This window comes from Salvia hispanica, chromosome 4 (genome assembly GCF_029641045.1).
Source record: "Salvia hispanica isolate PSC_SH4W2 chromosome 4, Shi_PSC_v1, whole genome shotgun sequence".
In the NCBI taxonomy this organism is placed as follows: domain Eukaryota; kingdom Viridiplantae; phylum Streptophyta; class Magnoliopsida; order Lamiales; family Lamiaceae; genus Salvia; species Salvia hispanica.
Genome location: NC_142695.1, coordinates 57,716,602 through 57,777,549, shown reverse-complemented (window position 1 = coordinate 57,777,549; position 60,948 = coordinate 57,716,602). Strand labels below are relative to the sequence as shown.

Sequence of the window (60,948 nt, the reverse complement as noted above, 5' to 3'; positions counted from 1 at the left end):
AAAATGGCAAAATGACTCTACTACTATGTAACGGAGGGAATACTAGAGAGTCGCGTATGGATCAACTACAACTTAACATGGGCATACACAAGGGTCTACTAAGCATAGCTAAAAAAGGGCGTAGCCATACAAGGTAACTGTAACAGCCCGCCCTCCCAGGGTACAATAAATGCGGCGGCTGCTACCAAACGTACTCAAGGAATTCAATTAAAACTAGGGTTTCATTTAAAGGGTTTAGACCAAGGTAATAAAAGGAGTCATCGAGCAATAAAGACATCAACTTAACCTAGAAACTTAAATAGGTAAAGGAAAAGGAGTTTCATAAATAACGATCGAAATCTCATGAGTATATCAAAGGTTTAAAGACAAAACCAGGAGAAGGGTATAAGGCCTCAAAACCGAAAGAAGAGTGCCAAATCTCCGAATCAATATCAGAGTGTATCAAAACTTAGCGGAAAACGACCAAGAGAGAAGTGCAGCTATGTATGAAGACACAACTACGCTTGAAGTTCAAAAAAAACATCCATTTAATTACTTAACATGCTCAACACCCGCCACCGCTCGTCGCCGTTCAACCTGCACATAAGGAAAACACATGCAGGGCTGAGTATTTTGAAATACTCAGTGGACTCGTTGCCAAAACATTTTATAAGTTATGCCACCCTTACCAAGTGAACTCGAGTTTTACGATTTATCAAAATAAAATATCATCGAGTATCAAAAAATATTTTCATAGATTGGACAATCAAATAACTCCCCATTTTCTCATCAAATTCCACAATCACAATCTCTTTCTTTCCATGGTGCGACGAAAGCGTGGCCACGCTTTTCGCCCACGAGACCGGCCGACTAGCTAGGACGCCTCCCGATCCCCTCGTGTACACAGCCTGGCAGGGTTTGCGGCCCATACTCAGACCTGAATTCGTATAATCATATCCATAGCCCTATAGCCCAATGGAGCGAACTCACAAACTAGGCATCAGACACACAATCTCACAATAAAACAAACATAGGCATGGCATAACAGTTAAACCACCCTTATAACTCCAATCAATATTTTTGACAAAAATAAAAGAGAGTTTTAAGAGTAAAGCCCACCTCGACTGCTTAAGTTTCGCTTTTCCGTTATCTGGCTTCACAACCGAGGTTTCATCTTTTTATTCACATGGGCACATGTTCACAAATCAGATTCAATCACGACTCTTAACTCATGCATGTCTCAATACTTCCATCTTTCCCATCGACTTATCTTAATCTTCATAAATCATTAAATTCAAGTCATGCTTATTATATATATATTTTCCTTAGTATCTCAACTCTAGATCTATCATCAACATGTGTTACACAAGAGTATTTTGCCAACACACAACACACACACAACTCACGCCACACACACACACACATATGTGCATCTACACACACACATGCATCCCTAGTTACACATCCCTTTTATCCCAATTTCACTCAAAATAAAATGCATGAGGGTTCAAGGATACCGATTCATCGGTTAGGAAGAAGTAGAAGATGAAGAAGAAGAAAAGAATACTTATACATAATCAAAATACCTTTTTAGAGAAAAACGATCGGTAGAAAGTAAGTAAAGACTTGGTTCTTCAAGAATTCTTGGTTCAAACTTCAATTTCTTCTCAAAGGATGCAAGATTAATGGAGTAAAGTAGAAGAAAATTGAGAGAGTATGAAGAGAGGGGGAGAGGGGACGAAAATTATGAGGGGGCGAAAATTATGAGCTAGGGTTGGGGTCTTGGCTCCTTATTTATAGAGTCCAAAAAGATCTTTGGAATATTTGGTAAGATTTTATTCTCCACAATTAAATAAATAAATATTATGGAGTAGGGAAGAAGAATTAGCAAAAATAGAATAAGGCAAGGATCCAGGATTTTCGAAAATTAGGCCTTCCAAATAGCCAAGATTTTGTTTTGGTATTTTTCCGGAGTAGAATAAAATATCACGGAGCAAATTAAATAAATAAATGAAAATCCTCCAATTTGGAGAATGGAACTAGGCGTGTTTTAGCCTATTAAATAAGGGAATGGATTTTATAATAATAACTAAAATAAGGTATGGCAAGATCTCTTGAGGTATGGAAAGATTTGATAGAATATTTTAATTCTAGGTATGGAATGGAAGGAAATCAAATAAGAAGTCAAATAAAATAAAATAACTCCTTTCCTTCTACATGTGATTTTCGAAAATCACAAAATAATAGTGGCTAGTATTTTTTGGAAATTTTCTCTAATAATCTCACTCACCCTTAAACAATTAATCCATCTCATAAATTAATTAATCACATATGCCACATCATACTAGTCAACCAATTTGACTTTTCAACTTCACACTCATGCAATAATTTCACTTATCAATTAATTCACATATTCCATGTCATCAATAATTAATTCTAGGGTTCAAAATTTAGGGTTCTAAATTCCGGGATATTACAGTAACTCTTTAGCTAGAGTACAAACACAGGCTGATGAAATTACACGCTTTCCTCCCAGACTTGATTTCACTATCGTCGGCTCGTCGCCATCAAAGCAACCTCTGTTTTGCCATGATAGTAATTTATTTAGTATCTGATTGTTACAAGTTTGTAACACAGATCAACTCCCTATGATGAGTTCTATGCATCAAATCAAATGAGTTCCTCAAATGTAATGAATTTAGGAGTGGTGGCATATGGATTGGCATGCATATTTCACAATGTCGTTTATTTATATATGTATAAGATATCAGAAACTCTATATTAGACCTAGATTAAACACTGTAATTATAATCTCTAGATAGAATATAGTGCATATGCATAACATTTTCCTCCAATGCAAACAAAGTGCTGAAAATGCAAAAACACAAACATAATCACTCGTTTATAGAAGAAAGCAAATATACACCAAAATAAAGTTGACATAGCAAAGGAAAAATAACTGAAATGAGGTGAAATAAGATTGACACAATTCACACAAAAAGAGATGATAAAAACAACAAAATTACTACATTAACTTGGAAAGATCACTGGTCATGAGCTTCTTTCACCTTAATTGAACACCAATGCGCGCAGTTTCAACTTCCACCGCTGAAACATATGGGGATGTTATGAATCCGAGGATCAAATCTCGATTGTAATATTGTAAAAGTAATGTGAAAGTTGGAGTAAATTTTATGTTTTTAGCGAAAATTAACCAAAAACTGCATTTAATGGCAAGAAATCTAGTTGATATTACCTGCATGTTTCAGCTTCTTCTCCATTTGGATACAAACACAACAATCATGACGTGGAACCAATCTCCAGCAGCATCAAACGAGTTAAAGAATGCGATTCTCCATGATTTCTTCAATATGAATGAGCCAATAACTCCCCAAAATCCAAAGATAAAACCAAAGCCCATTGATATGCCAACTTCTTCCATAAATGAGAAGTTGTTTCCATCTTTCTCATTCATGTTGTCCCATGGATTATTGGTGGGGCAGTTTGGCAGAGGGTCGCCACATAGTCCATCATTATCAGCATAAGACGATGCATTGAAGCTCTGTAGTTGAGTACCCGTTGGGATTTTTCCGGACAAATTGTTGTTCGACAATCAAGAAAACCAAGAGTGTGTACTTCTGCCAAACTTGTAGGTATCTTGCCCAAGAGTTGGTTATGAGATAGATCAAGAGAATATAGCATATGCATATTACCAATATCTGGAATTAATCCTGTCAAACTATTTCTTGACAAATTCAAGGATATCAATCCTCTCATAGTGGAAAATGATTTGGGAATGTTTCCGGTCAATCTATTGCTCGAAAAATCAATGAGTTTGAGAAACCTGATATTTTCCCAATACTCATGTTCCTTACCTTTCCAATGTAATGATGAATATCCATAGCGCTCAATATGAGGTGCAAGATGTATGGGCACATTGGGCAGAAAGTCAACAAATAATACTTGACCAAAAAGATATTCATGTTGACGGGTATCGAATAGCACATCCTCACTCGAGAAGGCAGTAAATTTGTTGAAGCAATCAGGTATTATCCAAGATAGATTGTTTATAGACAAATCCAGAACTTGAATATTAGTAAGATTGCATATGTCGGAAGGAATACTTCCATGCAATTTATTTCCACGAAGGTTTAGAAAGAACAATTCATACAGCTGGCCAATCCAAAATGGGATCTCTCCTGTCAACTTGTTTCCTTCAACATCAATGAAACTCAATCTTTGGGAAAGTCTCAAACTATTAGGCAATTCACCACATAAATTATTACCATGCATTCGTAGTGTCCTAAGATATGGTAAACCGCCCAAAGAGAAAGAAATTTCACCCAAAAAGTTATTGTTAGCCAAATTAAGGATTTCCAAGTTGGGCATGTTCTCCCAGCAGTTGGGAACCTCCCCTTCCAACTGATTATTGGAGAGGTCAAGGTAGCGAAGGCTCTGTTGGCGAGTTTTGCAAATAGATGAAATTGAATCGGAGAGCATATTTCCACTCAATAAAACAACATAAGCATCGGCAGGAAATGGTGGTATACGACCCGAGAATTGATTGTAACTAAGATCCATAAACCCAATGGACATGGATGAGATATTTGGAACTGTGCCACTTATTTGATTCTCGGAAAGATATAAGTGGTATAGTGAAGAAGACATATTCCACAACCACCTTGGGGCTTCATCTGTTATATTGGCACCACTGAGATCAAGGTAAGACAAATTCATCTGAGTTTGAATCCATTTTGGAAATTGGCCCACACTGCACCTGGCTAAAGATAAGTCATTCAACTGAAAAGGTGGACTCCAATTAAGGGAAGTATCCAACATCAATAATGGATTGAATGATAGATCTAGTGACGCCAGCTTATAAAGCTTAGAGAAGTGGGATTCAGAGACTAAACCTTCCAAAGAATTATGGGAAAGATACAGAATTTGAAGCTTGGTGAGTTGGCCAATACTTGGAGGAACTAAACCTTCCAAAGAATTATGAGAAAGATCTAGATGTTGAAGCTTGGAGAGTTGGCCAATACTTAGAGGAATGGAGTCTGTAAAGTTATTATATGAAAGGTCCAATTCTATCAATGAAGGAAACGCTCTCAGGCTTGGCATTAAACCCGTGAATTGATTATCAGACAAGAGCAATGTTTCGAGTGATCCAAATACGGAACCAAACATAAAAGGAGATATGGAACTCAAAGAATTTTGCGAGAGATCGAGTGTGCGTAGGTTGGTAAGGTTCCCATACTGAGTAGGAATACTCCTAGAAAAGTTAGAACTACTAAGATACAAGTGTTGTAATTGTTTCATGGAGCCAATGAATTCTGGGATAGGAATGCCTCCAAAATCATTCACACTAAGGTCAAGTGTGCGTAGGTTGGTAAGGTTCCTTAACTGAGGAGGAATGACCCCAGAAAATTTACTACTGCTAAGAGACAAGTGTTGTAATTGTTTCATGGAACCAACGAATTCCGGGATAGGAAAGCCTCCAAAATCATTCGCACTGAGATCAAGTGTGCGTAGGTTTGTAAGGTTTCTAAACTGAAGAGGAACAATCCCAGAAAAGTTAGTTTGATGAAGCAACAAGTGTTGTAAATGTTTCATGGAACCAATGAATTCTGGGATTGGAATGTCTCCAAAATTGATTCGACTAAGGTCAAGATAGTTTAAATGATGCAACTCAAGCAATGAAGAACGAACCTCACCTTGCAATCCACCATCATAATCCATATCAACCGCACCATCAATCTTGAGGGTGATAACATGGCCAGTGGTGTTGCTACACTCCACACCGTGCCATTTGCAGCATTCTTCGCTTTCCCAAGACGAGAGAATACCAATCTTATCGATGAGGCCATTCTTGAAGGATAGAAGAGCTTCCCTCTCACTCTCTATGCATCTCACTTTTACTTTTGCATCTCCTGATACAAACAAACAGGAGAGAACAACAACAACAAATTTGATCGCTTTTCTTTTTTTCGAAATCACAGTCTCTTTAGTGAGAGGTGGAAATGAAATGTGTTTGTGGGATACTCAATTATATCAGCTCCAACGCTTTAAATAGATGTAAACATAAAATTGATACAATTTCTAAAAAATATTTGGACATAATGCATGATAAGACAGTGTATAGCGTAAGGATTGGGTTCGAAATCAATGAAAAAGACGGATAAAGCAATTGGAAAAACTGATCACCAAAGACTGTAGTCAACTCTCATGAATTAAATGTTATTTTATTTTTACTCTATAGTATATTATAGATATTCTTCATTTATACTATGATATAAATATATTCATTCTCCATTTATTTATTTTTATTGTTTTCATATTTTTACCATAAATTTATGTAAAAAAATTATTTAAGATCATTAAATAAGTATATTAGCAATGTAAGGATAAATGCATAAATATATTGGGTTAGTCGCCACTGTTTTTCACTATAATCACCTTATGTATTATACTTCCGTTCAATAGTAGTGAAGTCATTTTTTTTAAGTAAAAGTCAACACATTTCTTATCACTTACTTTTCATTCTCTTTTCTTTATTCTCTCTACTTTTCCGCTCTCATGCTTTATTATCTTTTAATTTAATATTCCCTCCGTCCCACAAAAGATGTCACACTTATGGGACGACATAAGATTCTAGAATGTTTTTTTTGTGTGTGAAATGGAAAGAAAAAAATATGATTTTTATATTCATGTGAGAGATAACTTTTTTCAAAAATAAAAATATGACTTTTTTTAAGGGACAAACTAAAAAAGAAACTGTGACATCTGTCATGGGACGGAATGAGATAGAGGGAGTCAGTGGCGGAGCCACGATGGGGGCGGGGGCCCTTGGGCCCCTCAGCCATTTGTAAGTTTCTATATATAATATATGTATCCATTTGTAAGTTTCTATATATAATATATGTATCAGACATTAAAGATATCGCTAGCTCAGTTGGCTTCAATAGGTGACTCTTGATTGCAAGATCTCAAGTTTGATCCCTTTCGGTGCCTAATGTTTAGAATATTTGTTTTTTATCTTTTGGATTGATTTATATTATCTAAGATTTTATCACAGTTCATTTGTGTGGCCTTTTCATATTTTCTCTAAATAACTTTTATTGATTTTCTCACATAGTACTATCTTTTACAATTAATTTTCTAGCTGGTAATTTATATAAATAATTTAAATTTTTATAATCATAAGATTGATTTTTATAGTGTAAGAATAGAAAATAATTCCATAATTATGTAAATATAATATATAATATTAGTAAAATTAGGTTCTATAAAGTAACTATATATACACTAATTATTTTTCATTTACATGAGCGGCTTTTTTTATTGCTCATGTTCGAGCTGGTTTTGTGTCGTTAACACCGAACTAACTTGACAAATTTTAACTGTAGTTTGGGCCTCCCATCGTTAAAAGTCTGGCTTCGCCTCTGGAAAGAGTAGTTTCTATTGAAAATGTTATTACTCCGTACTTTATTCTTTGATAATACTCCATAATTATCCAATATGAAAGTGAAATCTCATGAAACAGACTTTAAAAGAAAAAGTAAAATCCTTTTTGAGACACAGTGGTGTAAATACAAAATAGAGTATAAGATTAAATATATGTGGTATATATTCGAAAACATAATAAAAAAAAATAACACATATCTACTCCCTCCGACACTAAAAAATATAAATATTTGGTTCGGAATGATATTGACGTATAATTGTAAAGTGAGAGATAAAGAGATAAATGATAGTGTAAATAATGTCAATGAAGAGTGAGCTCCACATCATTATCAGTATAGTGTAATGATATAAGTTGTTAATAATTACTCACTCCGTCCGCAAATAGGAGTCTCGTTTTTCCATTTTAGTCCGTCCGCGAATAAGAGTCCCGGTTCACTTTTACCATAAATGGTAATAGGGTCCCACCTTCCACTAACTCATACCACTCACATTTCATTTAAAACTAATATATACAAGTGGGACCCCTATTCCACTAACTTTTTTCCACCCACTTTTCTTAACATTTCTTAAAACCCGTGCCGCCCATGAATGAGACTCCTAATGGCGGACGGAGGGAGTATAAAACAATGTGTGTGAGTAATGTACTCCTTCCGTCCCAAGGAAGATGACCCCTTCCTTGGACGGCACGAGATTTTAGTTAACTTTATTTTGTTTGTTAAGTGGAGATAATAAAGTAAGACAGGTGAAACAAAATAGAGATAAAAGTGTTTTCATTTTTAGTAATGAGTCATCTTAATTGGGACAAATCAAAAAGAAAAGTGGGTCATCTTCGATGAGACGAGGGAGTACTGCTTAACTATTTTAATATTAAAAAGTTCATACTTGTCAAGAACGAACTAGTTCAATCTTTTCGAGAATAAAAATATTTAATTTCCAAGATAACCGACATTCTTCATTAACGATATCGATTTTATAAATTGCATATATATCTAATTTCAAAATTTGGCCCTACAAAGCACTACGCAAATAGTACATGTCTGTGTGGCAATCACTATCTGAGAGGGGAAATATTATTGCTATTAAAACGACAAATATATAAATTACAACCTAGAAAACATTAGCTAATAGAGTAACTAAGCTCCTCTGAAATTAACAATATGAAATGAACGCTTGCCACGATTTGATCCATTTTATTTGAAATGAAAAAAATTGATTTTTGGTAGGAAATTAAAGATATTTAGAGAAAATCACTAAAAAGCCAAAGGATTAAGCTGAAGCTTGTAGTTAATTTACGATTCTTATCTCCTTGTTAAGGTGTTGTTTCTGGAAGTGCATCAAACGAACCATTTTTTTTACTGTTCCCTCCATTTTTTCATAGTTGAGCTATTTTTTTTATTTTGAAAAATTTCTCATAGTCAATCATTTTAAGAGTAACACTTTTTTGTTATTCTTACTTTATTTCCTCTTCTTTATTCACTTTATATTTTATTCTCTTTATCTTTTTCCTTTTCTTACTTTTTCCTCTATCTACTTACCACACTATCAATCTCTATCTTAAACTCCGTTCTAAAAGGTTTCGCTTCAACTATAATGAATTGGAGGTTATATCTTTACGTTTATACTCTATTTATTTAATCCCATTGTTGTTATCCTAATTAATTTACCGAAGACAGTCAAGTTTTACGAAGTACAAGTCGTTTCCAATAAATGACTACCGTACTAATTGACGTGACTCGTGAGAGCTTTTTCAACAATGATTGTACTACAAGATAAAATGTAGCCATGTGATAAATTCCATTAAAAAAAGGTCACCAGGAGATGCAAAGTAAAAAATCATGGTTTCCGGGAAATTACTTCATCACTAAATAACCAGAGAAACTTTTCAATAATTGCAAAATACTCCCTATCCCAGGACATAATTACTCCCTCCGTTTCTTCATAATTGAGTCATTGTACCATTTCGGGAAGTTTCTTCATAGTTGAGTCGTTTCCTTATATGGTAACTTTTTCCTCTTTCTTACTTTACTCTCTCTTACTTTATTCACTTTATACTTTATTCTCTCTACTTTTTCCTCTCTTTTACTTTTTTATCTATTTATTTAAAACACCCAACATTCATTTCTAAAACTAAGTGCCGAAAAGTTCCGCCTCAACTATGAAGAAACGGAGGGAGTATATGGAATTTGAGGAAGATAGTATATGGAATTTGAGGAAGATATCTATCCTAATCTAAAGTGACAGATCGGTGAAAATACCATACTACCCTTTTTAGCGGGAAATCTGAAGCTGATGTGTAATTATCTTTTTTCTGTATTTAATTATTTGTGTTCACTATGTGTAATTATCTTTTTTATTTGTGTTTACGAATAGATTATTTTTGTGTTTTGTGGTCTGCAACATCTAGGTCTGTATAGGCTTTAGCCTTTAGTTAAAGAAAACTATTCTGTTACAATATTCTGACAAAGCTTTTGCAGATCAATAAATCAGTTTCCAATGCCCTTTTGTCCCTGAAAAAAAAATCACTATATATTAGCATTCATGTTTAGCTTTGATGACTATTAATATAAATTATCTATAACGAAATTGATCTTACCTTCATAGTATTATGTCTGTGATTTATGCCAAAGTGTACTTACTGTACATTCATAATTTCCAATCCTATATTCCCTGGGAAATAAATGTTCATATGTTAATAATGAATATTAAAACCTAACATGTTTATAAACACAAAAAAAAAATCTATAAAATTAAGACTAAAGCAGGCGTTTATTGTGTGCGACTTGATTACCCAATTATCAAGAGCTTTTCCACGTTACCAATGCATGTATTTATTACAGTTATTCCTTTTTTTATTCCTTTCTACCTGCATGTACATGCACATTTATATAACTTTGTAAATATCCAATCAAATTAAAATTTGGGATGTGTGTTACTGTGTATATGCATTGTATAATTATTTGGCACACATTATATCCCATCAGTGAAGTTATTTCACGGTTATTCCCTAATCAATATCATGTCTGTAACGGTCACTAAATCTGAAGGGCAAATCATATAGTTAAAAAAATCACTGTTGTTACAAACTAATGATTTCCTAGATGAGTAAAGTGGTGAAATATAATATACTATGTGATATCTAGCATAAATTATGATGTATGTAACTAGAGTTTTTAAGAATAAATCTGAAAGTAACTGTGGTTAAGATTACTGATTTTTTAGATTAGTGAAGTGATTAAATCTGAAAATATGTATAACTAAGGTTAAATCATATCCTATAAAACAAAGGTGATGAAACTTTAAGTTTATTGAATTTATATATGTAACTACTCATTTTGTTCAGATAATATTTGAAAACCCTTTTATACTCAAAATTTTTTTGTACCTTTTGTATTATCTTCCTCCTCTTCTTCCTTCTCTTTGCTTCATGTATAGTGAGTAATATATATGCACAATCTTGAATCTCATCATCATCTGTAAACAATCATGTATTTATTAGTTTGAAAAGGATTTATAATGGAAATTATATATTATTGTGTGAGCTATACATGGATGATGATATAATTCTGACTAGGTTTAGTAATTAACTGCACCCATTATAGTGAGATGCAAAACCTAAGAGAGTTATTTTCTTTTCATGTACACCTATTAAACAAACGATTTCCATACCTATTCTGTGTTATCTGTTGATGGAGTAGAATAGGTTTGAGCCCCGCTTGTCAAGTGTGCTCTTTGTGTAATCATTTTGCTCTTTCTGCCGTTTCATCTTCCTAGAAGTCTTCTCTCTCCTTTTTACTGCAAAGTGAAAGGCGGCTGAAGCTACTTTAGTGTTTTATTTATTTTTATTAACTCAAGCAACCACCTATGTACTCCCTCCGTTCCATAGTAGTAGAGTCATTTTGCCATTTTGGTACGTTCCATAGTAGTAGAGTCATTTCCCTTTTTGGTAAAAGTCAACATATTTCTTCCCACCTACTTTACTCTCTCTTACTTTATTCTCTCTACATCTCTCTACCTTTTTCATTTCCTACTTTATTCTTTATTTACTTAACTCACCTAACACAACTTTCTTAATCTTCGTGCCCGGTCAAACCGGGCACGAGTTTTAAAAAAGGTAATGGAAAGTGGGTTGAAAAAGTTAGTGGATTGTGGGTCCTACTGTTAAAGTATTAGCTACCAAAAATGGTAAAAGTGAGATGGTACAAATTTTGGGGGACGGACGGAAATAGAAAAGTGGGACGAATTTTCGTGGACGGAGGTAGTAATATATATACAAGTGGGTCCCCTATTCCACTTACTTTTTTCCACCCACTTTTCTTAACATTTCTTAAAATCCGTGCCGGCCATGAATGGGACTTCTAATGGCGAACGGAGGGAGTATTTAGTTTAATAAGTTATGTAAGTATGTTTGAAAGATCGTATGGGCCTATAATTAATAATACTAAAATGAGAAGTTGTACTGTTTCATAGTTTATACAAGATTGGGCTTCTCAATTTATTTTTTTGTGTGGGCTTTTGCTTATGATTGAGTTGGGCCGTGAGAAAAACCTATTACAAAAATCGTTCCATTTGTTATTTTATGATTCAATTTTGAATATTTGGGCTTTCGTAAATTGTTGCTTCTCTAAATTGGGTTTTTATCTGTATATTTATAAATATAAATATTTTTATCTCATTTTTGTTCTCTATTATATTTTATTTATTTCACTCATATCAGATTTAAAATTGTATAAAAAATTGTTTGCCAATTTGGAGATGCTTCACAAGCTAAATAATATTACTAACTTTTTAGATTAAATTATCGAATAAAATTAAATTATATATAATTAAAATTAAATCTAACTTATAAAGTTTGTATAACTATTTAATATAAAGAAGTGTAAATTGTTACATTACTCAAAACAACAAAAATGTATAAAATATTATCTATATTTACTTTTTATACGTATATGTGGCAGGAAGTAAGAAATTTATTCTTTTTAATATCAAAAACTCATTTATTCTTTGACTGTATATAAAGTTATGCTATGGTTTTAAATTAAATAAAAGAAATAAATAATCAACTAATTAGACAATACAAATATTCTAACTTGACTTCTCAATGAAGTCTTAAATTTTTTAAATTCATTTAGTCTTTGACTATGTATAAAATGTGATTATTGGATAGTACTAATTTTCTAACTTGACTTCTCAAAGAAGTTCAAATTTTTATTATTTAAATTATTCATATATTTAATGTGGATATGTTTAATATTCCATACATTTATCAAATTAATTTTTTTAATTAAGCTATTGAATTTATATATTGATTTACCTTTTATTTGGATTAATGACTACCATAGCACTGTCAATAAACATTTTTACTCACACATATTTTCTAACACATACTCTTTTATCATAGTCACACATCTTTTCTTTGTCATTAGTATTTATTGTTTTTACTCCACTTAGATTATAAATTAAAATTGTATAGATATTTCATTCATTTGGGAGTAGTAAATTCTCCAATTAGAGTAAGACAAGATAAGTATAATTATGTTTTTTAAATTTTCACATTGCTTTGAATTCATAATTTTTTTATATTTATTATATTTTATATCTATTATTTAAAATTTTTATGTCCTGTGCATAGCACATGTGTTAATACTAGTGTTTTTAAAAGTGAAATTTTATAAAGTACTAATAGAAAGGTTAGAAAGAGATTCATCTCATAAGAGGGAAAAATTACTAAAAATAGAAATTGACTAAATTTATGGGATGAACCAAAATTGAAAAAGGAGACTATTTTTATACTCCCTCCGTTCCATAGTAATGGAAGCGTTTCTTTTCGGCACTGAGATTAAGAAAAATTTTGGTAGGTGAGCTAAGTAAAGCGAGAATAAAGTGGAAAAAGAAAAAGGTAGAGAGATGAAGAGAGAAAAAAAATAAGAGAGTGCAAAGTGGGTGTGAAAAAATGTGTTGACTTTTACTAAAAAGAGAAATGACTCTATTACTATGGAACATACCAAAATGATAAAATGACTCTATTATTATGGAACGGAGGGAGCAAGACATGAGGATTACGAGGTAAAATACAAGACTCCAAGTCATGTTCAATAACAAAATTCTACCATAATAGCAAAGCGTTGTTGGAGTATAAATTTTACTAGTATTATTAGTCTTTTGAACTTAAAAAAATCTAGACTCTAATTTTTGGATTAGTAAATTTTAACAATCAATTAGTTAGAAATTGTTAATATAGATGTTTGAGTCACCCAATGTGTGAGGAGTGCGGTATGTTGTGTGTGTGAATTTAAATTAAAAGATAGTGTATAAACTTTGATTGAATTACACAACTCTAGTTAATTATTTGAAGTTATTCTTATGCCAAAATAAAATTGAAGATACCTCAATAAATCATCTGAAGACAGAGAATTGAAAGGGGACCTAGAATGATCCGCTAACGAGTTATGGTTATTGAGAAATTTTTATGTTTGAAGCCCATTTCAACTTTTAGACCCAATATGTGGCCCATTTGAAGCCACAGCTAAATATTGCATTTCGATGCTCGAATATTTTTAAACTTTTATTTAAATACTGTTTCTATCAAATCATTATCTCACTCTATAAGTAGCACTAATAATAATAAAAAACAATTAAAATAATAAATAAACTATTAATTTATTATTATTATTACTTTTATTACTAAAATTTATAAAAGTATATTTCTATTATTACGCCAAATCCTGATTTTATAGCTTTACTTAGTAAGAAATTAAAACAAATATTTGAAGGTAAGCAGCACTTAGTAATAATATAATTAAATTAAAAATTATACTATAAGAATATTAATTTATTATTATTTCTTTTAGTATCTAGCCAAATCATGATTCGATAGCTTTATTTAATATTAAAATAAATTCTTCAAGATAGCTTTTAATATCTAGCCAAATCATGATTCGATGACCAGATCTTTGCTGGGTTAATGGGATATTACTATCATAATAAAAAGATTAACCATGATGATTGAAGATTAAAATCGAAGTTTTTTTTTAAATAACTATCCGAATTTTCAATTGATTATTTATATTTATATTGGAATATATATTTCCCTGAATATTTATAATCATAAGATAAGTTAAATAATAAAATTAAAAGGTTCATTAAATTTAATTAAATATAAATTATTATCTAAGATAAAAGTAAAAGAATATCTTAAAACAAAAAATTGTATAAGGACCTAATAAAAGTTATAATCAAAGTATAAGGACCTATTAAAACGAAAAAATTGTACGAGGATGTGATGAAATTTATGAGAAATGTATAAGACCTATTAAAATGAAAAAATTGTACGAGAACCTAATGAACATTTTGATTAAAGTATAAGGACCTAAGAATGTGTTTTGCCATAGTTTGCGTTTTTAAATTTGCTTGTCCTAGATAATAAGATAAGTTATTATAGAGACGTGACATATCACATATATTAACGGGAAAGGCTAAAGTAAATATTGTGCAGCATGGAAAATACATCATGATTGACTCAAGACTAGTGAATTCTAGTCCTTTTTTTTTATTGATAAACAAATAGAAATTTAAAGGCCGCGCTTTTTCTTAAGAGTCAAATAATAGTTGTAAACGTTATCGAGATCTGCCAACGATATAGACACATTCTCTATCTCCAAACACCTCTGAAACCATAGGGAAAATGTGATCAAAGCCACATCCAAAAACCCGAAGCCGTTGCCGCCGAAAAAGGGCTTACCGCTGAGATCCGACTCCATATGTTTCTGGATCTCCGCGAACCCCTTCTTACCCGCCTCTTTCTCTTCTCCCTCCCCACACCATATCCAGTTTCCAGTTTCCAATACCTACAATTCATCATCAAGATATACAAATAAGTTAAATACCATCGAACTTGCAAGAGTCAGGAAATAAGTAAAGTTGCAAGTAATATATGATTATACAAACAATAATTATTTAAAAGAAAGCCCAATATTAGTCACTTACATTTGCACTAAAATTCTTTTGGTCTCATACATTAAGTTTGTGATTTTTTGGTCCAATAACATATTGTTTTGGTCCAAAATAACCATTCTCTGTTAAATTAACAGTCAAAATGTTTGACCAATTTAATAACTTAATTATAATCTAGGACTAAAGTCAAATTTTGGTACCCTATATTTTTGAAAAAATTATTTTCAAGTCCCATACATTAAGTTTGTGAACTTGTTTGGGACGAAAAGCAGACAAATTGGACTTTAGTCTATATAAAATCACGAGGGTTTAGCCCAAAGCAGAAAAAATTATACTAATGTGAGTTTGGGTATGGATCGACGAACCTTCACAAACTTACTAGAGACAACTATTTGCAATCGATGACCAGATCTTTGTGTGGTTAATGCATATTACTATCATAATAAGAAATAGTTTGCGTGTTTAATTTGCTTGTCCTAGATAATAAGATAAGTTATTAATGGGATTATGGGAAAGGCTTAAAGTAAATATCGTACAACACTATATTAACTATTTTCCCATGGAAAATACATCATGATTGACAAAAGACTAGTGAAAATGCTAGTCCTTTTATTTATTAATAACTGAATAGAAATTTATAAAGGTCGCATTTTTCTTAAGAGTCAAATAGTAGTTATAAACGTTATCGGGATCTGCCAATGATTTAGACACATTATCTATCTCCAAACACCTCTTTACCCATGAGTTCAGTTTGGGATAGTCTTGTTGAATGCTAAAATTGCCGCATGTTTCATATGTCTGAAACCATGGGGAATATGTGATCAAAGCCACGTCTAAAAACCCGAAGCTATAGCCGCCGAAAAAGGGCTTATCGCCAAGCTCCTACTCCATCTGTTTCATGATCTCCGCGAACCCCTTCTTACCGGCCTCTTTCTTTTCTCCCTCCCCACACCATATCCAATTTCCGGTTTCCATTACCTACAATTCATCATCAACATATCATCGAACTTGCTAGAGTCAGAAAATAAGTAAAGTTGCACGCAATATATAATCATACAAACTATAACCATATAAAATTACAAGGGTTTAGCCCAAAACAAACATTATTAATTATATTATACTAATGTGAGTTTGGGTATGCATCACCGAACCTTCACATAATTTATTAGAGACAACTATTTGAAATTGACTACGACTAAAAATAAAATAAAATTAAGATATGGTTCAACTATATTTATATATTACCTTTTTGTCTATATAATCAGCTAAGAACCTTGCTTGAGCTCGTTGGTAAGGATCACGAGGCAACATCGTTGGAGATTTGTCCTTCCACACCTCGTCGATGTATTCAACAATAATAAACGATCCGCAAACGGGTTTGTCGTTGTGGATCTAAACGGGGTTGGACTCAAGAAGCTGGCTTTTGTTTTGCAAGTCCTCCTCTCTGTGCTCGCAGTCGATGTCCTTTACTGCTAACGCCACTCTCGCTCTCATTCCGAACATGCTCGGATAAAAATCCAGCAGAATCACCTTGTCTTCCATGTGGATATATATGGTCTCAAAGCAAAGTGTGGATCACCATTTATGGCAATCACCATTCACCAACGACAATTTTTTATAATTAAAGGAATATGATAATAATTCTAGTTGAAAAGTCCTCCATGTGGAATTTCAATGAGGTAATGTGATTCAGACATAAAGTAGAGAATTACCACATAATATACAAAACTTAGAAAGAAATCAGACTAGAGCACATACATGCATGTTCCTACTATGCAAACAAAGTGAAAATCAATATAAAAACACAAACATTCATTCCAAGAAGAAACAAACACACACCTACCATACAGTTTATAAATGATAGCAAGAAACTGAAATAAAGTAAAAGCGCATTGACACAAATCACACAAAAAAAAAGAAGAAGAAAAATCCAAAATTACAGTAAGTTGGAAAGATACCATCCATGAGTTTGACCTTGATTGAACACTAAAGCGTGTAATTTCACCGCTGAAAAAATGGGGATGTTATAAATCAATAAAATGAAATCTAAAAGTAATGTGAATATAACAAATTCGAGTAAATGTTATGTTATTTGTAGCAATTAAACTAAATATGTATTTAAGTGGATAGAATTTAGGTAATATTACCTGACATAAGTATTTCAGCCTCGTTTGCATTTGGATACAAACACAGCAATCCTGACGTAGACCCAATCTCCAGCTGCATCAAGTAAGTTGAAGAATGCAGTTCTCCATGATTTCTTTAGTAGAAAAGAGCCAACAACTCCCCAAAATCCAAAGATAAAACCAAAGCCTATTGATATGGCAACTTCTTGCATAAGTGAGAGGTTGTTGTCGTCGTTCTCATTCATGTTTTCCCGTGGATTATTGGTGGATGGCCTCAAGCTATCTCCAGGGCATTTTGGCAGTGGGTCGCCACATAGTCCATCATTATCAGCATAAGCCGATGCATTGAAGCTCTGAAGTTGAGTACCCGTTGGAATTTTTCCAGACAAATTGTTGTTCGACAAATCAAGAAAACCAAGCGTGTGTATTTCTGCCAGACTTGTAGGTATCTTGCCAGAGAGCTGGTTATGAGACAGATCAAGAAAATCCAGCATATCCATTTTACCAATATCTGGAATTATATGCCCCGTCAAACTATTTCTTGATAGATTCAAGGATATTAATCCTCTCATATTGGAAATTGATTTTGGAATGTTCCCGGTCAATCTATTGCTTGAAAAATCAATGAATTTGAGAAACCTCAGATTCCTCCTATATTCTCTTTCCTTGCCTTTCCATTGAAAGGATGAATATTCACTCTCCCATTTTATAATGTCAGCTAACGGTGTTCCAAAAGTAAATTTATTATCATGTACTTCAATATTGTTAGCAAGGACAGTGAAATTGTTGAAGCAGTTAGGTATTATCGAAAACAGTTTGTTTATCGACAAATCCAGAACACGGATATTAGTGAGATTGCATATCTCAAAAGGAATCTTGCCATTCAATTTGTTTCCACGAAGGTTCAGTGTTTCCAATTCATAAAGCTGCCCAATCCAATGGGGGATCTCTCCCGTTAACATGTTCCCTCCAAAATCAATAAAACCTAATCCTCGGCAACGTCTCAAATTGTAAGGCAACTCACCGGATAAATTATTACCATGCATTTGAAGTGCGTGGAGGTTATGTAGAGTGCCAACAGAGCGAGGAACTACACCCAAAAAACTATTGTCAGCTAGATTGAGGTATCTCAAACTTGGCATTTTGTCCAAGCAATTGGGAACCTCTCCTTCCAACTGATTGTTTGATAGGTCCAAGTATTCAAGATAATAGTATTGGTAAGTTTTGCAAATAGAAGAAATTGAGGCAAAAATCATATTTCCACTTAAGAATATGCCAGTAGCATTGGGCGGAAGTAATGGCAAAGGACCTGAGAATTGATTGTAACTAAGATTCATATACTGAATGGAGGAGTATGAGAGATTCGGAATTGGACCACTTATTTGATTGTGGGGGAGAGATAAGCCTTCTAATAGAGGAAATGTACTCCACAACCACCTTGGGGCTTCATCCTTTATATTGGCACCATTTAGATTAAGGTATGACAAATTCCTCTGAGTTTGGAGCCATTTTGGAAAATATGGGCCTACATTGCACCCGCCTAAAGATATGTGACTCAATGTAAAAGGAGGAATCCAATCAGATGAAAAATCAAATATCAATGATGGATTGAAGGATAAATCTAGTGTCTTTAACTTATCAAGCTTGGAGAAGTGGGATTCAGAGACTACACCTTCCAAAGAATTTTGAGAAAGATGTAGAACTTGAAGCTTGGAGAGTTGGCTAATATATAGAGGAATGTAACCTGTAAGAGAGTTGCGCGAGAAATCAAGTGAGCGTAAGTGGGTAAGATTCCCTAACTGAGGAGGAATAATCCCACTATAGTTAGATTTCATAAGAGACAAGTGTTGTCATTGTCTCATGGAACCGATGAATTCTGAGATTGGAATGCCACCAAAATCATTGAAACTGAAGTCAAGTGAGCGTAGATTGGTAAGGTTCCCTAACTGAGGAGGAATGTCGCAGAAAAGTGGCAATACATAAGAGACAATTGTTGTAATTGTTTCATGGAACCAATGAATTCTGGGATCGGAATGCCTCCAAAATCATTCATACTAAGGTCAAGTGAGCGTAGATTGGTAAGGTTCCCTAACTGAGGAGGAATGGTCCTAGAAAGGTGGCAATACACAAGAGACAATTGTTGTAAATGTTTCATGGAACCAATGAATTTTGGGATAGGAATTTCTCCAAAATCATTCTGACTAAGGTCAAGGGAGCGTAGGTTGGTAAGGTTCCCTAACTGAGAAGGAATGCTTCCAGAAAAGTTACACCAGTAAAGATTCAAGTGTCGTAATTGTTTCATGGAACCAATGAATTCTGGGATCGGAATGCCTCCAAAATCATTCCCAATAAGGTCAAGATAATTTAAATGGTGCAACTCAACCAATGAAGAGCCAATCATACCTCTCAAATATTGATCATGTTCGAACATATCATTTCTATGAAGTCGGAGGGCAATAACATGGCCAGTGGTGTTGCTGCACACAACACCATACCATCTGCAGCATTCGTCAATTTGCCATGACGAGAGCATACCATGCTCATCGATGAGGCCATTCTTGAAGCGAAGAAGAGCCTCCCGCTCCCTCTCGATGCATCTCACTTGCGCATCTCCTGAAACAAACACAAATGAAATAACAAGAAGAACAAATTTGATTGCTATTCTTTTATCCAAAATCATGCTTTCTTATGTATATTTGTGAGAAAGAATATCAAGTTGGTGGGTTTAAATAGCAGAACACGGATCGGTTGCTTTACTTTACAAATTCTCACTTTCACACTAAGAAATGACAAAACGCGTGGAGTTGTTGTATTTCAAACACTGTTTACGTATAGAATGTGATTCGGTACATGCACACTGTCACTATATAATGTTAAGTCATGATTTCCTTCAAATTACTAATTGAAGATAGAAATTACTAATGAAAAAAGTTAAATATACTCCATTTACAGTAAAAGTGATTTCCTTCACAATTAAGACTATATTTAATTGGACAGGTAGCATTAAAAAAACTAAAATTTGAAAAATATATGAAAAATATTAGAAAAATCTTTAAAACATAGTTGACAAAATAGCCATGCACTCATTCAAAGATATTATCAAACAAATGTTAGGCCATACTTCGATATGATGTCTCACAAAATCTCAAGAGATAGAAGGCAATGTGGTAAAAATTGATTGCATAATATATAGATGATTATGTATATATATATGTATTAAACCAAGGAGAGAAAGAAGCAAGACGGTGGAAATGGGAAATGGGTGCTTCAAGCCTTTATCAGAGCCCAAGGTTTGCTTCATTTACTTGTTATTTTTCAAGAAACCTTTTTTAAACTTTCTGATATATTTTGGTAATTATGAAGGATGATTTGTTTGCAACTCTACCACAAGAGATTATAAGAGAGATACTGCGCAGACTCACGATTTGGAGCATTATGCAATGCAAGTTTGTTTGCAAATCATGGCACCATCTTATAGCGACATTGTACACTCCGAAACAATGCCTGGCATTCTCTCTTCCAAACCATGAGTACAGAGTCTGGGATGAGGCCTTCAGGCCACTTCTCCGAGTCTTGTTGCCTTGTCCTAACAAAATATGTTCAAAACGACCTAATTATCGTGTAATTGATTCAGCTAATGGTTTGTTGTGGTATGCATGCGTTAAAAATCTTTTCGTGTGCAATCCAATGACTCGTGAATATGCAGTGCTTCCTCCTCCGCCTATAACTGAGTTTATCTGGAATGTCATTTTTGGAGTTGGATTGAGTAAAGTAAGTGGAAAATATAAGATATTATGTGGTACTTATATTATGCCGTCTTGGTCTTTTTATGTATGCACTCTAGGAGGAAGAGGAAGGTTGTGGAGACCCATTCCGGTTCCAACGCTAGACGGAGATAGTTCTACACAAAACTGGCAAGTGGGACTGCCATATGTTGCTCCGTATTTTAATGGAAATCTTCACTGCTTGACATCTAAAAATGGGGAGAATCTCTTGATGTGTTGCATTGATCTTGAAACTGAGGTGTTGACCAGTTTTTCTATTTCTCTTCCCGATATATCACAATATTCTTATGCTAAGCTATGTATTTTAGAGGATCGACTATGTTTATGTTTAAGTGATACTACTTTGGATGATTCCCGTATTGTTATTTGGAGGATGAATACCTATGGAGATATGGATTCTACTAAGTGAGAATGGACGTGTTTACCCACTCAAAGTATTGGCAGACGGTGACTTATTGTTTGTAATGAAGAATAGTGAAGAACTATATATCTACTCCAAAAACACTAGATCCATTGTGACAAAAGGCCCTCTTAAAGGGTATTCTTCACTGTATTCTTGCAGCATCTCTTTTTATTCCCCAAACTTTCTTTCGCTCAAGAGGACACTGGGAATTCACCGTGTTAAATCATTAAAAGGCAATATATTTCCTGACTTTTGAGATTCAAAATCTTGAGGTCTATTATATATCTGTGGATTCTTACAATTTTATAGTCGAATAGATATGTGCATATAATTAAAAGTATTAGTTTATGATAAATTTTAAGTATATATTTCAAAAGTAGTACTACCATATAGAAATTCTTTAAAGATAATTCATGATGACATAACGTTGAAACCGGGCCGGAGATTTAAACGATGAAAGAATTTCCTACATATAAACAAAAATTAAGTGAAAAAAAACACATAGAAAAGTGAAGGAAAAAAATTAACTTAGGAATATTCAAAATAAGTGAAAAAAAAACACATAGAAAAGTGAAGGATGACTAAACTACAACCACTAAAATTCTACTTAATAAATTGGAAGATAATTCGTGATGACTATATATATATAGATATTTCTTGTACATGATTTTTCCAACATATAAACAAAATCAAACGTTAGAATTGCGTTCAAAATCAATGAAAAAAAATCGAACTTATTGACTAAATTAATATCACTATAATTATGCATAATAAATTGAAAGATAATCCGTGAAGATAATATACAAAGATATTTTCATCAATTTAATGACAAATTCAACTGTATTTTAGGTTGCTGATGATTTTTGAGGAAAAAGTATTGTCCGTTTTATGCTACAGTGAGATAGTAATTGTGAAATAAATTATAAATTGATTATGGAGTAATCTTTATAATATTATGCTTACACATAAAAATTCACTCATAATTACAGTAATCTAAATAAAATTATATAAATCAACATATGCATTTAATACGGGGTCATGAAACTATGCATAATCTAGATAAAACAAATACATACCAACATACAGTTTACGTAGGAAAGTAAAAACACTAAAAAATTAAAATTACAATAACTTAGAAATAAGATCACCAGCTCCGAGTTTGTTCACCTTGTTTCATCTCTAAAGCGAGTAGTGTCACAGTTGAAAAAATTGGGAATGTTATAAATCTAAAAAATAAAATCTTGATTGCAATATTTTAAAGTAATGTGAATATAACAAATTCGAGTAATTGAAATGTAGTTGATATTACCTGTATTGCATTTCCATTTCTTCTCCATTTGGATACAAACACAACAATCCCAACGTAGAACCAATCTCCAAAACCACAAGATCCATTGTGACAAAATGCCATCTTAAAGGTTTTTATTCACTGTATTCTTGCAACCTCTCTTTTTATTCCCCAAACTTTCTTTCGCTCAAGAGGACACTGGGAATTCACCGTGTTAAATCATTAAAAGACAATATATTTCCTGACTTTTGAGATTCAAAATCTTGAGGTCTATTATATATCTGTGGATTCTTACATTTTTGTAGTCTAATCGATATGTTCATATTAAAAAGTATTAGTATATGATAAATTTTAAGTATATATTTCAAAACTAGTACTACCATATAGAAATTCTTTAAAGATAATTCATGATGACATAACGTTGAAACCGGGCCAGAGATTTAAACGACGAAAGAATTTTCCTACATATAAACAAAAATTAACTTAAGAATATTCAAAATAAGTGAAAAAAACACATAGAAAAGTGAAGGATGGCTAAACTACAACCACTAAGGGTGTCTCCTACGGCGCCCTTCCCGTTCGCCCGTCGGGGAAGGGCGACCCGACGGGCGCCATAGTGGGCAGGAAGGGCGCCCACGCCCCTCCCGACTGCCCCTGCGAAGAGCTCGCCCCTCCCGTCGACGGGCGAGTGGGACGGGCGCCACTGTGGCGAAGGTCGCCCGTCCCAACTCGGACGTCCGACAATTTTTTTTTTTTTTTTTTTTTTTTTTTTTTTTAAAAAAAAAAAACTCTATAAATAGGGCTCCTCCAACGTCATTTCATTCACACCACTTGTGTTGACAAGTTTCTCTCTCTAAACCTCTTTTTTCAATTATCTGTAATGGCGAGTAGTCGTGCGGGTGGTAGTGGCGGAGGCGCTAGTGATAGTGATGGCTTTAGCGATGATGAATTGGATCTCGCTGTGCAAGCGACAATTGATCGACGGATCCGGCAGAGGCAGCAGCAGGCGGCGGCGGCCGTACCTCGGCCAATCCTTCACCGACGGCATGTACCCCGGGACCACATTGCTGCACATCAGCGGTTGTATGAGGACTACTTTGCTCCAGAGCCGCGTTTTGGGGATGCCTTATTCCGCCGACGTTTTCGGATGCATCGTCCTCTGTTTATGCATATCGTTGGTGCATTAGAGAGGAGGTATTAGTTTTTCAGGATCAGGGAGGATGCGGCTGGCAAACCTGGACACACGTCAATACAGAAGTGTACGGCCGCAATCAGGCAACTGGCGTACGGAGGGCCGGCCGACATGTTCGACGAGTACCTCCACATTGGGGAATCTTCCGCCGTCCAGTGTCTGTTGGAGTTTTGCGCGGGCGTTAGAGCGATATTCGGGGATCAGTATCTTCGGCGTCCGAGCCCCGAAGACTGTCAGCGGCTGATTAATATGCACGGGTCGGTGCACGGGTTCCCTGGGATGTTGGGCAGCATCGATTGTATGCATTGGGAGTGGAGGAACTGCCCCACCGCCTGGAAGGGGATACACACTTCCGGCTTCAAAGCCAAGCATCCCACGATGATCCTTGAAGCTGTAGCTGATTACCGGCTGTGGATATGGCATGCTTATTTTGGAGTAGCCGGGTCGAACAACGACCTCAACGTCCTCCAGTCGTCGCCCCTGTTCAACGATCAGTGCAATGGCGTCGGTCCCGCCATCAGTTTCGTCGCCAACGACAACCACCACAACATGGGATACTATTTGGCGGATGGGATATACCCAAGCTGGCCCGTCTTTATGAAGTCGATCAAGCATCCGGTCGGCCCAAAGAAGAACTACTTTGCGACCCGGCAGGAGGCAGCGCGCAAGGATGTTGAGCGCGCATTTGGTGCGCTCCAGAGTCGATGGGCGATGGTGAGGGGTCCGGCACGGCAGTGGTATATCCCCAACATCGGCGACATCATGTACGCGTGTATCATTTTGCACAACATGATTGTCGAAAGTGAAGAGGACGAACTGACTCAGTGGACCAGCGAAGATGACACGGGTGCCGGTCCCAGCCACGGCGTGGCCACCGCGAATGTGAACATGGGTGTACCTCATGGAGAGGTTGAGCGGTTGCGCGCATTTACCGACATGCGGCAAAGAAATGTCCATATTCGACTTCAGGAGGATATCATCGAAGAGGTTTGGACGCGGAGGGGTGGACACTGATGTGGTTGTTTTTTTTTTCGCATGATGTATGTTTTTTTTTTCTACTATGTAATTTTTTTTTTCGAATTATGTATGTTTTTTTTTAATGAAATATTCGTATTTTCCGTTCGTATTTGTGTCGGATTATGTCTTCCGTGAATTTAAATTTTAATTGTGAATTAATTTAATTATGGGAAGGGCTATTGGAAGGGCTAGTGGGAAGGGCTAGTGCAGTGGGAAGGGCTAGTGATGTGGCAGTGGAATGGGAAGGGCGACTGCTGACGTGGCATGCAGTTTGTGTGGGAAGGGCGAGTGGGAGGGGCGCCACCGGAGACAACCTAATAGTCGTGATGATTATATAGATATTTCTTGTACTCTCTCCGTCTCAACTAAGTTGGTACAAAACTTGAAGAACCTGTGTTGAATAGATTAAATGAAATAATATAAAATAGGAAAGGGAAAAAGTAGGAGAAATAAGGAGAGAGTAAAGTAGATAATGAAATAAAATAAGAGTGATTGAAGGTTTTGTTTTTTGTCAAAAAGAAAAATGACTCGACTTTATTGGGACGTCAAGAAAAGGAATTTGACTTAACTTTATATAGTTAGGACGGAGGAGGGAGTACATGATTTCCAACATATAAATCAAATCTAACGTTAGAATTGCGTTCAAAATCAATGAAAAAAAACCGAATCTTAAAGCGCGCAATTATTGACTAAATTATATCACTATAATTATGCATAATAAATTGAAAGATAATCCGTGATGATAAAATACAAAGATATTTTCATCAATTTAATGACGAATTCAACTGTATTTTAGGTTGCTGATGATTTTTGAGAAAAACGTATTGTCCGTTTTATGCTACAGTGAGATAGTAATTGTTAAAAATAAATTATAAATTGATTATGGAGTAATCTTTGTAATATTATGCTTACACATAAAAAATTCACTCATAATTACAGTAATCTAAATAAAATTATATAAATCAACATATGCATTTAATACGGGGTCATGAACTATGCATAAACTAGATAATAAAACAAATACATACCAACATACAGTTTACAAAGGAAAGTAAAAACACTAAAACATTAAAATTAAATAAGATCACCAACTCCAAGTTTGTTCACCTTGTTTCATCTCTAAAGCGAGCAGTGTCACAGCTGAAAAAATTGGGAATGTTATAAATCTAAAAAATAAAATCTTGGTTCCAATATCTTAAAGTAATGTAAATGTAACAAATTCGAGTAAATGAAATGTAGTTGATATTACCTGTATTGCATTTCAATTTCTTCTCCATTTGGATACAAACACAACAATCCTGACGTAGAACCAATCTCCAACAGCATCCAACAAGTTGAAGAATGCAATTCTCCATGATTTCTTCCATATGAATGAACCAATAACTCCCCAAAATCCAAAGATAAAACCAAAGCCCATTGATATGCCAACTTCTTGCATAAATAAGAAGACGCTGTCTTTCTCATTCATGTTTCCCTTCGAATTAGTGGTGGATGGCCTCAAGATATCTCCGGGGCACTTTGGTAGAGGGTCGCCACATAGTCCATCATTATCAGCATAAGACGATGCATTGAAGCTCTGAAGTTGAGTACCCGTTGGAATTTTTCCAGACAAACTGTTGTTTGACAAATCAAGATAACCAAGAGTGTGTATTCTTGCCAAACTTATAGGTATCTTGCCAGAGAGTTGGTTGTGAGATAGATCAAGAGCATCTAGCACCTCCATATTACCAATATCTGGAATAATATATCCTGTCAAACTATTTCTTGATAGATTCAAGGATATTAATCCCCTCATAGTGGAAAATGATTTGGGAATGTTACCGGTCAATCTATTGCTTGAAAAATCAATGAGTTTGAGTTGTTCGATGTTATTCCAATATTCTGATTCCTTGCCTTTCCATTGAAATGATGAATATCCATGGTGCTTATTTTCATTCATACGGGTTATTTGACCAAAAAGAATTTCATAAAAGTTTGGATTTTGGATATACTCATACTCACTAGACAAGACAGGAAAATTGTTGAAGCAATCAGGTATTATCGAAGAAAAGTTATTTATCGACAAATCCAGAATTTGAATAAATGTAAGATTGCATATCTGGGAAGGAATACTGCCATGCAATTTATTTCCACGAAGATTTAGAATTATCATGTTATGCAACTGGCCAATCCAAGTTGGGATCTCTCCTGTTAACTTGTTGCCTCCAACATCAAAGAAACTCAATGTTTGGCAATGTCTCAAACTATAAGGCAATTCGCCAGATAAATTATTACCATGCATCTGTAGGGCACGAAGGTTTTGTAACTCGACCAAAGAGGCAGGTATTTCATCTGAAAATTTGTTGTTAGCCAAATTGAGGGAAAACAATTTGGGCATTTTCTCCCAGCAGTTGGGAACCTGTCCTGCCAACAGATTATTGGAGAGGCGAAGGGTCACAAGCCGATCATGGTGAGTTTCACAGATAGATGAAATTGAACCGGAAAACATATTTTCACTCAACTGAATCTCGTCAGTATTTGCAGGAAATGATGGTATAGGACCTGAGAACTGATTGTTACTAAGATCCATAAAATGGATGGAGGTGGATGAGAGATTCGGAATCGTACCACTTATTTGATTGTCGGAGAGACTGATATCTAATAAGGAAGACGTATTCCACAACCATATGGGGACTTCATCTCTTATATTGGCACCACTGAGATCAAGGGATGACAAATTCCTCTGAGATCGTATCCATTTTGCAAAATATGGACCCATATCGCACTCAGCTAAATATATTCTACTCAACTGAAAAGGAGGACTCCAATCAGGGGCAATATCCAAGTTCAATAATGGATTGAAGGATAAATCCAGTGAAGTTAACTTATCAAGCTTTATGAAGTGGGATTCAGACACTAAACCTTCCAAAGAATTATAAGCAAGATCTAGATTTTGAAGCTCGGAGAGTTGGCCAAGACTCAGAGGAATGGGACCTGTAAAGTTGTTTCCGGAGAGGTCCAAGTCTGTCAACGAAGGAAATGGTCTCACGTCTGGGATCGATCCGTTGAATTGATTTCCAGATAAGTTTAGTATTTGGAGTGATTCCAACACAGAACCAAGTATTAAAAGAGACATTGAAGTCAAAGAGTTAAACGAGAGATCAAGTGAGCGTAGATAGGTAAGGTTTCCTAAGTGTGGAGGAACAACCCCAGAAAAATTTAAATGATAAAGAGACAAGTATTGCAATTGTTTCATGGAACCAAAGAATTCTGGGATTGAAGTGTAGGTTGGTAAGGTTCCTCAATTGAGGAGGGACGATCACCAAACTATTGAAACTAAGATCGAGTGAGCGTAGGTTGGTAAGGTTCCCTAATTGAGGAGGGATGATCACCAAACTATTGAAACTAAGATCAAGTGACCGTAGATTGGTAAGGTTCCCTAACTCAGGAGGGACAGTCTCAAAACCATTCCAACCGAGTGCAAGCGAGCGTAGGTCGGTAAGGTTCCCTAACTGAGGAGGAAATTTCCCATAAAAGCCAGAATGCTCAAGAGACAAGTGTTGTAATTGTTTCATAGACCCAATGAATTCTGGAATTGGAATGGATCCAAACTCATTCCAATCCAGGTTGAGATGACTTAAACGATGCAACTCAAGCAATGAAGAACGAACCTCACCTCGCAATCCAAAATGATCACATTTGAGGGCGATGACATGGCCAGTGGTGTTGCTGCACTCCACACCATGCCAATTGCAGCATTCGTTGCTTCGCCACGACGAAAGAACACCATCCTCGTCGATGAGGCCGTTTTTGAAGCTAAGAAGTGCTTCTCTCTCACTCTCGATGCATCTCACTTCCGCATCTCCTGAAACAAACACACAAGAAAGAACAACAAGAACAAATTTGATTGCTATTCTTTTTTCAGAAATCATACTCTCTTTGCTCATGTATTGAAGTGAATTGTTTTTGTAGGATGCTCCATTGTATATTAAGGGTAACAGTTTAAATAGGCAAAATCTCTTAATTGAAATCCAACATACCTAGACGATTTGACACTCAGTCAACTTGAAAAACAAAACAAGAAAGTGAAACTTGACTAAGTCATAATCACAAATCATATAAAATAAATTTTTAAGATATAATTCATGATAAGATATAGTATAACGTAAAAAGAGGTCCGAGCTTATATATTACGAAATAGTTTTTCAACATACAAACAAATCTGAACGTAAGAATTGCGTTCGAAATCAGAGAAAAGAAAAAGACGTATAGTAAAGCGAAGGTTGGCTAATTTATTATCACTAAAATTATGTACATTATAAATTGAAACATAATTCGTGATTATGTACAAAGATATTCTTCTATCAATTTTATGTGGAAATTTAACTGTACAGGCATGAAGATTGTACAATATGATTTCTACATCAATGAAATGAAGAATTGAACGAACCATATTCAATATTTTGGTCGAAGCGAAAAATTATAAATAAATAGATACTCCTTCCGTCCATGAATAAGAGTCTCATTTCATTTCGACACGTGTTTTAAGAAATATTAAGAAAAGTGGGTGGAAGAAAGTTGGTGGAATATGGATTCCACTTGTATATATTAGTTTTAAATGATATGTGAGTGGAATGAGTTGGTGGAATGTGTGGTCTTTTTTACCATTTATAGTAATAATGAACCGGGACTCCTATCGTGGTCGGACCAAAATAGAAAAACGGGACTCCTATTCACGGACAAAGAGAGTAGATAGATAAAATAGTAATAAAGAGAAAAAAGGTTAAGAGAATAAAGTAAAAAGTGAATAAAGTAGAGAGAATAAAGTAGGGAAATTGGTGCCTATTATCATGAACTTTGTCCAGATTTTGGTTTTTCCCATGAACTTTTAAATTAGTACCATAAATAAAGAACTTTCATATTAGTTTGGTATTTCCCACGGCAGATCAAGAGTAAAATCCGGCTAGCTTATATGGCATTTTGGATCCTATTTAGCATAATTCTTATAAGTGATATGTTATGTTGGTATATCTATTTGGAATATTAAACACAATACTATGACAAAATAAAACTCTAAAAATAAAGAAAACAAAATAAATTTAATAAAACATAAAGAATTCAAGTAGAAACATACACTTGTGACGCTACGCTATAAAAATTAAAACACAAAACCTTGTTTCTCTCTTTTACAAACCTAGGAAGACATTTTAGTGAATTTCTTAAAAAAATCTTGAATTATTGGGAAAATACCAAACTAATCTAAAAGTTCATAATTTATTGTACTAATTTAAAAGTTCATGGGAAAAATCAAAATCTGGGCAAAGTATTAGGGACCAATTTCCCAATAAAGTATGAGTAAAGTAAGAAAGAAGAAAAAATTACTATATACAGAAATGACTCAACCATGAGGGAACTTCCCGAAATGAAAAAATGGCTCAACTATGAAGGAACGGAGGGAGTAATTACTTATTGTTACTATATTCTTTGTTAAAATAATTCTACAAAATAAATCTTTTGAAATTTTATATATATCGACTCTTTTCTACTTACCAAAATTTTCTCAATCTTAAAATTGTACTATCAAAGACGAAATAATTCATGATAACATAGCGTAGAAATTGGGTTGGTGTTATAATTTTCTAAGATAGAGTAGTGATATAGGACACCTATTACTTTAATGCATAACTATACACTAGAACATGAAGTTCACTGTGATTGCGTTTTGGTCACTATAAATTTGTTTTAGTTCATTATAAAGGCATTTTAGTTCGTAACATAGATTTGAAAACACGGATTGAACCGAAATGTCATTATAGTGAAGGGTTTAGGTTTAATTGGTTCGTGTTTTCAAAATTCATCTAATCTCATTCTTCCATTTTTTTCATCTAATGGCTGAATTTATTTTTTAAATTATGCATTTTATTTAATTGTACATTAATCGCTTCTCTTCAAAGATATAAACAAAATTTAACGTAAAAATGTCGTTCAAAATCAATGGAAAACAAAAACAAATAGTAAAGCGAAGGTTGACTAATTCATGATCACTTAAAATATACATAATATATCGGAAGTTAAAAAATAAAAGATAAAATATATGTGGTATTCAATAACAAATACAAAAAATTCAGATGAGTTTGACTGATTCATAAACAAAAGGTAGTATAATTTCGCGTAAGAACTTGAGTCCAAATTCGAAGAAAAGTTATGTACAAAATAGCAAAGTTATGTTTGATTATATTAAAAACTAATAAATTTTGTGTTCATGATTTTTTTTTTCCTAGAGTTATTTGTGTCCTGTCATGTGTTATTTTAATTAAGTTTTCTACTATTTTATAGCTATATTTTTAAAAACAAATTCACATACTCCACTATGGATGATGCAACGCAATTAAATTAGCAAAACACTCCTCTAATTTCAACCAATAATTCAGAGAAATAAGTCACCCAATTTGTGTGAGCTTAGTTAGTGAATTCTAGTTATACTTATATTTTTTTAAAAAAATTCATATACTCCACTATGGACGAAAATGACTATTATCACTTAAAAAAAATTTCACTATTATATTTAATATTTAATTTTGTTTCATGATTTTTATGTGAAGATGTAGTATATGCAAATGAAATCGACTTAATGATCATCAACTAATTAGATTATACTAATAATGAGAAATTAATTAGTAGTAGCATATATACATGTATTATTTTTATAATTTACAATTCTTAAGGTTTATTTAAAAATAAAATAACTGGACATGAATAATTATTACTCATTTTAAGTTATTTTTTACTATTATATACTCTCTATTTAGTTGTGTATCATAAATTTTTATTGGAGATATAGAGCATACAAGTAAATCGATTAATAATCATAATTAGTTAGTTGGGGATAGCAATGAGAAAAATATATATGCATGCAGTCAATTTTATAATAATTATAATCATAACAATTATTTAATAATAAAACAAATAAGCTTTTACTAGTATTGTGTAACATATTTAATTTTGTATCGTACTAATATATATAGATAATGAGAACACTGTTGTATAATGAATAATAAATAATTAACAAGACCATGTATACTGAAAAAAGGAAGCAGAAAATTAATTTCGTTGCCTACACCCTTCACGTAAATTAAGCAATTATATTAATCTCTAGATACAATGAGGAAGCCATATTAATCTTTTCCTAAATCACTACATATTCAGATTGGAAACTTATACTTTCTGAAATGGTCATGTAAGGATAAATATGTAATATATCAAATTCATAAATCTTTATAAATTTATTACAATGTAAAATACCTAAAATATTGTATTTTGTATATACAATTTTTGTTAATTTATCATCACTCATTTGAAAAATATATGAAATATATTAGAAAAATATTTGAAACAGAGTTGACAAAATAGCCATGCACTCATTCAAAGATATTATCAAACAAATGTTAGGCCATAATTCGATATGATGTCTCACAAAATCTCAAGAGATAGAAGGCAATCTGGTAAAACTGATTGCATAATATATAGATGATTATTACCCAAATCCATTTAGAAATCTAAATCTCTCTCTATATATATTACGAAATAGTTTTTCAACATACAAACAAATCTGAACGTAAGAATTGCGTTCGAAATCAGAGAAAAGAAAAAGACGTATAGTAAAGCGAAGGTTGGCTAATTTATTATCACTAAAATTATGTACAAAGATATTCTTCCATCAATTTTATGTGGAAATTTAACTGTACAGGCATCAATGAAATGAAGAATTGAACGAACCATATTCATTATTTTGGTCGAAGCGAAAAATTATAAAATAAGTAGAGTAATTACTTATTGTTACTATATTCTTTGTTAAAATAATTCTACAAAATAAATCTTTTGAAATTTTATATATATCCGACTCTTTTCTACTTACCAATTTTTTCTCAATCTTAAAATTGTACTATCAAAGACGAAATTATTCATGATAACATAGCGTAGAAATTGGGTTGGTGTTATAATTTTCCAAGATAGAGTAGTGATATAGGACAACTATTACTTTAATGCATAACTATACACTAGAACACGGAGTTGACTGTGATTGCGTTTTGGTCACTATAAATTTGTTTTAGTTCATTATAAAGGCGTTTAAGTTCGTAACATAGATTTGAAAACAGATTGAACGGAAATGTCATTATAGTGAAGGGTTTAGGTTTAGTTGGTTCGTGTTTTCAAATTCATGTTTAGTGAATTTGAAAACACGGAGTGAACTAAAACACTCTTATTGTGAACTCCGTGTTTTCAAAATTCATTCAATCTCATCCTTCCATTCTTTCATCTAATGGCTGAAATTTATTTTTTAATTATGCATTTTGTTTAGTTGTACATTAATCACTTCTCTTCCAAGATATAAACAAAATTTAACGTTAAAATTGCATTCAAAATCAATGGAAAAAGACCAAATAGTAAAGCGAAGGTTGACTAATTCACGATCACTTAAAATATGACATAATAAAATGGAAGACAGTTCATAATGATAATATACGAAGATTATAAATTCTCCAATAAATACAAAATAAAAGATAAAATATATGTGGTGTTCAAATACAAATACAAAAAATTCAGATGAGTTTGGCTGATTCATAAACAAAAGGTAGTATAATTTCGCGTAAGAACTTGAGTCCAAATCCAAAGAAAAGTTATGTACAAAATAGCAAAGTTATGTTTGATTATATTAAAAACTAATAAATTTTGTGTTCATTAATTTTTTTTCCAAGAGTTATTTGTGTCCTGTCATCTGTTATTTTAAATTTTCTATTATTTTATATCTATATTTTTTAAAACAAATTCATATACTCCACTATGGATGATGAAACGCAATTAAATTAGTAAAACACTCCTCTAATTTCAACCAATAATTCAGAGATATAAGTCACACAATTTGTGTGAGCTTATAGATAAGAAAATAAAAATTGCAGAAAATAAAACGATTAAACGATAGTGACATTAATCTTAGGGCCCATTAGGCCCAGCTAAATTTTATCAACCTCCGTTGTGGTCATTGTTTTAGCTACATCAGGTTTGACGTTTTAATTATTTTTCGTTACATTAATTTTTCTAATTAATATATATAACTATTTTGGGGTAACATGTTTTTCTTTTGAAAACAGTTTTTAAATTATTTTTTGTTTGACCTAGATTAACTAATTGAATATTTGGGCTCATTAATGTAGGATTTTAAATTTTATAAACAGGGCCCAAAACTGCTGGAATTCTATTTATATTGCGTAGTCCCAATCTTGTATTCTTCTCCCCCGCAACCAAGGCTTTCCTTATGAGATGGGATGCTCACTAGCTTCTCTCGAGATGGCAATCTCCAACCATTTACACCAAACTCCAACCCATTTTTGAGTATATGTCACACCAAAAATTAGTTTTACTCCAACCATTTACACCATCTTTAAGTTTACACTATTTTTGAGTATTTCTTTAACAAAATTTTGGAGTAAACACCATATTTGGTGTTGTTCCATTGAAAAACCCAAAAATGGGTTTGAGTTTGGTGTATGGTTGGAGAAATTATCTACACCAAAAATGAGTTTTGGGGTCTTAATTGGACTTTAAACATTTCATTGAGTTTATTGTACTCAGACGCTCGAGAATCCCCTCCCTTCTTCCACTCTGTCCCGAAGAGTAACTAGGGCCAATTTACTCACGTTTTCATGCTCCAATTGATTTAATAATCTTTGAGTATAAAGATTATCATATTAAATCTTGTCACATACAGAATTAATTAGTTCCTTGGTGTTATTCCAAATACTCAATAATAAATGGAAAGTTAATTCATGAAGATTATACACATGTTCATTTAAAGAAGCAAGACACACCAACATAAATTATACAAATAAAAGTAAAATACAATGAAAACAAATTAAAACTACATTCACCCAATTAATGAGAAAAGAGATGAATTTTTATTTCCATATTACAACAACTTAGAAAGATCATCGGTCATGAGCTTGCTCAACTTGATTCAACGCAAAAGTGGGCACCACTGAAAAAAAAAGAGCAAATGTTATAGTAGTAAATCTCAAAGCTGAATGTGAATTAAACAATTCAAGTAAATGTTACTATGTTATTTGCAAAAATAAACCTAAATAAAAGTATTTAAGTGAATAAAATGTAGTAAATATAACCTGAAATAAGTAGTTTAGCTTCGTCTCCATTTGGATACAAACACAACAATCCTGACGTAGAACCAATCTCCAGCAGCATCAAACAAGTTGAAGAATGCTATTCTCCATGATTTCTTCCATATGAATGTACCAATAACTCCCCAAAACCCAAAGATAAAACCAAAGCCCATTGATACGCCAACTTCTTGCATAAATGAGAAGAAGCCGTCATTCGCATTCATGTTTCCCATCGAATTAGTGGTGGATGGCCTCAAGATATCTCCGGGGCACTTTGGTAGAGGGTCTCCACATAGTCCATCATTATCAGCATAAGCCGATGCATTGAAGCTCTGAAGTTGAGTACCCGTTGGAATTTTTCCAGACAAATTGTTGTTCGACAAATCAAGAACACCAAGAGTGTCTATTTTGGCCAAACTTGTAGGTATTTGGCCAGAGAGTCGGTTGTGAGACAGATCAAGAGAGTCTAACAACTCCATTTTACCAATATCTGGAATTATATAGCCCGTCAAACTATTTCTAGATAGATTCAAGGATCTCAATCCCCTCATAGTAGAAAACGATTTGGGGATGTTCCCGGTCAATCCATTGCTTGAAAAATCAATGAATTTGAGAAGCACTATATTACCCCGATTATATTCAAATTCCTGACCTTTCCATTGAAACGATGAAAATCCGTTTTCATGTACGGAGCTTTGACCAAAACTAGGTATAATGAAAGGCATATGTTTCGTACTATCCAAGAATGTAAAATTGTCGAAGCAATCAGGTATTACAGAAGAAAGATTGTTTATCGATGAATCCAGAACTTGAATATTAGTAAGATTGCATATCTCCGGAGGGATACTGCCATGCAATTTATTTCCACGAAGGTTTAGAAAAAACACTCCATACAGCTGGCCGATCCAAGAGGGGATCTTTCCTGTTAACTTGTTCCCTCCGACATCAATGGATAACAATTGTTGGCAAAGGCTCAAATTGTAAGGCAACTCACCATATAAATTATTACCATGCATTTGGAGTCTATTTAATTTTTGTAAACTGCTGAAAGAGGGAGGGATTTCACCAGAAAGACTGTTGTTAGCCAGATTAAGGGTGTGCAAGTTCGGCAATTTCTCCCAGCAGTCGGGAACCTCTCCCGCCAACTGATTATTTGAAATGTCAAGATGTAGGAGATCATGGTGGTCAGTGTTGCAAATAGATGAAATTGAGCCGGAGAACATATTTCCACTTAATAGAAACTCGGAGGTTGTGGCGGGAAATAATGGTATAGGACCCGAGAATTGATTGTAACTAAGATGCGTATACCGGATGGAGGTGGATGAGAGATTCGGAATAGTACCATTAATTTGATTGTCGGACAGATATAAGCCACGTAATGAAGAAGACACACTCCACAACCACCTCGGGGCTTCATCTCTTATATTGGCACTACTAAGATCAAGGGATGACAAATTCCTCTGAGTTTGAATCCATTTTGGAAAATACGGGCCCACATTGCACCCGACTAAAGATAAGATATTCAACTGGAAAGGCGGAATCCAATCAGAAGCAATATGCAAGGATGGATTAAAGGATAAATATAGTCTTTGTAACTTATCAAGCTTGATGAAGTGGGACTCAGAAACTAAACCTTCCAAATAATTATAAGATAGAGATAGAAGTTGAAGATTTGAGAGTTGGCCAATACTCATAGGAATGGTGCCTGTAAAGTTATTAACCATAAGATTTAGTTCTATCAATGAAGGAAATGCTCTCGGGTCTGGCATTGAACCATTGATTTGGTTAACAGACAAGTCCAGCTTTTCAAGTGATTCAAATACAGAACCAAGCATAAAAGGGGATATGGAACTGAAAGAGTTAAACGAGAGATCGAGTGAGCGTAGGTTGGTGAGGTTCCCTAACTGAGCAGGAATACTCCCAGAAAAGTTAGAATCTCTAAGAAAAAGTGTTGCAATTGCTTCATAGAACCAATGAATTACGGGATTGGAGTGCCTCCAAAATCATTCCCACTGAGATCATGATGATTTAAATGATGCAACTCAAGCAACGAAGAGCCAACCTTACCTCCAAAATTTAAACCAAAAATTTTGAGGGCGATGACATGGCCAGTGGTGTTGCTGCACTCAACACCGAGCCATTCACAGCATTCGTTGCTCCGCCACGACGAGATAATACCAAACCGGTCCATGGTGCCATTCGTGAAGCTAAGAAGAGCTTCTCGCTCACTCTCGATGCATCTCACTTCTGCGTCTCCTGAAACAAACACACAAGAAAGAACAAAAAAAAAATTTTTGATTGTTATTCTTTTTTCAGAAATCATACTCTCTTTACTCATGTATTGAAGTGAATTATATTTTGTTGGATACTCAAGTACCTCAAGAGTAACAGTTTAAATAGGAAAAATCTCTAAATTGAAATCCAACATACCTCAACAATTTGACAGTCAACTTGAAAAACAAAACAAAGAGAGTGAAATTTGACCAAGTTATAATCACAAATCATATAAAAATAATTTTTTAAGATATAATTCATGATAAGATAAGTATAACGATTTTATATTACGATTTTTTTTTCAGCATATAAAAAATTTGAATGTAAGGATTGCGTTCCAAATCAGAGAAGAAAAAAGACAAATAGTAAAGCGAAGGTTGACTAACTTATTATCACTAAAAATATGTACATTATAAATTGAAACATAATTTGTGATTATGTACAAAGATATTCCTCCAAAATAAATCTTTTGAAATTTTATTTATATCCGACTCTTTTGTACTTACCAAATTATCTAAATCTAAAAACTTGTACTATCTAAGACGAAATAATTCAAGATAACATTGCGTACAAATCGGGTTGGTGTTTTAAAAGACGAAATAATTTCCAACCTAGAGTAGTGATATAGGATAACTGTTAATTTAAACAATAGACTAAAACATGAAGTTTACTATAATTGCATTTTGGTCACAATAAAGTTGTTTTAGTTTATTAATTATAAATGCGTTTTAGTTCGTAACATAGATTTGAAAACACGGATCGAACAAAAATGTGTCATTATAATGAAGGGTTAGGTTTAGTTCACTATAAAGACGCTTAGTTCATAACACGAATTTGAACACAGATTGAACCAATACACTCTTATAGTGAACTCCATATTTTCAAAATTCATCTAATCTCATCCTTCAATTTTTTCATCTAATGGCTGGTATTTGTTTAATTATGCATGTTATTTAGTTGTACATTAATCACTTCTCTTCCAAGATAATAAACAAAATTTAACGTAAGTATTGTGTTCAAAATCAATGGAAAAAGGACCAAATAGTAAAGCGAAGGTTGACTAATTCATGGGGTTAATTCTTCTTTTGTTCTAGGCTTGTAATTGCATTCCATCTTAATGAAGGAGAATAGATTTGTTCCCAGTTAGGGAGTGACGCATAAAGGTTATGCGTCACTCTTAATGAAACGCATAAAGGAGATGCGTCTTTATTGAAAGACGCATAACGATGATGCGTCGTTAAAGTGAAAACGCATAAAATATTGCGTTTTACAAAGACGCATAACCCTTATGCGTCTTTCAGTAATGATGCATATAGGTTATGCGTCTTTCCCTTATGACGCATATAGATTATGCGTCTTTCGTTAATGACGCATATACGTTATGCGTCTTTCAGTCGGGTTTTAAAGGGCAGAAGGCGCAAACAGAACAGAAGCAGAAGCAAGGAGTCACGGGTTGGCGATTTCCGCCGTTTTTCGACGATTTCGGTCGATTTTCAGCATTTTCTTCATAAGTACCGGTAATTGTACTTCAATTTAGCTACATTCATCTTTATTCATGTTTATTTTGCTTTCATTTGTTAGTTTTACCCAATTTTTTAAATTAGGGCTTATAGGAAAAATGTCCCTAATTGTTGTTTTTGGAAAATGTTATTGATGCAGAAATCATGCAAGTATTTGTGAGTTTGTATTGGGGTGGTAGAGTAGTTCAACTACCCCATATGGGTATTGGTTATGATCCACCTCGTGCGAGGAGCTCCATCGTATTAAATTCGTGTGTTTCCTATTCTGAATTGGTTGCAATGATATGTGATGCGATGAGAATAGATATGAACCAACACACTATTGAATTATTGTGGAGACAATGTATAATCTTTGCTTCCGGTATGAGTTATACATGTTCTGTGATTTGCAATGATGAAAGTGTAATGTTTATGTTCAACAATGCTCAAAATTCAAGTGGGTGTATTGAATTATTTGTTGAGTATTCACCTGTGAGAAGTTCAGAAATCCCACCAGTTGTTGATTGTGGTATTGGATCATCTGCGAGGGTTGAACTTTTGAGCTCAGACTGTGGTATTGGATCATCTGCTAGGGGTGAACATATGAACTTTGATCATAGTATGAATGAGCAGAGAGATGTTGTAGATGCTGTTGATGTTGGTGTTGGATTGAATGATGAGGTAGATGTTGTAGATGTTCTTAATGAGCCAACAGCATTATCTGAGACTGAGCCATAACCCGATCTCTGTGATGGTGATGGTTCTTCTGATGATGGTGATGGTTCTTCTGATGATGAGATAATACCTTGTAAACCTGTTGTACAAGGTGAACAACCACTTCCAGAGTACAACACTACGGGGTTGAAATTCTTTCGCAAATTACCAAGTGGTCCTTCTGGAGTATCTGATGATGTTGTTGATAATGAACATAGCAATTTGTATTGGGATGAGAAAGAGCCGCATCGGATTGTGTTGGGAACAAAACTTGATTCCAAGCTTCATGTGAAGACTGCTATAACTGTGTGGAGTTTGTGGCAGGAAAAACAGTTTAAGGTCGTCGAGAGCAAATTAAGAAGAAGGTGGCATGCCGTATGCAAATTTCCAGCAGGAACGACAGCAACAGGTATAGGCATCATCAGCACCACCGACGCTGAAAAAGCGAGGGAATGTAAGTGGGAGGTTTCAGTTACACAAAGGGCTCATGACGATATGTGGGAAGTTAGAAAGTGGATGGGTCGACATACTTGTGTAGGCCATCGTGCTAACAGAGATCATGCTAACTTCTCATCGGCAATGATTGCTCTGTGTATTCGACATCATGTGCGACAATGTGCCGATTTCAAGGTCTTCTCAATAATAGCTGATATTCAAGACAGATTTGGTGTGTCAATCAGTTATAAGAAGGCATGGTATGCAAAGAGAAAGGCTATAGAGTTTGTATATGGTGGATGGGAGGAATCATTCAGGCAGTTGCCAAGCTACATGTTTGAACTCCAGTCACAGAATCCGGGCACAATTGTTGAATGGAAGCACAACGAGTTGTTGAGTCAGAGACGTACAAATGTGTTCAACTATGTTTTCTGGGCATTTGGGCCTGCAATACATGCTTTCCAGAAGGCTGCACCGGTGTTAACAATAGATGGGACTCACCTCCGAGGAAGATTTAAAGGTAAGCTGCTTGTTGCTTGTGGTTTTGATGCTAACAAGACATGCTTGCCTATTGCATATGCTGTGGTGGATGAAGAAACCAATGACAGTTGGTCGTGGTTTTTGGATCATGTAAGAACTCATGTGGTGAAATACGAGAGAGAGGTGTGCATTATATCAGATAGGCATAAAGGAATCTTCAAAGCAATGGAGTCTGCAATCATGACAAGGGCCCCGCAGATACACCACAAATTTTGTTTGGTCCATGTGCGAGCAAATGTGTTGAAGAAGCACAAGGGCCCCAGTGTGAAGGCCAAAATCTGGAAGTTGGGGGTTAGTACTCAGGTACGTAAATTTGACAGAAGAAGTCGAGCACTATCTGATGTCAGCCGTGGTGCGATGCGAATGCTTGATAGGATTACAATAGAACGTTGGTCGCTATGCTACGATGGTGGACTTCGATGGGGGGTGGCCACAACAAACATGTCGGAGTGCTACAACAATGTTTTGAGGGGTGTTAGAGAGTTGCCAATTAGAGCTTTGGTTGATTTGACATTTTGGAGGACGGTGAAATGGTGGGTGCAGAAGAAGACAACAATTGAACACACTGAAGGTGAGTTAACCCCGTGGGCGAGGGACATGCTTGCTAGGAATGACTCAAAGGGGCGAAAACATTACATTACTGTACTTGACCGAGATACAGGGAAGTATCATGTCCGAACTCGAGGAAGAATAGAAAATGGAGTGTCAAAGGGCAACAATGTACAAAAAGTCAGGTATCTGGAGTCGACGTGTAGTTGTGGTAAATGGCAGACGTGGAGAATTCCTTGTTCACATGGTTGTGCAGTTGCTAGAGACAGAGGTCACGTCATGATTGACCTTATAGATAAGTCCTACTACCTAAGTACATGGAGATCACAGTACTATGGTGAAAATTCATTTGATGCACCAAGACACGAAGATTATTGGGTTGAACCTCCATGGAAATTGTGCATCACCCCCCAGCAGTTGATTCCTAGAAGGCGTGGCCGAATTAGAAGAAGGAGGATACGTAATCAAATGGATATCCGCGAGGAAGATGAACCGAGGGCTCCCCGCCGTTGCAGAAATTGCGGGAAAGAGGGGCATGACCGAAGAAATTGCACAGACGGTGCTGTTCAGTAATTTCATGGTATATATTTGATTTGTGTATTTGAGAGCTGTTAGGTTTTTTATTGACAATTTCAGTTGATTTGCAGGAACGGCAGACAAGAGAGGGCATGACGTCGAGGCTGAATATTGTTGATGTTTGTTTTTGAGCATATGTGATGGATCTTATATGACATTTACTATGTTTGTTTTTGGGCATATGTGATGGATCTTATTTGACATTTACTATATTTGTTTATCAACATTTTGTGGTAGATGTTGTTGACAATTATTATGATTTATATTGACTTTAGTTGTCAGTTATTATGTCAAATGAATTCTGTTGTCATTTTTTTCAAGCAGGTGGAATGAGTGTTTGACAATCGATACTTTGTATTGTCAATTTTTAAAAAAATTTGCAAGAATTTACCTTAATTATGTGACCAAAGCCTGTTTAAAAATAAACAAATACCAACATATTTATAAACAAAATTCCACCAAAGACCATTAAAACATATAAGTTCAACTGAAAGATACATATGACACCAACTCATATCAAAAACCTATTTCCCCGAAGGAGTGTATTTTGTTGCAGCTTTCCCTTTGTTCCTCCTTGTTGAAAATCCCCTTAATACATTGTGCATTGCCTTCCCAATCTTACTTGATGAACTCTTCACAATTGGGCGTGACGATCCCTCGGTAGGTGGTCGAGATATTACTACTTCATCCCCTTCCACACTCCCTGATTCCGCGTCCTCTTCTTCCTCGTCTTCTTCTTCGTTGTCCTCTTCTTCCTGTTCCTGTTCCTGCTGACCCTCTTCTTCCCTCACACGAGCCACAAATTGGTAATTCTGGAAATATGAATCACGTCGTGCTCTAGCTGCATCCCAATCAGTACCAGCGTCGAAGAATGAATCACATGATAATCTTGTTCCCCATTGCGAGTCGTCGTGGCTTGAACCACTCATCTGGAACTGTGACCCTGGGTAGACAGACCAACTGGGGGGATCGTACTCTGGACTCAGTGGCTCTGGTTCCGCATAATCAGGCTGCGGCTGTTGCGGCTGCGACAACCTATACTGTCGGGTATACCGGTGTCCACCTACTCGAACACCCGGCACTCCATGACGAATAGAAGTCGGTGGGCGTGTCGGCATGACCACATCTCGCCGTTGCGACGTGGGATACTCCATCACATCAGTATTACCTGTCGCACGAAGACCCTCAGCAACCATTTCTCGAATCTGCCGTAACCGAGGATCGGTGTCATGTTCGAGGTCAAATGCCATATCCCCTGAGCCATCTCAACCTGGATAATACAAAATCATTAAAACCAACATATACAAATTTAAAACTGAATTCATTTTTATATACAAAAACATACCAACACTTTCATAGAAGAGGCTGACTCGTTCATCCCAGTCGTTGACTGTGTCCCAGGTTGAGTTAGGTATGACACCGTGACCCTATTGTACCACGCCATATAGCCCGGATTAATGCGACCTTCCATGCCCGCCGTTGCATGGTCAAAAGTTGATTGGAACCTCTCGTGTCTCATATCCCACTCATCAATGTACAATTTATGTTTCTTTGCCCAATCAGCGCCCTTCATCCCACGACGGTGACTTTTACACAAATGTCCGGCATTCTTTAGCATCCTATCATGATACTCAGGAATACGCTGGTAGCGGTTAAATTGTCGGCAAACCCGTCCAGCCTCGTGTGCCTCGACAAATGACCAGCACACCAAGTAAGTGTCGCACAAGAAGGATGCGGTCGAATCAATGCAGTGATCGGGCAAGATGCAATCTATGTACGGTGTCCACAGAAACTACAAACATATAATATAAAAATCAAATTAGCAACTGGCCGGGATGAATCAGTGATAATTGATTAGGATATAATAAAAAACCTATAATATAAAAATCATAGTTATAGTAAATTCATTAACTAAGACAATGGAAATAAATTTCACCTGGCCGGGACGAATCAGTGATAATTGATCACGATAATAAGCAACTGAATATCGGGGAGCATTTCCTATTTCAGTCACTCCGTGCCACCTACACATAAAATTAATGTCAAAAGTTACCAAAGACAAATAATTAAGTGAGTTAATGTAAAAAATACATTACTTGGCTCCACACGGGGTATACGGCGTGTGCATAGGCGATAGCACAAAGGATGGCCTCAATGTGGGCATTCTTTCCCACGCCCATAGCTGCAAATGAACCATAGGTCCACCCAAATCCCTCTTCTGCCTGCCTACAGAAGCCTCGCATAAATAATGATACAGATACGCCAAAGCAGCACTACCCCAACTGATATTAGCCACTTGGTTCGGATCGTCAAAGGCATTTAACCACATAAAGGGGACCTTGCACCCTGTGGTGTCCGGTAAAATAAGCCCTCCTAACAAGATCAGAGCATGTATACGTGCCCTTTGGACGTATGCATAAGCATGTAGCCCATCATCCAAAGGTAGTGTCGCTTGGTGGATCAGAGATGTCATTAGCAATCCGCCCTGCTTCGTTTCTGTGTCCACGTCAGGTATCCATCCCAACATATCTCGACACTTGCTGGGCCAATCTTCATATCCGATAGGGTAGTCATAGCCAGTGAAAACACGCCCGTCTGCTCTCAAACCCCACAGGCTTTGCACATCCTGTAAGGTTACGGTAGCTTCTCCAACTGGTAGGTGGAAAAAGTGAGTCTCAGGCCTCCAACGCTCGACAAGGGCAGTGATAAGCTCATTGTCCATCCTCATTGGCCTATTACTTTCCAACACGCCTCTGAAACCCCATACATCAAGCCAATACTTCACATTTTCATGTATTGGCATTGCCCAAACCTTAGTTTCCGTCCGACGAACTCTGAAAACATTTGATGTGCCATCAGCCATCAATGAGGCTGAGATGTGTTCGTCTTGATGAAAGAGTAGTGATGGATCCTCAGGTCCATAGCATAACTGTCTTTCGGAACTTGTAGATGTCATCTGTTTAATATCATCAATCATACAACATAGCATAAGTTGAAAATCTACATATCCAATAACCTCCAACATACCAATCTAAGATGTCACAAACAAAACTAACATATTTATCAACAAATTAATATCTACATAGCACTCAAATACCTCAATAAGTAATCACTTAAACAAAATTTAAAAATTATTGTTCAAGATTCAAATTTTATCACAAAAAACTCAATAATCCAACCTAAATTGCAACTTTAATTGAAAAGCAAAAAACTATATTCCAATTTGAAAACATATAAACCAAGATTCAATTTTTAGCTTTGTAAAAAAGGGCACAATTACAAATATTGAACAATTACTTCCACCCATTGCATTATATACATGTGAAACCCACAAACAAGCAACAAAACAACAAAAATCGACCCTAAATTCATCAATTTCATCATAAATTCATCAATTTCATCATAAACCCTAATTTTGCTAAATTAGGGAAAACCTACTCAAACAAAGCAATAAAGGATGAATTTAGTGAAATTGAAGAACAATTACTTGAAGATGTTTGCAATTTGGTTGAAATCCGCCGGAAAAGGAGAGTATTTCGCCGGAATCGCCGCAGGACCGCCTGAATTCGCCGCCGCTGCCTTCTCGCGAACTGGAAGTGAGTTTGCTGTCTGTTCTGCCTGTTTAAATCGCGACTGGAAGACGCATCTCTTTTATGCGTCAGCAGGCAAAGACGCATAAGACTTTTGCGTCACTAAGCAACGACGCATAATAGTTATGCGTCACTAATGAAAGACGCATAACTCTTGTGCGTCACTCCAAAACGCTAATTTTATTTGCGTTTTCACCTAACGACGCATAACCCTTATGCGTCTTTGCTTAAAGACGCATAACCTTTATGCGTTTCATTAAGAGTGACGCATAACCTTTATGCGTCACTCCCTAACTGGGAACAAATCTATTCTCCTTCATTAAGATGGAATGCAATTAACATCCCAGAACAAAAGAAGAATTAACCCTAATTCATGATCACTTAAAGTATTACATAATAAAATGGAAGACAGTTCGTAATAATAATATACGAATATTATAAATTTTCCAATAAATACAAAATCAAAGATAAAATATATGTGGTATTCAAATACAAATACAAAAATACTCAGATGAGTTTGACTGATTCATAAACAATAGGTAGTATAATTTCGTGCAAGAACTTGAGCCCAAATTCAAAGAAAAGTTATTTCACAAAATAGCAAAGTTATGTTTGATTGTATTAAAAACTAATAAATTTTTGTTCATGAATTTTTTTTCCTAGAGTAATTTGTGTCCTGTCATATGTCATTACAAATTTTCTAGTAGTAATATTTTTTGAAAAAAAATCATATATTCTTCTAAATTGTTGGATTAACTATGGATGATGAAACCCAATTAAATCAGTTTAACACTCCTCTAATTTCAACCAATAATTCAGAGATATAAGTCACCCAATTTGTGTGAGTTTAGACTGTTTAGTATAGTCAAAAATGGTTATACTTATAGATAAGAAAATAAAAATTGCAGAAATAAAACGATTAAAAGATAGTAACATTAATTTTTGGGCCCATTAGGCCCAGCTAAATTTTATCAACCTCCGTTGTGGTCTTTGTTTCAGCAATATCAGTTTAGGCCCATTAGTTTTGTCTCGTTTAATTAATTACATTAATTTCGTAATTCATATATATAAAACTCATTTGAGGTTAACATGTTTTCCCTTTCAAAAAAAATTTTTAAATATTTTTTGTTTGACCTAGATTAACAAATAGAATATTTTGGCGGAATTTAAAAATTATAAAATGAAGAATTCACTAATCTGTTCAACACGAACTGTATTTTTCATTTTAGTTAGAGTCGATTAGTAAAAGAAAAGTTATTAAGAAATGTGTTAATTTACTAATACGTTAAACAAACTATGTTAAACAAACTATGTAGGGGTTCATGTCTACAGCTCGTTATTTTCTCATGTTATTCTTAGGACTTATAGAAATTCGTATTTTAATCAAATCAGGGGATTTGATTAAATTAAGTGCGTCATTTACTTCACTTAAATTCCTTTAATTCAAAATTTATTTCTATAAAAGAATAATTTCATAATCTAAGTCACTACTTCAATTAAAGAGTCCGTTTTGGAGCGAGAGTGATTATGGTATTTGATTGTATTAAAATTGATTTGAATAATTGAATTGATTGAGCACAAGGTTTGGGATTTATTTTGCAGATTATGGAAGAGCGGAGATCGCGTGAGATCATTGAGGAAGATGTTTTTGTGCACAACAACATCTTTAATTATTTGGGCTCACTAATGTAGGATTTAAAATTAATTAAATAGGGCCCAAAATAAAATCTTCAAGTATTTTATTTTGTTTATTTCACTCAACACAGAATTGAATCGAATTAATAATCTTTGGTGGTGTTCGGTTGACAAGATAAAATAATACCAAGATATAATCTAGGATTGAGTCGTGAGATTATTTTAGTCATAGGGGTTAGCTAAAGACTAATTATCCCATGATTATTCATTTAGGATTGAGTTGAAGGATTTAATCCGTTGAACCAAACACACTATTAATTTAATACGAGATACAATCTTGCAAACCAAACACCCCTTTTGAGTATAAATATTATTGTATTAAATTTTGTCACCTCGACAAAACAAATTTGAACATCACGTATGGAATTAATTAGTGCCTTAGTGTTATTCCAAGCACTCAATAATAATTTTTTATCAATCGTGAGGCACCCATTTATGATTCAACACAAGGTCGTTCATACAATCAGTCCAGGTAATTAAATTCGTGAAATAAAACCCTAAGCACTAATGTTATGCAGTAATTCCACACGCCTCATTTATTTCACTGACGTCATGGCATTTAAAAGATATAAATTTCTTGGGGTTCGGAAATTTGGATGTTACATTAACTAGAGATGGAATTATGTGCAATATATATTATCTAAAAATATCTAGATTTTTATAGAGAAAAATCTAGATATAAAGAACACAAAAGAATAGAATAGAGAATTCTAGATAAATTATGAATGTCTATAAATACAAGTGAGTTGCACCATTATGTACAAATTATTGAGAAGTTTAAAAATAAAGTGTTTAATACGAGTGAGTTACACCATTATGCACCATTATACGAATGAGTTGCACCATCTACATTCCATCAGCCTTTAAACTTTCAACTTCACCGACAACTTTTGAAACTCTCTTGGATGATTAAATACACTATTGTATAAAATGTACAAAATGAATAAACATAACATGATTTTCAATACCTCCGATCATTAATCAACTTCACCGACAACTTTTGAAACTCTCTTGGATGATTAAATACACTATTGTATAAAATGTACAAAATGAATAAACATAACATGATTTTCAATACCTCCGAATCATTATACAAGTACCAAGTTTTGGTGCTTTTACGGATACAGCAGCAGTGTCCTAATTCCATTATGCTCCCATCATGCACATTGATGGTAGTTAAGAGAGGTCTGCCTAAACAATAAGAGACTTGAACAGACATAAAACGTGCTTGTGCATGCGAAAGGACTCAAGTGCAAGGAAGGGGGAAACACAATATGCTCGGGTTTCTTACCATGTGGACCAAACCTTTTCAGGACAAATGTGATGATAGGTGAAGCATGTTGGATATCAAAAGTTTGTATATTCTAGCAACGAAGATAGTTATATTGAGATAGCAATGAGTGTGTATATTTTTCTAATGCTGGTTGAAGATCAACACAACCATCAATGGCTATTGGAAAGACAAATACTTCACTTTGAAGATTAGTAGCAGAGCCACATTCACAACATTTTATCGGCTAGTCATGTAAACAAGATAAGAACAAAGAATACAATAATAAGAGAACTTAGAAATCATAGCTCCGTAACAGAGCCACATTCACAACATTTTAAAGTTGATTTATTCTCTTAGTTTAGAGTTCGCATGAGTCCTATAAATAGCTCATCTTAAAATAAAGAATTTAGGTTGGTATCAAATAATTTTTTGGGGCTCTTAAAAGGATTGTTCTTCTTTAAATTTTAATTTTTTTATGAACAAATAAATTTAATTAACAAGAAAAGAGAATTACAGATCATGCTCGGGCATACCCGCGAAGCGACTTTTGACTAGTCAAGTACTCCCTCCGTTCCATAGTAGTAGAAACATTTCTTTTCGGCACGGAGATTAAGAAAAAGTTGTGTTAGGTGAGTAAGTAAATGAAGAATAAAGTAGGGAATGAAAAAGGTAGAGAGATGTAGAGAGAATAAAAGTAACAGAGAGTAAAGTAGGTGTGGAAAAATGTGTTGACTTTTACCAAAAAAAAGAAATGACTCTACTACTATGGAATGTACCAAAATGGCAAAATGACTCTACTACTATGGAACGGAGGGAATACTAGAGAGTCGCGTATGGATCAACTACAACTTAACATGGGCATACACAAGGGTCTACTAAGCATAGCTAAAAAAGGGCGTAGCCATACAAGGTAACTGTAACAGCCCGCCCTCCCAGGGTACAATAAATGCGGCGGCTGCTACCAAACGTACTCAAGGAATTCAATTAAAACTAGGGTTTCATTTAAAGGGTTTAGACCAAGGTAATAAAAGGAGTCATCGAGCAATAAAGACATCAACTTAACCTAGAAACTTAAATAGGTAAAGGAAAAGGAGTTTCATAAATAACGATCGAAATCTCATGAGTATATCAAAGGTTTAAAGACAAAACCAGGAGAAGGGTATAAGGCCTCAAAACCGAAAGAAGAGTGCCAAATCACCGAATCAATATCAGAGTGTATCAAAACTTAGCGGAAAACGACCAAGAGAGAAGTGCAGCTATGTATGAAGACACAACTACGCTTGAAGTTCAAAAAAAACATCCATTTAATTACTTAACATGCTCAACACCCGCCACCGCTCGTCGCCGTTCAACCTGCACATAAGGAAAACACATGCAGGGCTGAGTATTTTGAAATACTCAGTGGACTCGTTGCCAAAACATTTTATAAGTTATGCCACCCTTACCAAGTGAACTCGAGTTTTACGATTTATCAAAATAAAATATCATCGAGTATCACAAAATATTTTCATAGATTGGACAATCAAATAACTCCCCATTTTCTCATCAAATTCCACAATCACAATCTCTTTCTTTCCATGGTGCGACGAAAGCGTGGCCACGCTTTTCGCCCACGAGACCGGCCGACTAGCTAGGATGCCTCCCGATCCCCTCGTGTACACAGCCTGGCAGGGTTTGCGGCCCATACTCAGACCCGAATTCGTATAATCATATCCATAGCCCTATAGCCCAATGGAGCGAACTCACAAACTAGGCATCAGGCACACAATCTCACAATAAAACAAACATAGGCATGGCATAACAGTTAAACCACCCTTATAACTCCAATCAATATTTTTGACAAAAATAAAAGAGAGTTTTAAGAGTAAAGCCCACCTCGACTGCTTAAGTTTCGCTTTTCCGTTATCTGGCTTCGCAACCGAGGTTTCATCTTTTTATTCACATGGGCACATGTTCACAAATCAGATTCAATCACGACTCTTAACTCATGCATGTCTCAATACTTCCATCTTTCCCATCGACTTATCTTAATCTTCATAAATCATTAAATTCAAGTCATGCTTATCATATATATATTTTCCTTAGTATCTCAACTCTAGATCTATCATCAACATGTGTTACACAATAGTATTTTGCCAACACACAACACACACACAACTCACGCCACACACACACACACATATGTGCATCTACACACACACATGCATCCCTAGTTACACATCCCTTTTATCCCAATTTCACTCAAAATAAAATGCATGAGGGTTCAAGGAGACCGATTCATCGGTTAGGAAGAAGTAGAAGATGAAGAAGAAGAAAAGAATACTTATACATAATCAAAATACCTTTTTAGAGAAAAACGATCGGTAGAAAGTAAGTAAAGACTTGGTTCTTCAAGAATTCTTGGTTCAAACTTCAATTTCTTCTCAAAGGATGCAAGATTAATGGAGTAAAGTAGAAGAAAATTGAGAGAGTATGAAGAGAGGGGGAGAGGGGACGAAAATTATGAGGGGGCGAAAATTATGAGCTAGGGTTGGGGTCTTGGCTCCTTATTTATAGAGTCCAAAAAGATCTTTGGAATATTTGGTAAGATTTTATTCTCCACAATTAAATAAATAAATATTATGGAGTAGGGAAGAAGAATTAGCAAAAATAGAATAAGGCAAGGATCCAGGATTTTCGAAAATTAGGCCTTCCAAATAGCCAAGATTTTGTTTTGGTATTTTTCCGGAGTAGAATAAAATATCACGGAGCAAATTAAATAAATAAATGAAAATCCTCCAATTTGGAGAATGGAACTAGGCGTGTTTTAGCCTATTAAATAAGGGAATGGATTTTATAATAATAACTAAAATAAGGTATGGCAAGATCTCTTGAGGTATGGAAAGATTTGATAGAATATTTTAATTCTAGGTATGGAATGGAAGGAAATCAAATAAGAAGTCAAATAAAATAAAATAACTCCTTTCCTTCTACATGTGATTTTCGAAAATCACAAAATAATAGTGGCTAGTATTTTTTGGAAATTTTCTCTAATAATCTCACTCACCCTTAAACAATTAATCCATCTCATAAATTAATTAATCACATATGCCACATCATACTAGTCAACCAATTTGACTTTTCAACTTCACACTCATGCAATAATTTCACTTATCAATTAATTCACATATTCCATGTCATCAATAATTAATTCTAGGGTTCAAAATTTAGGGTTCTAAATTCCGGGATATTACAGTAACTCTTTAGCTAGAGTACAAACACAGGCTGATGAAATTACACGCTTTCCTCCCAGACTTGATTTCACTATCGTCGGCTCGTCGCCATCAAAGCAACCTCTGTTTTGCCATGATAGTAATTTATTTAGTATCTGATTGTTACAAGTTTGTAACACAGATCAACTCCCTATGATGAGTTCTATGCATCAAATCAAATGAGTTCCTCAAATGTAATGAATTTAGGAGTGGTGGCATATGGATTGGCATGCATATTTCACAATGTCGTTTATTTATATATGTATAAAATATCAGAAACTCTATATTAGACCTAGATTAAACACTGTAATTATAATCTCTAGATAGAATATAGTGCATATGCATAACATTTTCCTCCAATGCAAACAAAGTGCTGAAAATGCAAAAACACAAACATAATCACTCGTTTATAGAAGAAAGCAAATATACACCAAAATAAAGTTGACATAGCAAAGGAAAAATAACTGAAATGAGGTGAAATAAGATTGACACAATTCACACAAAAAGAGATGATAAAAACAACAAAATTACTACATTAACTTGGAAAGATCACTGGTCATGAGCTTCTTTCACCTTAATTGAACACCAATGCGCGCAGTTTCAACTTCCACCGCTGAAACATATGGGGATGTTATGAATCCGAGGATCAAATCTCGATTGTAATATTGTAAAAGTAATGTGAAAGTTGGAGTAAATTTTATGTTTTTAGCGAAAATTAACCAAAAACTGCATTTAATGGCAAGAAATCTAGTTGATATTACCTGCATGTTTCAGCTTCTTCTCCATTTGGATACAAACACAACAATCATGACGTGGAACCAATCTCCAGCAGCATCAAACGAGTTAAAGAATGCGATTCTCCATGATTTCTTCAATATGAATGAGCCAATAACTCCCCAAAATCCAAAGATAAAACCAAAGCCCATTGATATGCCAACTTCTTCCATAAATGAGAAGTTGTTTCCATCTTTCTCATTCATGTTGTCCCATGGATTATTGGTGGGGCAGTTTGGCAGAGGGTCGCCACATAGTCCATCATTATCAGCATAAGACGATGCATTGAAGCTCTGTAGTTGAGTACCCGTTGGGATTTTTCCGGACAAATTGTTGTTCGACAGATCAAGAAAACCAAGAGTGTGTACTTCTGCCAAACTTGTAGGTATCTTGCCCAAGAGTTGGTTATGAGATAGATCAAGAGAATATAGCATATGCATATTACCAATATCTGGAATTAATCCTGTCAAACTATTTCTTGACAAATTCAAGGATATCAATCCTCTCATAGTGGAAAATGATTTGGGAATGTTTCCGGTCAATCTATTGCTCGAAAAATCAATGAGTTTGAGAAACCTGATATTTTCCCAATACTCATGTTCCTTACCTTTCCAATGTAATGATGAATATCCATAGCGCTCAATATGAGGTGCAAGATGTATGGGCACATTGGGCAGAAAGTCAACAAATAATACTTGACCAAAAAGATATTCATGTTGACGGGTATCGAATAGCACATCCTCACTCGAGAAGGCAGTAAATTTGTTGAAGCAATCAGGTATTATCCAAGATAGATTGTTTATAGACAAATCCAGAACTTGAATATTAGTAAGATTGCATATGTCGGAAGGAATACTTCCATGCAATTTATTTCCACGAAGGTTTAGAAAGAACAATTCATACAGCTGGCCAATCCAAAATGGGATCTCTCCTGTCAACTTGTTTCCTTCAACATCAATGAAACTCAATCTTTGGGAAAGTCTCAAACTATTAGGCAATTCACCACATAAATTATTACCATGCATTCGTAGTGTCCTAAGATATGGTAAACCGCCCAAAGAGAAAGAAATTTCACCCAAAAAGTTATTGTTAGCCAAATTAAGGATTTCCAAGTTGGGCATGTTCTCCCAGCAGTTGGGAACCTCCCCTTCCAACTGATTATTGGAGAGGTCAAGGTAGCGAAGGCTCTGTTGGCGAGTTTTGCAAATAGATGAAATTGAATCGGAGAGCATATTTCCACTCAATAAAACAACATAAGCATCGGCAGGAAATGGTGGTATACGACCCGAGAATTGATTGTAACTAAGATCCATAAACCCAATGGACATGGATGAGATATTTGGAACTGTGCCACTTATTTGATTCTCGGAAAGATATAAGTGGTATAGTGAAGAAGACATATTCCACAACCACCTTGGGGCTTCATCTGTTATATTGGCACCACTGAGATCAAGGTAAGACAAATTCATCTGAGTTTGAATCCATTTTGGAAATTGGCCCACACTGCACCTGGCTAAAGATAAGTCATTCAACTGAAAAGGTGGACTCCAATTAAGGGAAGTATCCAACATCAATAATGGATTGAATGATAGATCTAGTGACGCCAGCTTATAAAGCTTAGAGAAGTGGGATTCAGAGACTAAACCTTCCAAAGAATTATGGGAAAGATACAGAATTTGAAGCTTGGTGAGTTGGCCAATACTTGGAGGAACTAAACCTTCCAAAGAATTATGAGAAAGATCTAGATGTTGAAGCTTGGAGAGTTGGCCAATACTTAGAGGAATGGAGTCTGTAAAGTTATTATATGAAAGGTCCAATTCTATCAATGAAGGAAACGCTCTCAGGCTTGGCATTAAACCCGTGAATTGATTATCAGACAAGAGCAATGTTTCGAGTGATCCAAATACGGAACCAAACATAAAAGGAGATATGGAACTCAAAGAATTTTGCGAGAGATCGAGTGTGCGTAGGTTGGTAAGGTTCCCATACTGAGTAGGAATACTCCTAGAAAAGTTAGAACTACTAAGATACAAGTGTTGTAATTGTTTCATGGAGCCAATGAATTCTGGGATAGGAATGCCTCCAAAATCATTCACACTAAGGTCAAGTGTGCGTAGGTTGGTAAGGTTCCTTAACTGAGGAGGAATGACCCCAGAAAATTTACTACTGCTAAGAGACAAGTGTTGTAATTGTTTCATGGAACCAACGAATTCCGGGATAGGAAAGCCTCCAAAATCATTCGCACTGAGATCAAGTGTGCGTAGGTTTGTAAGGTTTCTAAACTGAAGAGGAACAATCCCAGAAAAGTTAGTTTGATGAAGCAACAAGTGTTGTAAATGTTTCATGGAACCAATGAATTCTGGGATTGGAATGTCTCCAAAATTGATTCGACTAAGGTCAAGATAGTTTAAATGATGCAACTCAAGCAATGAAGAACGAACCTCACCTTGCAATCCACCATCATAATCCATATCAACCGCACCATCAATCTTGAGGGTGATAACATGGCCAGTGGTGTTGCTACACTCCACACCGTGCCATTTGCAGCATTCTTCGCTTTCCCAAGACGAGAGAATACCAATCTTATCGATGAGGCCATTCTTGAAGGATAGAAGAGCTTCCCTCTCACTCTCTATGCATCTCACTTTTACTTTTGCATCTCCTGATACAAACAAACAGGAGAGAACAACAACAACAAATTTGATCGCTTTTCTTTTTTTCGAAATCACAGTCTCTTTAGTGAGAGGTGGAAATGAAATGTGTTTGTGGGATACTCAATTATATCAGCTCCAACGCTTTAAATAGATGTAAACATAAAATTGATACAATTTCTAAAAAATATTTGGACATAATGCATGATAAGACAGTGTATAGCGTAAGGATTGGGTTCGAAATCAATGAAAAAGACGGATAAAGCAATTGGAAAAACTGATCACCAAAGACTGTAGTCAACTCTCATGAATTAAATGTTATTTTATTTTTACTCTATAGTATATTATAGATATTCTTCATTTATACTATGATATAAATATATTCATTCTCCATTTATTTATTTTTATTGTTTTCATATTTTTACCATAAATTTATGTAAAAAAATTATTTAAGATCATTAAATAAGTATATTAGCAATGTAAGGATAAATGCATAAATATATTGGGTTAGTCGCCACTGTTTTTCACTATAATCACCTTATGTATTATACTTCCGTTCAATAGTAGTGAAGTCATTTTTTTTAAGTAAAAGTCAATACATTTCTTATCACTTACTTTTCATTCTCTTTTCTTTATTCTCTCTACTTTTCCGCTCTCATGCTTTATTATCTTTTAATTTAATATTCCCTCCGTCCCACAAAAGATGTCACACTTATGGGACGACATAAGATTCTAGAATGTTTTATTTTGTGTGTGAAATGGAAAGAAAAAAATATGATTTTTATATTCATGTGAGAGATAACTTTTTTCAAAAATAAAAATATGACTTTTTTTAAGGGACAAACTAAAAAAGAAACTGTGACATCTGTCATGGGACGGAATGAGATAGAGGGAGTCAGTGGCGGAGCCACGATGGGGGCGGGGGCCCTTGGGCCCCTCAGCCATTTGTAAGTTTCTATATATAATATATGTATCCATTTGTAAGTTTCTATATATAATATATGTATCAGACATTAAAGATATCGCTAGCTCAGTTGGCTTCAATAGGTGACTCTTGATTGCAAGATCTCAAGTTTGATCCCTTTCGGTGCCTAATGTTTAGAATATTTGTTTTTTATCTTTTGGATTGATTTATATTATCTAAGATTTTATCACAGTTCATTTGTGTGGCCTTTTCATATTTTCTCTAAATAACTTTTATTGATTTTCTCACATAGTACTATCTTTTACAATTAATTTTCTAGCTGGTAATTTATATAAATAATTTAAATTTTTATAATCATAAGATTGATTTTTATAGTGTAAGAATAGAAAATAATTCCATAATTATGTAAATATAATATATAATATTAGTAAAATTAGGTTCTATAAAGTAACTATATATACACTAATTATTTTTCATTTACATGAGCGGCTTTTTTTATTGCTCATGTTCGAGCTGGTTTTGTGTCGTTAACACCGAACTAACTTGACAAATTTTAACTGTAGTTTGGGCCTCCCATCGTTAAAAGTCTGGCTTCGCCTCTGGAAAGAGTAGTTTCTATTGAAAATGTTATTACTCCGTACTTTATTCTTTGATAATACTCCATAATTATCCAATATGAAAGTGAAATCTCATGAAACAGACTTTAAAAGAAAAAGTAAAATCCTTTTTGAGACACAGTGGTGTAAATACAAAATAGAGTATAAGATTAAATATATGTGGTATATATTCGAAAACATAATAAAAAAAAATAACACATATCTACTCCCTCCGACACTAAAAAATATAAATATTTGGTTCGGAATGATATTGACGTATAATTGTAAAGTGAGAGATAAAGAGATAAATGATAGTGTAAATAATGTCAATGAAGAGTGAGCTCCACATCATTATCAGTATAGTGTAATGATATAAGTTGTTAATAATTACTCACTCCGTCCGCAAATAGGAGTCTCGTTTTTCCATTTTAGTCCGTCCGCGAATAAGAGTCCTGGTTCACTTTTACCATAAATGGTAATAGGGTCCCACCTTCCACTAACTCATACCACTCACATTTCATTTAAAACTAATATATACAAGTGGGACCCCTATTCCACTAACTTTTTTCCACCCACTTTTCTTAACATTTCTTAAAACCCGTGCCGCCCATGAATGAGACTCCTAATGGCGGACGGAGGGAGTATAAAACAATGTGTGTGAGTAATGTACTCCTTCCGTCCCAAGGAAGATGACCCCTTCCTTGGACGGCACGAGATTTTAGTTAACTTTATTTTGTTTGTTAAGTGGAGATAATAAAGTAAGACAGGTGAAACAAAATAGAGATAAAAGTGTTTTCATTTTTAGTAATGAGTCATCTTAATTGGGACAAATCAAAAAGAAAAGTGGGTCATCTTCGATGAGACGAGGGAGTACTGCTTAACTATTTTAATATTAAAAAGTTCATACTTGTCAAGAACGAACTAGTTCAATCTTTTCGAGAATAAAAATATTTAATTTCCAAGATAACCGACATTCTTCATTAACGATATCGATTTTATAAATTGCATATATATCTAATTTCAAAATTTGGCCCTACAAAGCACTACGCAAATAGTACATGTCTGTGTGGCAATCACTATCTGAGAGGGGAAATATTATTGCTATTAAAACGACAAATATGTAAATTACAACCTAGAAAACATTAGCTAATAGAGTAACTAAGCTCCTCTGAAATTAACAATATGAAATGAACGCTTGCCACGATTTGATCCATTTTATTTGAAATGAAAAAAATTGATTTTTGGTAGGAAATTAAAGATATTTAGAGAAAATCACTAAAAAGCCAAAGGATTAAGCTGAAGCTTGTAGTTAATTTACGATTCTTATCTCCTTGTTAAGGTGTTGTTTCTGGAAGTGCATCAAACGAACCATTTTTTTTACTGTTCCCTCCATTTTTTCATAGTTGAGCTATTTTTTTTATTTTGAAAAATTTCTCATAGTCAATCATTTTAAGAGTAACACTTTTTTGTTATTCTTACTTTATTTCCTCTTCTTTATTCACTTTATATTTTATTCTCTTTATCTTTTTCCTTTTCTTACTTTTTCCTCTATCTACTTACCACACTATCAATCTCTATCTTAAACTCCGTTCTAAAAGGTTTCGCTTCAACTATAATGAATTGGAGGTTATATCTTTACGTTTATACTCTATTTATTTAATCCCATTGTTGTTATCCTAATTAATTTACCGAAGACAGTCAAGTTTTACGAAGTACAAGTCGTTTCCAATAAATGACTACCGTACTAATTGACGTGACTCGTGAGAGCTTTTTCAACAATGATTGTACTACAAGATAAAATGTAGCCATGTGATAAATTCCATTAAAAAAAGGTCACCAGGAGATGTAAAGTAAAAAATCATGGTTTCCGGGAAATTACTTCATCACTAAATAACCAGAGAAACTTTTCAATAATTGCAAAATACTCCCTATCCCAGGACATAATTACTCCCTCCGTTTCTTCATAATTGAGTCATTGTACCATTTCGGGAAGTTTCTTCATAGTTGAGTCGTTTCCTTATATGGTAACTTTTTCCTCTTTCTTACTTTACTCTCTCTTACTTTATTCACTTTATACTTTATTCTCTCTACTTTTTCCTCTCTTTTACTTTTTTATCTATTTATTTAAAACACCCAACATTCATTTCTAAAACTAAGTGCCGAAAAGTTCCGCCTCAACTATGAAGAAACGGAGGGAGTATATGGAATTTGAGGAAGATAGTATATGGAATTTGAGGAAGATATCTATCCTAATCTAAAGTGACAGATCGGTGAAAATACCATACTACCCTTTTTAGCGGGAAATCTGAAGCTGATGTGTAATTATCTTTTTTCTGTATTTAATTATTTGTGTTCACTATGTGTAATTATCTTTTTTATTTGTGTTTACGTATAGATTATTTTTGTGTTTTGTGGTCTGCAACATCTAGGTCTGTATAGGCTTTAGCCTTTAGTTAAAGAAAACTATTCTGTTACAATATTCTGACAAAGTTTTGCAGATCAATAAATCAGTTTCCAATGCCCTTTTGTCCCTGAAAAAAAAATCACTATATATTAGCATTCATGTTTAGCTTTGATGACTATTAATATAAATTATCTATAACGAAATTGATCTTACCTTCATAGTATTATGTCTGTGATTTATGCCAAAGTGTACTTACTGTACATTCATAATTTCCAATCCTATATTCCCTGGGAAATAAATGTTCATATGTTAATAATGAATATTAAAACCTAACATGTTTATAAACACAAAAAAAAAATCTATAAAATTAAGACTAAAGCAGGCGTTTATTGTGTGCGACTTGATTACCCAATTATCAAGAGCTTTTCCACGTTACCAATGCATGTATTTATTACAGTTATTCCTTTTTTTATTCCTTTCTACCTGCATGTACATGCACATTTATATAACTTTGTAAATATCCAATCAAATTAAAATTTGGGATGTGTGTTACTGTGTATATGCATTGTATAATTATTTGGCACACATTATATCCCATCAGTGAAGTTATTTCACGGTTATTCCCTAATCAATATCATGTCTGTAACGGTCACTAAATCTGAAGGGCAAATCATATAGTTAAAAAAATCACTGTTGTTACAAACTAATGATTTCCTAGATGAGTAAAGTGGTGAAATATAATATACTATGTGATATCTAGCATAAATTATGATGTATGTAACTAGAGTTTTTAAGAATAAATCTGAAAGTAACTGTGGTTAAGATTACTGATTTTTTAGATTAGTGAAGTGATTAAATCTGAAAATATGTATAACTAAGGTTAAATCATATCCTATAAAACAAAGGTGATGAAACTTTAAGTTTATTGAATTTATATATGTAACTACTCATTTTGTTCAGATAATATTTGAAAACCCTTTTATACTCAAAATTTTTTTTACCTTTTGTATTATCTTCCTCCTCTTCTTCCTTCTCTTTGCTTCATGTATAGTGAGTAATATATATGCACAATCTTGAATCTCATCATCATCTGTAAACAATCATGTATTTATTAGTTTGAAAAGGATTTATAATGGAAATTATATATTATTGTGTGAGCTATACATGGATGATGATATAATTCTGACTAGGTTTAGTAATTAACTGCACCCATTATAGTGAGATGCAAAACCTAAGAGAGTTATTTTCTTTTCATGTACACCTATTAAACAAACGATTTCCATACCTATTCTGTGTTATCTGTTGATGGAGTAGAATAGGTTTGAGCCCCGCTTGTCAAGTGTGCTCTTTGTGTAATCATTTTGCTCTTTCTGCCGTTTCATCTTCCTAGAAGTCTTCTCTCTCCTTTTTACTGCAAAGTGAAAGGCGGCTGAAGCTACTTTAGTGTTTTATTTATTTTTATTAACTCAAGCAACCACCTATGTACTCCCTCCGTTCCATAGTAGTAGAGTCATTTTGCCATTTTGGTACGTTCCATAGTAGTAGAGTCATTTCCCTTTTTGGTAAAAGTCAACATATTTCTTCCCACCTACTTTACTCTCTCTTACTTTATTCTCTCTACATCTCTCTACCTTTTTCATTTCCTACTTTATTCTTTATTTACTTAACTCACCTAACACAACTTTCTTAATCTTCGTGCCCGGTCAAACCGGGCACGAGTTTTAAAAAAGGTAATGGAAAGTGGGTTGAAAAAGTTAGTGGATTGTGGGTCCTACTGTTAAAGTATTAGCTACCAAAAATGGTAAAAGTGAGATGGTACAAATTTTGGGGGACGGACGGAAATAGAA

The 60,948-nt window shown here is 34.5% G+C and overlaps 3 protein-coding genes and 4 pseudogenes across 5 annotated transcripts; 1 reads left to right on the top strand and 6 right to left on the bottom strand.

The window, feature by feature from the left end:
* Positions 1-3,244: 3,244 nt before the first annotated feature.
* On the bottom strand, positions 3,245-6,842 carry LOC148929673 (receptor-like protein EIX2). Its single transcript, XM_089056986.1, has 5 exons — positions 6,755-6,842; positions 5,689-5,909; positions 5,344-5,529; positions 3,616-5,235; positions 3,245-3,541 (listed from the first exon to the last, which is right to left on the bottom strand). Exons 1-5 carry the CDS (start codon positions 6,840-6,842, stop codon positions 3,245-3,247), a joined length of 2,412 nt encoding a protein of 803 aa, XP_088913112.1.
* A 9,069-nt stretch (positions 6,843-15,911) lies between these two features.
* On the bottom strand, positions 15,912-17,046 carry LOC148929672 (putative glutathione S-transferase; annotated as a pseudogene).
* A 144-nt stretch (positions 17,047-17,190) lies between these two features.
* Positions 17,191-20,217, bottom strand: LOC148929671 (receptor-like protein EIX1; annotated as a pseudogene).
* Positions 20,218-26,137: 5,920 nt separating this feature from the next.
* LOC148929670 (receptor-like protein EIX2) lies at positions 26,138-29,151 on the bottom strand. Of its 2 annotated transcripts, none has more exons than XM_089070156.1 (2): positions 28,724-29,151; positions 26,138-28,404 (listed from the first exon to the last, which is right to left on the bottom strand). In XM_089070156.1, exons 1-2 carry the CDS (start codon positions 29,128-29,130, stop codon positions 26,466-26,468), a joined length of 2,346 nt encoding a protein of 781 aa, XP_088926282.1. In that variant the 5' UTR covers positions 29,131-29,151; the 3' UTR covers positions 26,138-26,465. The 2 variants fall into 2 exon arrangements, with proteins under 2 accessions (XP_088926282.1, XP_088926281.1); XM_089070155.1 differs by lacking the exon at positions 28,724-29,151 and having other exon boundaries at positions 26,138-26,344; positions 26,454-28,571.
* A 5,958-nt stretch (positions 29,152-35,109) lies between these two features.
* Positions 35,110-37,693, bottom strand: LOC125195541 (receptor-like protein EIX2; annotated as a pseudogene). Its single transcript, XR_016128789.1, has 2 exons — positions 35,359-37,693; positions 35,110-35,216 (listed from the first exon to the last, which is right to left on the bottom strand). The product of XR_016128789.1 is annotated as a receptor-like protein EIX2 (transcript).
* Positions 37,694-39,272: 1,579 nt separating this feature from the next.
* On the top strand, positions 39,273-41,939 carry LOC125199636 (uncharacterized; annotated as a pseudogene).
* A 10,582-nt stretch (positions 41,940-52,521) lies between these two features.
* Positions 52,522-56,121, bottom strand: LOC148929669 (receptor-like protein EIX2). The gene is made up of 3 exons (XM_089056985.1): positions 56,040-56,121; positions 53,221-55,298; positions 52,522-53,163 (listed from the first exon to the last, which is right to left on the bottom strand). Exons 1-3 carry the CDS (start codon positions 56,119-56,121, stop codon positions 52,522-52,524), a joined length of 2,802 nt encoding a protein of 933 aa, XP_088913111.1.
* Between the last annotated feature and the right edge of the window lie 4,827 nt (positions 56,122-60,948).

Coding starts and splice junctions, on each gene's coding strand:
- LOC148929673 (XM_089056986.1), bottom strand. CDS start 6,842: ATGGCTGAGGGGCCCAAGGGCCCCCGCCCCCATCGTGGCTCCGCCACT. Junction 5,910..6,754: donor GTCCCATGACAGATGTCACA/GTTTCTTTTTTA, acceptor TGTTTGTATCAG/GAGATGCAAAAGTAAAAGTG. Junction 5,236..5,343: donor TACGCACACTTGACCTTAGT/GTGAATGATTTT, acceptor ATTCCTACTCAG/TATGGGAACCTTACCAACCT.
- LOC148929670 (XM_089070156.1), bottom strand. CDS start 29,130: ATGAGCAAAGAGAGTATGATTTCTGAAAAAAGAATAGCAATCAAATTT. Junction 28,405..28,723: donor CACTTGTCTCTTGAGCATTC/TGGCTTTTATGG, acceptor TCTTTATCATTT/AAATTTTTCTGGGGTTGTTC.
- LOC148929669 (XM_089056985.1), bottom strand. CDS start 56,121: ATGGCTGAGGGGCCCAAGGGCCCCCGCCCCCATCGTGGCTCCGCCACT. Junction 55,299..56,039: donor CATTCCGTCCCATGACAGAT/GTCACAGTTTCT, acceptor GATATAATTGAG/TATCCCACAAACACATTTCA. Junction 53,164..53,220: donor ATGAATATCTTTTTGGTCAA/GTATTATTTGTT, acceptor CCTCATATTGAG/CGCTATGGATATTCATCATT.